General features: G+C 42.0%; 2 protein-coding genes across 2 annotated transcripts in view; both read right to left on the bottom strand.

The window, feature by feature from the left end:
• TFAM (transcription factor A, mitochondrial) overlaps positions 1 to 7,440 on the bottom strand; it is a 12,758-nt gene extending 5,318 nt beyond the window's left edge. Inside the window, exons 1-4 of the mRNA XM_036735952.1 lie at positions 7,186 to 7,440; positions 4,157 to 4,284; positions 2,348 to 2,418; positions 18 to 167 (exon numbers count right to left, since the gene is read on the bottom strand). Of these exons, the coding sequence (XP_036591847.1) occupies positions 18 to 167; positions 2,348 to 2,418; positions 4,157 to 4,284; positions 7,186 to 7,295 (459 nt within the window). The 5' untranslated portion in view covers positions 7,296 to 7,440. The remainder of the gene's footprint in view (positions 1 to 17; positions 168 to 2,347; positions 2,419 to 4,156; positions 4,285 to 7,185) is intronic.
• Positions 7,441 to 33,503: 26,063 nt separating this feature from the next.
• On the bottom strand, positions 33,504 to 71,826 carry UBE2D1 (ubiquitin conjugating enzyme E2 D1). The gene is made up of 7 exons (XM_036735225.1): positions 71,411 to 71,826; positions 44,855 to 44,918; positions 44,729 to 44,760; positions 41,900 to 41,977; positions 40,694 to 40,799; positions 36,817 to 36,910; positions 33,504 to 35,936 (listed from the first exon to the last, which is right to left on the bottom strand). Exons 1-7 carry the CDS (start codon positions 71,432 to 71,434, stop codon positions 35,891 to 35,893), a joined length of 444 nt encoding a protein of 147 aa, XP_036591120.1. The 5' UTR covers positions 71,435 to 71,826; the 3' UTR covers positions 33,504 to 35,890.
• Between the last annotated feature and the right edge of the window lie 263 nt (positions 71,827 to 72,089).

The raw sequence follows: 72,089 nt of genomic DNA, 5'->3' as shown, positions 1-72,089 counted from the left end.
ACCAGGTACATACTCACTCTTTTTTTCTTTATTGCTTCCTTTCTAAACTTTCTTCGACGCTTCTCTTCTTTCAAAATTTTTCTCTGATTAGGATGGAGCTCTGCCATATATTTAGAGAGCTCTTCTTTGTATATTTTTAAATCTGCCTTGGTAGCTTCTTCATATACCTAAATATACAAAAAACACAATAATCAAAAGAGCTATTATCACTAAGCTGTTGCAACCAAGTACATTACACCAAACTTGGTAGAGAAAGAAAGTCACAAAGCTTTAAGCAGAGGAAATTAGTTAGTAGGTAAGCAGCCAAATATGGTGGCATCATGCAGACCCATTTGTCCAATTCTAGGGAACTATTTAAAAGAAATTTTTACTGAAAATTAAACTGTACCTCAAAAGTACAAATATGAAAGAAACAATTTTTGTAAGCACACACACAAAAAATCTTCTTAAAGTCATCTTCTCATATTGAATAAGGCATATTTAGACTATACATAATTGTCTTAAGAGTTTGGGGGGGTCAAGGCCAAATATGGACTTTCAATAAAATAGAGGACTTTCAAGCTTTCTCAGTGAAAAGACCAGAGCTGAAAAGAAAATCTGACTTTCAAACACAAGAATCAAGAGAAGCATGAAAAGGTAAACAAGAAAGAGAAATCATAAGGGACTTACTATAGTTGAACTGTTTTGTTTAGATTCCTACATGGAAAGATGATGTGTATGATTCATGAGACCTCAATATCATAGTAGCTGAAAGGAATATGCATATGTATATATATATATATATATATATATATATATATATATATATATATATATATATATATATATATATATACACATACATATACATATATATACATATATACATATATACACACACACATATGTATATATATGTATGTATGTGTATACATATATACATGTATGTGTCTATGTATGTATATATGTAGGTATGTGTACATATATGTGTGTATACATATATACACACACATACACACAAAGGGCACAGGGTGAGCTGAATATGAAGGGATGACATCTAAAAAAATAAAATCAATTTAAGGGATAAAAGAGGAATATATTGAGAGGGAGAAAGGGAGAGATAGAATGCGGTAAATCATCTCGCATAAAAGTGGCAAGAAAAGGTGGTTCTGTAGGAAGGGAAGAGTGGGCAGGTGAGGGGGAATGAGTAAATCTTGCTCTCATCAGATTTGACCTGAGGAGGGAATACTATACACACTCAATTGGGTATCTTACCCCACAGGAAAGAAGGAGGAAGAAGATAAAAAAGGGGGGATGATAGAAGGAAGGGCAGACGGGGGGGGGGGGGGGGAGGTAATAAAAAACAAACATTTTCGAAAAGGGACAGGGTCAAGGGAGAAAATTCAATAAAGGGGGATAGGTTAGGAAGGAGCAAAACTTAGTTAATCTTTCACAACATGAGTATTGTGGAAGGGTTTTACATAATGATACGCATGTGGCCTATGTTGAATTGCTTGCCTTCTTAGGGAGGGTGGGTGCAGAGGGAAGAGGGGAGAGAATTTGGAACTCAAAGTTTTAAAAACAGATGTTCAAAAACAACAAAAATAAGTTTTTTCATGCAACTAGGAAATAAGATACACAGGCAATGGGGCATAGAAATTTATCTTGCCCTACAAGAGAAGAAGAGAAAGGGGGATGGGAGGGGAGTGGGGTGACAGAAGGGAGGGTTGACTGGGGACCGGGGCAACCAGAATATAGGCCATCTTGGAGTGGGGGGAGGGTAGAAATGGGGAAAAAATTTGTAATTCAAACTTTTGTGAAAATCAATGCTGAAAACTAAATATATTAAATAAATTTTAAAAAAAAGAGTTTGGGCAGGGGGTTTCCCCCAAGAGAGAAAAGTGGGAAGGAGAGAAAATGGATTTTTGATCACTGAAAAATTAAATGTTTTAAAAAATAGGGTACATTCTTTCCTAAAACCCATTATGGCTGCCTCAGCGCATATAACGTGCTTTACCATCTCTATTCTATCTATGTAAGGACTTAATAGTCCTGAGTACTCACATTTGTATAGAATAGTTAAAGTATAAAAGACATTTTCCTTACATCTACCTTGTAAGGCAGACTGTACAAGAGTCAGTATTCTCCTATTCCAGTTAAGGCTGAGCAGGGTAACGTGAGTAAACCCAGTTTAGAGCTAGCAAATACTGGCACTGAGACTTGGACCCGAGCCTCCAAGTATGTTATGGAGTAATGAATACAGGTTTTAAGACTGGATTTTTTCATTGGCCGTGAGAGCTGACCACCTGACCTCTAAAATTCCTGGCACTAGCAATAGCCTGGGGTGGTAGCAAGGAACTACACTCACTTTCTTCTGTGATTCTGGAAGCTCCCTCCAAGCCTCAGCAATCTTCTTAATTATCTCTGTGTTTTTCAAATCTGAAGATAAGAATGAAATTAGAGAACATTTCAATTTTTCTTCTCATGACGAAAGATTTCCAAAAAAGCAAAATTCACTGTTGTCTTCTCTTAAACTAATTTATATTATGAAATCATTATGCCAATAACCTAAAGCACTATTATATTGAGTCAAATAATCCAAACAATGATCCACCAAAGGCTTGCTAATTAGCTTCATGGTCCTCGCTAATCTTTACTTTTAGTTGAGTTACCATATACAAGTTAATTTCTAGGACATGTTAAATTGACATGACATCCATGATGAACTTCAGAAGAGCAGATCTTGCTGGGCTCCAAATCATTAAGTTTTATATCAAACATCTTGTTAAAAAAAAAAAAAACAAACCAAACCCTATTGATCTCATTTTAAATTACTGCCCTGTATTTCTTCGTGAAAATATCCCAAAACATACCGCTTACCCTCAAATTCATCCACTATTCTAGTATTTCTTCCCTCAAGTGCAAGAGGAGATGTAGGTTTTAAAAAAGGACACTTTTCCCCGTCCCTGGCCACAATAAAGTTAGGGAATGTGACCTAGTTTAAAAGAACATGTTACTTGCTACTGCTTCCTCATCTTTATAGTTGAAGAAATGAGTTCAAATGTAAATGTAAATGTCCTCAGTCTTTCAGAAGTTCAGTGATTTATAACAGTCTTAAAAACAAATTACTGCTTCCTTAAAATGCAGTCAGACTAGTAGGCAAATGCCACGGTGCATCATGTTTTGGGGGAGCATGTGATCCTACTCCTACTCACTTGTTCCCACCACCATCTGCTGCTGTAATGCCACCTCAATACCTCAAACACCTGTCATTTCATACAGGTGCCCCCCCCCCCAACAAACACAGAATACAATCACCTTTAAATGCTAATTAACCTATCTCAAGGCACCTAGCATGGCACATGGAACAGAGCAGGCACTTAATAAAAACTTACTGATATTGTCCTTGAGAAATAATACGATGGCCAAAAATTTCATCATCCTGTAGTAAACCAGGTGATGAAGTCCCTCTGACTCCTTTGGTCACCATGGTCCTTGGATAGTAGACACACCAGGATCCCTTTATGGACCCAAACTTGAAGCCTTTCCAGATTGTTATGACCTGCCAGGACTTATACTCCACTGGCACAGTCCTCATATGTCCAAGGTCCCCTACGCCATGAGGAAACTTCAGAAAAAACTTCACCAGAGCCACAAAAGCTTTACATAAAACCTTATGAATGGAAAGAACAGCCACTCTCTGTGGCTTCTCTGCCTTCACTCATGCCAATCTTGCTTCAGTTCTTCTTGAGTTAAGGGTCACTGTTTCAGATCACTGCAGTGCCATAAAACTGGTGGGGACCAAGGCATCAAAGGGAAACACAGCTGGCTTCCAGCCCGGAGGTCATGTGGCATCTTCTAGAAGGTGTAGCCTGACAACTCACCTAATTACTCCTCAAGGAGCCTCTTTTTAGAACTTCAGGAAAAATGTTTATTTTCAAAGTTATATAGCTTCTAAAAAATTCAAAGCCTTTCACTTACTCTCTTGGTGCCATCAAAGCACCCTGCCTTGGTAAAGAGGGGCATGAGTTTGATAGCCTGTGTCCTTGTTACAAATAAGGAAACAGAAAAAGGTGAAGTGACAGCCTCATGACGGTCAATGGCAGAAACATATCAGCAACAAAAGCTTCATGCTTCCTTTTCTGTGTTAAGTAGATTTCCATCAAAAGTAACTTACCTGGATTTTGTTTTCTGACTATGGGTCTATGGTCCATTACAAAACGAATGTATGAAGTCACAGGCTTCTTTGGAGCATTAGATAAAGTACAGTCCTTCATAAACCACTCCAATCCACAGACAGAACCGCTGTGAATAAAAATTGTGTTAGATTCAAGTGTTCATTAATGATCTCTTAAAACAAAAATATCAGCATTTATACAGCACTAACCTTAAAGTGCTTAATCGCACAACTCTCTGAGGTAAGTAGTGCAAGGATTGCTATTGATGAGAACATCAAAAAACTGAGGGTCAGAGACATTATATGGCTGGCACTGACCATAAAGCTACTAAGTGTTAGGGTCCCATTTAAGACTCAAACAGGTCACAGGATAAGGTGCCCCAATTTCAGGTGGGCAATTTAAGAGAAAATGCCCAATCATTTCCAGCCTATGGCAGTTGAGATAACAGACTATGCACCTTAAACAGGAGACCTCAGTCACCATATCTGAACACAATATGATCTTTTTACACTGAAGTGTCCTCAAACAAGACAAGGAACGTGTACTACCTCTGAACAGTAGTTTGTAAACCTGAAAGTGCCAAAGGGAAAGCGAGATCAGCTGTGCTGTGAAGTAGAGGTCATTCTGTCAAGAGTGTCTTACAATGACAATGTAACATAACTATCTTAAGATACATATGTTTGATGTAAAGTACAACATATCATAGCAACATTATTTAACAAAACCTGGAAATAAAAATCAGCATTCCAGAAGGGTTTACTACCTGCCAAGTCATGTGGTATTGTTGGGGACACAAAGAAAGGCAAAGCAGATATGGATGTACAACACATCTACAGATACCAAGTGATCTCAGAGGTGAAGATACTAGCAGCTGGAGTGAGAAGGATTGAACCATCAGGAAAAGTGCTACTGCAGAAGGCTGAATTTGAGCTGAGTTGTGACAGAAGCCAGATAAGAGGAGATGAAGAGGAAGAATATTCTAGGTACAGGCAACAGCCAAGGAAAAGGAGATGTTGGAGGAACAGCAAGTGGGCCAATGTATCAAAGTGTGCAGAAGTGAGTCCAAGGTAAGCCTAGGAAGGGGCCAAGCTGTGGAGTTTTAATATCTAACAGCTTTAAATGCTGATTTTATGCTGAAGCTAAGAAGTAGCCAGTGGTGAAATGGGCAGACCTATACCGTCAACTCTGTGCAAGATAAATTACTGTGAAAAGAGGCCTGAGGAAGACGGACCATTGAGAAAGCTACTGTAATAATCCCAGCATGAGCAAAATACGATCTGCAGTAGAGTGAGCAAGAGAGAAGAGATGCTGTAAAGTTTGGTCAATGCACTGGAGATGTGGGGGGCAGCGAGGGAGGTAAAAAAGCTGTGAACCGGGTTGGAGGATGTCACCCCAACAGTAACAGGGAAGTGTTTGGGAAGGAAAGATTAATAAGTTAGGTTTGGTCTTGTTGAATCTGAGAGGCCCAGAGTATACTCAATTTTTCCAACTCCAAACGGAAATCAGCGGTATCACACTAGAGCCCAGAAAGACCAGAACTGGCTATTTAGAGCTGGGGATCCACTGATCCAGGGAATGGCTGAGTTATGGCTGAACTACTGGGTCAAGAAATGCCTGTATAAAGTAATATAGGACTAAAAAAGGCAGAGCCAAAAGAAAAAGATACACAATTACTACAAACGTGTAAATAAAGGCAAGATGGAATGGTAACAACATACTGTCAAAGATAAAGGATATAACCCTCCTTTCTGTTAATAAATCAATCAACTGTAGTAAGGGCACAGAAAGATGTACTTTGTGAAGGAGTAAGGAATTGTGTCATAAAAAACTGTCAATAAATATAAACAACTAAATATGAGGAAAACAAAAAAGCTTAACAGACTGGTACTTGCTACACCATAAGCCACTTACAGGGCTACTGTAAGAATCAAAGGACTGAAAAGACAAGGATCTTAGAAGATCATCTAGTCCAACTGCCTCATTTTTCAGATGAGAAAAGTGAGGTTCAGAGTGTGATTTCCCCAACTTCACAACGTACTTAAAACGGACAGAATTTAAACCAAGGTGCTCCAACTCTAAATCCGGCGCTCTTTTCAATAAAAATCGGTCAAGCATCCAGGATTTACCACGCGCTCATCGCCGGGGATGTGTCAGGGCCCTCCAGAAGCCTAAGTTTTAAGGGCGATATACACAGGCAGAGGAGGTAGAGGCACTGAGCACTTGGTAAACCCTACACGGCTGGGGGGCGCTGGACCCAGCTTCCTCCCCGGCCCCTCCGCGCTCTGGATGGGGGCGTGACTCGGGGGGTTCTTGGTATTCCGATGCCGGTATCTCAGCCATCCCGCCCTCCCAAACACAAAGCCTCGGCAGGCCGCCCGCGCTCTCCAGACCCCCACGAGGAACCTCGAGGTCACGCCCCTCACTTTACGGGAGGGGACCCTGAAAGCTGGGCTGAAGGCCTGGCCCAAAGCCCTGCCCCGGCGGCGGGAGGATGGGAGGCCGGGGTTCCCCCCACGCACCTCCTCCCCCGAGGCCGGAGCTTCCACGCACGAATCCCACGGAGGGGGAGGGGCCCGCGGCTGCTCCGGCCTCCGCAGCGCAGGGACGGACGCGCCTCAAAGGCGGGGATTTCAAACTCGAGTTTGTACGCCGGAAGCCCAGCCCGGCCCCGCACACAGCAGGCGTTTAATAAAGGCTCGCAGAACTGAATAAGAGGGAGAAGCAGAGGCCCGAGGGAAGGGGAGGCTCAAGGTTCGAACCCAGAGGCCCGGCCCCGCACGGGGGGGGAGCCGGGACGCCCCCATCTCCACGGCGCCCTACGAGGTAAACGTCCGGCCGCCTTACAAATGGGGAAACTGAGGCGCGGGGCGGGAGGCGGCGGCTTCAGGCCCCGAGGTGTGGTCCCTTCCACGGCCTTCTCTCTCCGGCACAGATCGGGCGCCTAATAAACGCGGGCGAGCCGGGCTGAGGCTGGCACGTAGTAGGCGTCTGCTGGATGCGCCACCCTCCCCCCCCGCCCCTCTCTCACCTCCGTGGGGGCGGCTCAAGCAGCCCTCGGTCGGCGGTGGCGGCTCGGAGAGCGGCGGTCCGGCCCAGTGCCCTCAGGGCCGCCCAGCTTCCCCGCAGCAGCAGCGCCATTGCACGTCCCAACTCCGTCCTCCCTCAGCCCGCACAGGCTGCAGCGACGGCGAGTCCCGAGCGTGTTTTTGTTCGTGTGCGAAGAGCCTCCGGTCCCCGCTGCACGTGGGGCATTGTGGGAGGCAGAAAAAGAACCACTTCCGGTAGGGAAGCCGCGCGGCCACAGACGCGGCGAGGGCGCATGCGCAGTCCCGGAAGGTCAGACGAGAGAAGCCCTCTCCCCTGCGGGGGAGAGGGAGAGTGCATGCGCCTTCCAGCCGCGCCTGCGCACTTGCGAGTCCTAGGGCAACCTGCACGTGTGTAAGGGTGCCCGCCCTTCTCCGGATGGGCTCTGATGGTAAATGCTGCGTCTTGTTCCCTTCGGAGTGCGGTGGACCCGGGCTACCATCGTGGCCCATCTACCTCCTAGCAGCTTTGTGGCCTTGCGCAAGTGCCTCAACATCTCTGGGCCTCAGTTTACTCATCAGTAAAACAGAAGGTCTTGACCCTTCAGTGTGCACTCCTGGAGTGTTGTTGCCCATCCATCTCCTGACTCCGAGCCTTTTCCCTAGCCGTGTCCCACGCCTGGAATACCCTCCTTCCTCATCTCAGCCTCCGGGCTTCCTTCATATCTCAGCCAAAGCTCTACCTTCTGCCGGAGTCTTATTCAGTCGTGTTCCACTCTTTGTGACCTCATTTGAAGTTTTCTTGTCAAAGATACTGGAATAGTTTGCCATTTCTAGTTCATTTTACTGATGAGAAACTGAGGCAAACGAGGTAAGTGACTTGCCTAGGGTCACACAGCTAAGTAATGGTCTGAGGCAGGATTTGAGAAGTCTTCCTGCCTCCAGGCACACCTCGCTGCCCCCTTTACCTTCGGATCTAAATTGCTATCACTCTCTTGTCACCAGACTGAGTATGCTCCTTTGCCTGACATGGAACCTGCTGTGTCCCCTACCATGAGGGAGCCTCCTGCTATCTTCGCTATGCTCAGATGCCATGCACAGAGCCCTCCCCCTCCTTCCCTCTTCTCCTGGGGTCTTTGTTTCTGCTTTGGAGAGGGGTTGTCCTCAGTTTCTGGTGCCAGAGGGGATCTGCGCTGGATGGGGAGCCGAGATTACGCGTGGGCTGATGCAGCAGCCCGCCATCTCAGCATGGACACCCTGAGAAGCTGGGGCGGGTGGGGGGCGGGGTGCGGCTCAGACTGGACCCTTGGGGGCTCTTTGGGAATAGAGCTATGCAATGAGCCTGATCTCTCCTCAGAGACAGGTGGGATAGCAGGGAGGGGGATTAAGGCTCCCATGCGTTGGGGTAGAGTACATATATTCTGTGATTTGTGACCTTTGGAAGTAAATATTCCTTTGTAATAGCTTCACTGTGTTACATTTGTATTTCGTTGTCTCTCCTGTTAGACTCTGAGGTCCTGCAGAGCAGGAGCTGTTCTGGCCCTTTGTTTCCCTGGCTTTCCTGGCACATAGAAGAGACTTAAGAAATACTAATTGATGGGAGTGCTGAGATGTTCTATTTCTCCAGTCTTTTTTAATCTTACCTTCTTTTGGCCTTTTTTTTAATGAACAGGCTTTTTATTTTCTCTCCTTTCTCCCCTTTCTCCAATTAAAAAGAAAAAACAAACTTTTGTAACATTCGCATACCCAAGCAAAACAAATTCCAGCTTTGGTTACAGTCCCAAAATGGTATCTCCTTCTGCATCCTGAGACTTTCACCTCTCAGGAGGTGGGGACATCCTTTCTCATCTTTTAAAGTCCATTCCAGTCTTCCCAGAGCCTTGAGGCTATCACCTGCGGCCCTCCAGATTACTCTCCCCCCTAAATTCAGTACCTGGCTCAGTCCTTTCTGCCACCAATTTCTACACCTTTTGAACACCCTGGCCACTCTCTCCAGTTACATTCTGAATACTCATCAGGCTCTCTCCTCACTGACACTCTTCTCCTTACCTCAGATATTTGCCTGAGGATTTGCCAGGATTCCTACTTGGAGCTGTGAAGGCAGGAGACAGGAATATCATATTCTTTGGACAAAAAAAGACATTGAGGTTCAAACCATTAAGTCACTTGTCCAAATTTTCATAGGGTCACACAATGCAGAGAACTCCCAAGTCTTTATCTCTGTTTCCAACTTCTCCCCAGAATTCCAGGCTTATATTTTGACCAGGTTGCTGGATATCTCTGCCTGAATATGCCACTGGCATCTCCTACTTGAAATGCCCCAAATAACTCACCCCTTAAACTATTCTTCCCTCTAATCTCTTTATTTCTAATAATGGTCACCTCCCATACTACAGTATATTTAACAACATTCTATGTAATCGTATTTATTCACTTTATGTTAATTCTGTAAATATTTATACTTATGCCTGTTGTCTTCCTTGTTAGGATGTAATTTCATCATGAGTAGAGATGGTTTCATTCTACATATATATATATATATACACACACACACACACACACACACACACACATACATACATACATACATATATGTATGTGTGTCTCCCGCAACCTGGCACAGTACCTGACTCACAGTAGGTGCTTTAAAAATGCTTATTGATAAATTGACATTTGAATGAGTAATTTCAGTAGAGTGAATATGATGGGGTTTAGACTGTGGGAGCCCCTTAACTCCCCTTGAATCTTCCCACTGGATGAGGTGTTTGCCTAAGGCAAAGTCTGACCTCATCCCAGTCTGATCAAGCACTCCCTCAACCCCTTCTCCCATCACCCCAGGACCACCCTAGATCCCTCCCACAATCTTTGTGTATATAAGTTTCATCTTGCCTCCATGAAGGTGATGGAATTCCATGATGGAATCTGCCTCAGATGGAATCTGGCCAGCTTGTGAAAATGAGCGTCACAAAGGGTGAGATTTCTTAAGACAGCCCAATATGGAGAATATGTAATAAACTTTGTTTCTCTTTGGCTGTGAGAAGGCTTGAGTTGAATTCTTTTGAGCAGGACCTGGCATGCTGGTATTTTGGGGTCTCAAGCACCCCTAAAAACATATAGTTCCCTGACCTCTTCAAATAGAATAGAATCCAGATGTGAAGGGCAGGAAATGTATATTTGTTACAAGGATTTTATTTTTCTTTCCAATGGGGAGGAGAAGATGGGAAAGAGAAAATAGATTTTTTTATTATAAAAAAAGTTTCTTTTTTTAATTTTTAAGGGATACATGGTAAAAAGAAGCAGAGGGTGACATGGGCTGGTAGCATGATCAGGCATCTGGATCAAGGAAAATCTTTGAGGATTAGGAGATCAGAGTATGGTTGTATACAAGGAATAAGATCAGTAGAGAGTGAGAGATTAAAACTACCACAGACAGGAGGAGGTAGGAAGAAAATGAGATAAAGGAGGGGCTTAGCCTTAGGGAACATTGCTTTCTACTTACTCTCAGACAGGTAGGATTTCTGATTCTGGAAAGGACAGACAATAGAGATTATAAAGTCTAACTGCCTCATTTTTGCAAATGAAGAAACAAAGTCCCAGAAGGGTATGGGATTCCCATAAGGTCTCATTGCCATTGGTAGTACAGTGGATAGAGGATTGTGCTTGAAGTCATGAAGACCTGATTTCAAATCTTCCCTCAGATATTTACTAGCGACATAAACCTGGGTAAGTTACTCAACTTCTGTCTGCCTCAGTTTCTTCACCTCTAAACTGGGGATAAATGATAGTACCTATCTGTTAGGTGCTCTCAAAGTCGAAACATGTCTCCATAAAATGTGGCCTCAGACACTTCCTAGCTGTCTAACCCTGGGCAAGTCACTTTACCCTGTTTGCCTCAGTTTCCTCATCTGTAAAATGAGCTGGAGAAGGAAATGGCAAAAAACTCTAGTATCTCTGCCAAGAAAACCCTAAATGGGCTCACAAAGACTTGGACACAACTGAAACAACTGAACAACAACAACAAAAGTATTATATAAATGCAAGCTATTATTATTTTATTATCTGGGAGCAGGACATAGGCCTTTCTACTCCCAATCCAATTTGTCTCTCTTTATTAAATATCCTAGTTTGTCAAATAAAAATGAAAATTGTTGCACCTACTTCAAAGGATTGTTATGAGGACAAGATGAGATCAGAGACATGAAATAAGGAGGTCATGGCTTTATATATAAAATTTGCAAAGTGTCTCACAAGCATTATCTCTTTTGAGCCTTGCAACACATCACTATCACCACCATCACCATCATCATTGTCATCACTATCACCACCACCACCATCATCATCATTACTATCACCACCACCACCATCACCACCACCATCATCACTATCACCACCACCATCATCACCATCATCATCATCATCACTGTCACCACCACCACCATCACCACCACCATCATCATCATTGTCATCACTATCACCACCATCACCATCATCATTGTCATCACTATCACCACCACCACCACCATCACCATTATCACTATCACCACCATCACCATCATCATCACTATCACCACCACTACCAGCACCACCATCATTATCACTATCACCACCACCACCATTGCCATGCCATCATCATCATCACTATCACCACCATCATCATCACCAGCACCACCATCATTATCACTATCACCACCATCATCATCATCACTATCACCACCACCACCATCACCATCATCATCATCACTATCACCACCAGCACCATCATCATCATCACTATCACCATCATGATCATCACTATCACCACCATCACCATCATCATCATCACTATCACCACCATCATCATCATCATCATCACTATCATCACCATCATCATCACTATCACCACCACCACCAGTACCATCATCATTATCACTATCACCACCAGCACCATCACCATCATCATCACCACCACCACCACCACCACCGCCATCACCACCATCACCACCATCATTATCACTATCACCACCACTACCATCATCCCTATTTTAAAGATGAAGAAAGTGAGTCCCAAAGGGTTCAAATTTGCCCAAGGTCACACAACCAATAAACTTCATCAGAGGTGGAATTTGATGTGGAGCCCTTTCTGGCTCCAAGTTCAGCCTTCTCACTGACCACAAAGCAACCTGCCTCTAGGGTGGGTGTTTTGAAAAGTTCTGTATAAAATAAAGACATTATAATGTCTGTATATTGTTGCCCCTATCGTCAGTCACAAAAACCGACTCTGTTGTACAATGGGAAGAGTACTCCAGGGACTTGGAGTTAAAGGACCTCAATTCCTGTCCTTAATCTACCAAGCCCAGCCATGAGACCTTAGGCAAATGGCTTTCAACTCTCTAAGGCTCAGTTTCTTCCTGGGTAAAATGGGGATATAGTATCTGTATTACCTATTTCAAAGAATTGCTGTGAAAAATGTACATTCTAAACTGAAGTAGAAACGCTATTATAGAAACAGAAATGTTATTATCAAATGAAAAAATGCATAGAAAGAAAAATGGATATAACTCTACAAATGTAAGGTATGAGGATGAGGATGATTATCAGCCAGCTGATTTGTAACATTTTTAATGTTGCACTTGTGGCATCATTGACCGCCCTCCCTGGTAACAATGTTTTATTAAACATCCCATCTTCCCCATATCCAGTCGAACCACTGTAATGATGTTACCAGTGTAACATTTTGACACCTTGTATGTGTAACGTGTGTGTTTATGATTTTATTGACTCAACATTTACCACCTTGTGCTAGATTCTGGAAAGATATACAAGTATCCTCAGAACAAATCATCAGTTCTTTATGGAGACGTGTACACTTTAACAAACACCATCACAAAAAGGGACTCTAAATAATGAAGCCGTTTCCATGCCTTGGCAAAAAACCACAGTAACCATAGATTATTAAACTGGCTGTATGTAAGAATCCTGCACAGCAAGTGCCTTATCTGATCTTACTACAATCACTCCTTATAAGTAAAATCATGACTCCTCTGCTCTTAAGAATGGGACTATCTGGCTTCAAGTTTCCTCCAAGTCAACAAGCATTTCTTAAGTACCTACTATGTGCTAAGCATGGTGCTAAAAGTTGAAAATACAAGAAAGGCAAATAACAGTTCCTGTTCTCAAAGAGTTACCCATCTAACGGAGGAGAAAATTCAGAAAGGGAAAAACCTCCGAGTTTCTGGCCAGAACAGAAAACAATTGTTATTTATATTCACTCAGAGGCAAACAATGAGTGAGAGAGGAATGGGCTGGGACCTATTATTGGCCAATCAATGAAAGCCAAAGTGATTGTGGTTTAAAGGCATAGTCGTGTGGCTCCATTTCAATCACAATGGGCTTTTTCAAAGCCTGCTTTTTCAGAGCTATATTTCAAGAAATCACAAATGAAAATTATGGGAGACAAAGAGTTAATTGTCCTAGCTTTTTGAAAAAAAACTATTAAATAGGGGGGGAAAATCTAGCTCCCAAACCCCAAGAAACCTTGCAAAGTATAAGCAATCAAAAGTTACAGAGGGGAGGAGGAGAAAGAGAAGGAGTCTGCAGGGATTCAAATGTGATAGTCCCTGCCTTCAAAGTGTTTGCAATCTAGTCATTTCTTATGGCCCAATAGTATTTTGCTAGCTGGACTTGCCACATAGTTTGCTCAAGCATTTCCAACCTGATAGGCACTCATTTTGTTTCCTATAAAATATAAGTTCCTCAGGAGGATGAATTCTCCTTTGGCCTTCATGTCCCCAGCACCTAACCATAATGCCTGGCCATGTTAAGTGCTTCATAAATAAATAATGCTTGTAGAATTGAACTCTTTTCCGGTTGTTTTTCTGATCATAAAAAAAATGCTGCTATGGATATTGTTGTTTATATTATTGGACCCTTATTTCTTTCTTTGACCTCCTTGGGTATGGACCTAGGAAGGAGATCATTAGGTTAAAGGTTATGAATATTTTAGTAGCTTTTCTCACATATTGTAATTACAAGTTGTTTTCCAGCATGATTCCAAATGTTTCTTACAGAAGATGTCCCTAATTCCATATCCCCACCAAAAGGAAAAAGAAAAAAAAAAGCCAACAAAGAAAACCTAACCCATGGCTAGAGCCAGGCACAGGGGTGGTGTGGGCACAACACCTACTTTGGAACCATTTTTTTTTTGCTGATTTTCTAGAGATCAAGGATGATTAGCTAAATTTCTGTAGGTCCTACTGACTAAGAAAATTATTCTTAGCACAAGATGGTTCCTCACAAAATCCTACAAGGACAAAACAAGAACTTGACATTGTGGGATCTTACCTGTATTCTCAAAAATGTTATTTCTTCTGCTTTATGCTTTTCTGCTTCATTACTCCTCCATGTGGTTGGTTACAGTATTTGTAAGCCTTGCATTGTGATGATTTTCCCTAGATTGTTCACAGAATCAATGGGAAAATAGTTGTACCATCTTGAATTGATTTAAAATACCATACATTTAGTAGAATGTAAGCTCTTTGAGTGCAGAAGGGTTTTTAAAAATGATTATTTTGTCTTTACATCCCCAGCACTTAGCATGGTAGTAAGTTTAATCAATGCTGGCTGTATCTGATTAGATTGAAGCCTATATTTTCCACCTTGATACCAGAGCTCTTGATACATTAAAAATTAATTAAACAACTCTATTTCATAATTAGGGAGAGATCAATGCATTTGTCTAAGCATCCATTCAAATCACTCTAGATGGAAAATTAAATGGCTGTCACAATTTACTTTGCTAGACAGGCTTCTCATAATTTTCCACTTCTGTTAGTGGTTGCAAGAGACCTCTTTTGTTGCAGAACGGCCAACACATACCCCATCTGGTAATTATTAACTTCAACGAAAGCTATCAGTCTTGAGATATTTTAGCCTTGGAGCAATAGAGGAATAATCTTTGGCTGAAGAGTTCATTATACTTGGAACTGGAATCATTTCCTATTTCAATACTCAGTTCTTCTAGGAAAGGGAGCGTGGTGTGGTGACCATAGTACAAGACTTGGTATCAGTGTATTCCAAGGACCTCTGGGTCCGAATTAGGAAGGAACAGAGTACAGGAACAAAAGGGCTGCATTTGGAGCTGAGGGACCTGTGTTCAAATACTAACTGTCCCTATCTGTGTGACTTAATCTCTCTGAAATCACGGAGAGAAAGCTAGAAGGAACCTCAGATGCCATCTAGTCCAAGAGTTCTCCTTTTTTGTATATTATGGACACTTTGGGGAGTCTGGGGAAACCTATGGACCATTCATCAGAACAGGTTTTAAATGCATAAAATAAAATACATAGGATTACAAAATAAACTGTTTATATTGAAATACAATTTTCAAATGTTTTTACAAACAAGTCCATAGATCCCATGTGAATCAAGGTTCTTGGTTGTTTTTCAGTCATTTCAGTCATTCTTATTCTTTATGAGCCCATTTGGGGTTCTCTTGGCAAAGATCCTAAAGTGGTTTGCATTTCCATCTCCAGTACATTTTACAGATGAGGCAACTGAGGCAAACAGGATTAAGTGACTTGCCCAGGGTCACACAACTAGTAAGTGTCTGAGGTCAAATTTGAACTCAGGCCTTCATGACTTCAGACCCTGGTACTCTTTCAACTGTGCCACCTCAATCACATTTAACCCTCTCATTTTAAAGAAGAACAAACAAACCCAGGTGTTAGGCCATGTGTTGTGGTAGTTAGAGCACTGGGTGTGAAGTTAGGAAGACCAGATTTTGTGTATTTTTGAGATTAAATCTCCCTTGCTTGCCCAGGTTAGAAATGCATCAGCCACTCATGGGTCCAATCCCACTGCTGACTGCCACAGAAACTTTGGCCTGCTCCATTCTGATCTGGCCTGGTTTGTCCCCTGTTCCCTAGGGGATCGCCATATCGGTGCCAGACTTGGTGCCTGCACCCAATCAGCAATCAGCTTTAGCCCTGATGCAGCTCTGGATTCCCAGGCTCAAGTCATCCAGTTTCAGCTTTTCCAGAAGTAGGGATTACAGATATGTGCCACCACACCTGGCGAGACTTGGGTTCTAATCCTGCTTCAGACAGCAGCCGTATGACTCCAGCAAGCCCCAACCCCTTTGTCCCTCAGTTTCCTCATCTATAAAATGAGTAGGCCAAACTCATTGCCTCAAGGGTTCCTTCCAGCCCTACGTCTATTATTTTATGAACATATATCTAAAGAAATAATCAGATGCATAAAGAGGAAGAAAGCACTTATAATTAGAGGGCTCAGGATAGACTTCCTATGGGAGGTGGCACCCAAGGGGAGATGTGTAGGCACTGATGCTCATTTCCATGCCTCTGATTATGCCACACCATTTACCCTGCCTGCTGGTACACCCCTGCCCGGGTCCTGAGCCCTTCTGGGTCACACCTGGAAGGCCTTGCCTGATCACCTTATCTCAGACGAGGTTATTCCCTATTGCCTCTGAACTCCCGCGGCTCCTGTAATCTGCAGCTTTCATTGGGGATTTGGGATCATTAACAATATAAGGTGACAGTCTAGCACTAACTGGCAATTTTGCACCTGGAGTGAAGAGGTGGAGCAGGAGGAGGGAGGCTGAGGTTCACCTGGGTGCAGCTGCAGCAGAAAGAAGCATGCCCTGGGACAAAGGCCCTGCTTTGTCCCTCCCAGCTCTTTATGATGCTGTGAGCAGCAGAGAACACCACTTGGCAAACACTGTGTGTCATGTGAGCCCAAGGGAGGCAACATGATGCCTCACAAGACAGCAGCAGCCTGAATGCAGTGCGAGTTCGGGTTATCCCAACTCTTCCAATCACTGGCCACTCACATGAGCACCTGCCATGTGCTCTGCATACATTACCTGTGTGTCCTTCCCTACTCATGTGACCTGATTGTGTGTGTGCCCTGAGCCCATCCTGTGGCTGGGTGTACTTGTAGAAGAGTGTGGGCCAGCTTCGGGGTGGGGTGGGGCATGGAGGTGGGGAATGATCTATTCAATGTCTTAGCTTTGAATTGTGAAGAAGAGGAAGAAGGAGAAGAAGAGGAAGAAGGAGAAGAAGAAAGAGAGGAAGAAGAAGAAGAAGAAGAAGAAGAAGAAGAAGAAGAAGAAGAAGAAGAAGAAGAAGAAGAAGAAGAAGAAGAGGAGGAGGAGGAGGAGGAGGAGAAGAAGGAGAAGAAGAAGAGGAAGGAGAAGAAGAGAAAGGAGGAGACGAGGAAGAAGGAGAAGGAGAAGAAGAAGGAGGAGAAGAAGGAGAAGAAGAAGGAGAAGAAGAAGGAGGAGGAGGAGGAGAAGAAGAAGAAGAAGAAGAAGAAGAAGAAGAAGAAGAAGAAGAAGAAGAAGAAGAAGGAGGAGGAGGAGGAGGAGGAGGAGGAGGAGGAGAAGAAGGAGAAGAGGAAGGAGAAGAAGAGAAAGGAGGAGAAGAGGAAGAAGGAGAAGGAGAAGAAGAAGAAGGAGGAGAAGAAGGAGGAAAAGAAGAAGAAGAAGAAGAAGAAGAAGAAAAAGAAGAAAAAGAAGAAAAAGAAGAAGGAGAAGAAGGAGAAGAAGGAGAAGAAGGAGAAGGAGAAGGAGAAGAGGGAGGAGAAGAAGAACAACAACAGCAGCAGCAGCAACAACAACACAACAATAACAACTTGCATTTTAAGGCTGGCCAAGGGCTTTTTATGTGTTATCTCATTTGGATCTCATAACAAAACATGAGATAAGTAAGATACTCCCTTCTCAGGAAACAAACCAAAACATGAGATAAGTGCTATTATTAGAATCCCCATTTTACAGATAAGGAAACTGAGGAAACTGGGCACGTGACATGCCTAAGGCCATACAACTAGTAAATGTCTGATACACATCACAGCTCAGGCTTTCCCCAAATCCAGCCCTCCGTGCATTATATCACCTAATGGCCACCTCCTCTGCCTCATTAATACAAGTAAACTTATAGTCAGTAAACATGCATTTAAGTGCCTACTATGTGCCAGGCACTGTGCTATATGGTGGGGATACAAAGAAAGGCGAAAGACAGTCCTCACTCTCAACGAGCTCTGAGTCTAACGGAGAGACAACATGGAAATAACTGCACAAACAAGCCACGGACAGGAGTAATTGGAGACAACCAACAGAGGGATGGCTCACATTAAGGGTGACCAAAAAAGCCTTCCTTCAGAAGGTGGCATTTTAGCTGAGACTTGAAGGAAGTCAGGGAAAAGAGGAGTCAGAGGGGAAGAGGGAAAAGATTCCAGATATGGGGGACAGTCAATGATAATGCTCAGGATCTAAAGATGGAGGGTCTTGTATGAGGACCACGGGGGGCCAGGATCAATGGATTGCAGACTACTCCACATACATGGCATCTTAAGTGCTGTGGTTTTTGAGTGAGAATAAGGAAATAAGCATTTTTTTAAGCATCTACTGTGTGCCAAGCTCTGTGCTGAGCCTTTACATACATTATCCCCTTCAATACTCACAACAACCTATAAGGTAGGTGCTATGTAGTAGATGGACACCCCCATCACACCTGGAACCTGGGAGAGCTTGTCTGGAGGAAATCCAAATGAAAATAGTAGGGGTGACCCCCAGATGCTATACAGATTACTCAATAATACAGGGACAGAGCTCCAGTCATAACAGTTTTTTAGTTTTAATTTTGAGAGGTTTATCTTAACAATTCATTATCTTTCTCTCTGAATTCTTTCCACTCCCCTGCCCCCTCCATCTTCCCTGTTACTATAGAGGGCACTACCATCTTCACAGCCCCTCAAGCTCACAACCTCAGAACCATCCTGGACTCTTCACTATCTCCCCCCTGCCCACATATCCAATATGGTGCCAAAGACTGTCGATTTTGCCTTTGCAACATCTCTTGAATGCACCCTCTTTTCCCCTCTGATATTTCCACCTTCCTGGTGCAGGCCTTCATTACCTCATGCCTGGATTATTGAAATAGCCTGCCTGCATCAAGTCCCTCTCCACTCCAATATATCCTCCATGCAGCCACTCATGTGATTTTCCTAAAGTGCAGGTCCAACCATGTCACCCCCTACTCAATAAACTCCAGTGGCTCCCTATTACCTCTAAGATCAAATACAAAAATGCTTTATTTAGCACTCAAAACCCTTCATGACCTAGCCTCCTCCTACCTCCCCAGTCTTCTTATACCTTACTCCCAACATGTACTCTTCAATCCAATGACCTTGGCCTCCTGGCTGTTCTACTTACAAAACACTCCATCTCTCAGCTCCCAGCATCCTCTCTGTCTGCCTCCCATGCCTGGAATGCTCTCTCTCCTCTACTCCAACTAATGACCTTCCTGGTTTCCTTTAAGTCCCAATTAAAACCCTAGCCAGGTCCTACAGGAAGCCTCCCCAAGCTCTCTTCATTCTATTGCCTTTCCTCTGTTAATTATTTGCTACTTATCCTTAGCTTACTTTAGGGGTGTGTGTGTGTGTGTGTGTGTGTGTGTGTGTGTACATTGACAATTGTGTATACAATGACAAAGGCTTAGATTGTGCCTACAGAAGGAGTCTTGGGAGGGACCTTAATACAGCTTCTAGGATTTGATGAATTGGCATGGAGAAGTACAAATAGTGGGCGGCAGACTGTTCAAGATTATTGCTGTCTGCACACAAACCCTCCCTAACAACTAAAACTGACCATTGCAGAGGCTTGACCTCCTGAGAGATTCCTTTCTGTTTGGGGAAAGCCCACTTTACTAGCAAGAGCTTCCTTAGAAAACCTTTTCTAGTGATCATCTTCAGCGTGTACACACACTCTCTCTGTCTCTGTCTCTCTCTCTGTCTCTTTCTCTCTCCATTACAAGCTCCTTGAGGGTATTTTGTGCTCCTTTTATATCTCCAGCACTTAGTACGGTGCCTGGCACATAGTAGGTGCTTAATAAATATTTATACAATGGTTGACTTCACACCAAAAACAATCACCTAATGAACATATATTCATGAATCCTTTGTCATCAAATGAAATCCTTCATATATGAAAACTCATTTGCAAGGTGAAAAATCACTTCAATTTGTCTCTTGTGTAAGTCTGGATTTTCATATGTTGAGTTTCAGAGCAAGGCACACCAGAATAGTATATTTTTTAATTTTTAATTTTTTTTGGTCTCTGAGCCATTTCATGGCTTTGGCTTCTATTGAATGAACTTTATGCCCAGGGGATTGTTTTTCAAAATGACTATGCCAAAAAATAGGTTATAGATAGTTAATAGTTCCCAGCAGTCTAAATTAGCTTATGAATTATTTCTCAACTTAAGCAAAGCTTCCATGCGATCCTAATGAGAAGCACATTGTGGGTATTTTTAGATACAGCTGTAGCAGCATTATACAAAATAAATATGGCCTTTTAAAGATTTCAAGCCAATTCTATGAGTCAGCAGAAAGCCAGGACAGACAAAAGGTTAACTCTAATTTTATGGAGAGGTATGAAAACCTATTGAGCTCACTGACTTTCCAGCCAGAGTAGAGATCTGAATGCAGACCTGAGTGGGTTATAGACCAGGGTTAGAACCATAAGCTATATTTTGGAAAGGACCCAAGAGACTGTATGCTCTAAGCCACAGGATGCAGCTGAGTACTAGCGAGTATAAGGAAGGGTTCTCCTCCCCCCACCTTTCCCCCCCCCACCCCCGCCCCACCTCCTTTTTCTCCAAGGTCACACAGCTAGCAAGTAGAAGATCTGAGATTCAAATCTTGGTCTCCCTGACTATAAATCGGGGCTATTTCTATCACACCATAACACCATCTACCAGAATTACATCCATGAACATGGATATTTCAATTCAGTATGTTGAATTAATCATTCGATTCAGTAAGCATTTAAGTGCCTACTACATGAAAGCACTATGTTAGGGGGAGGGGAAGCAGACCAAGATGAAAAAGCACCTGCCCTAAGGGAGCTTATATCTTTATAAGATAGATAGATAGATAGATAGATAGATTATATATATATTTCTATCTTATATATAGATCGAAATGTTCACAAAAAGGTCAAGTTAAAAAAAAACATTTATTAAGCACCTACTATGTGCCAGGCACTGTGCAGAGTTCTAGGGATACAAAGAAAGGCAAAAATAGCCCCTGCCCTCAAGGAGGTCACAATCTAATGACAGATTAGAATAGCAAAATAGGGGAGAAACAATTTTTAAAATATGGATTATTTCCCTAACCCTGACAAATGATACAAGAGGTATTACAAGAGACATCTCATACTGAGAATTCTAGCCAGCAAAAAAGTCTTAGCTCCTTCACAAACCTCCAGTGCTCTGGAACAATCAGACAGACGGATCCATGACATCAGCTGGCATGAATCTAGGCAAAACATTTACCCAAAGCTTCCAGGAGCATCCAAATGTTACCAAATCATCTTTTAGAATACAAAAGAGAATCACTCCTTGAGGAAAACAGCCCCCTTGGGCCACTGACTTTCTTTTCTAAGCCAAGCTGAATGCCTCCTCTACTGAGTATTATGTATGCTTCCTTTGCTTAGGATCATCTTCTTTTCTCCTTAGCATGGCTTGGTAATTTCAAATCGCCTTCTTGTTGGCACTCCACCAACTCTACTTCATTATCTATAAATCATCAGTAATCAAGTCCCGGCATTCTTGTTTCGGCTTCGCTCCTATTTCCACTGCAACCACATGGGTGTTGGCCCTCTGATTCACAATGGGATGATTGCAAGTGTTTGGGCAGCCTAGGTCTTCCTCTCACCCAGTTGCTTTGCTTGCCCTCACTAGACTGATTCATCTTTTGTCATGCCACTCCCCTCCTAAATTACTACCAGTGTTGACTATGAGACTATGAGACTGCTCGGGATGATGACGATCCAGGTCCTCCATCAGGTGGTTCCGTCTTGCCAGATCAATCTTTGCTCTCGCTATTCCCAATACAGAGCCTTGTTTCCAGTAAGACCATTCTTCTGCACCATCATGGTGGGCACATACCATGATTCTCACCTCATGCTATTTTCCTTTTCTGAGTATCCTCCCCTTTCCTAGCTAGTAGAGCCAGTATGGTAAACTGGAAAGAGCAATAGACACGGAATCAAGGAGGTCTGGATTCTAATCCATCCTTTCATACTTAGTAGCTTTGTGACCCTGGGCAACTCACCCTCCTATACGGGGATAATGATAACACTTAGACAGTAAACATTTGTTAAACACCTACTCTGTGCCAGGCACTATGCTAATCACTGGGGATACAAAACAAGGCAAAAACAGTCATTGTCCTTGAGGCCCTCCCAATCATTTAGACGCAGCTAGGTGGCACAGGGGATAGAGAGCTGGACCTAGAGTCGGGAAGACCTGAGTTCAAATCCAGCCTCAGACACATACTATGTCACACTGGGCAAGTCATTTAATCTCTGATCGCCCCAGTTTCCTCATCTGTAACGAAGCTAATAATAGCACCTACCTCCCAGGGCTGTTGTGGGAATCAAACGAGATAATATTTGTAAAGTACTTAGCACAGTGCCTGCACATAATGGGTGCTATATAAAGGCTAGCTATTTATTATTTTTATTAATCTGATGGAGTGACGATATGCAAACAACGATATGCAAACAACTATATGCAAACAGGTGACATAGAGAAGAAATAGGAAATCACTTACAAAGGGAAGGCACTAGAATTAAGAGGGTTTGGGAAAGGCTTCCTGTAGAAGGTGGGATTTTAGCTGGGGTGAGGAGGGAGGGCATTCCAGGCATGGGGGACAGCCAGAGAAAAATGTTTCATTCATGGTTGTTGTAATGATCAAATAAGATGATATGCATCAAGCTCTTTGCAAACCTTTAATCTCTAGGGAAATAGGAGTTATTATTTTTAGCCAACAATCCAAATGCCACGCTGCCTCCATGAAGCCTTCTCTGACTCATCCCAACCAGTAAATCCAAGAATCACAACCGGAAGGGACTTTTGAGGCCGTCTCGGCCGACTCTTTTCACGTTACAGATTAAGAGCTGAGGCCCAGTCAGGTAAAGTCCCTCAGTCAAGACCACAGATACAGTAATAATAGCCATGATAATAGCTGGCATCTATACAGCATTTTGTGGCTTATAAAGTGCTATTCATGTTCTCTCGTCTGATCTTCAGAACAACCCTATAAAGTGGATGTTATTATTATCTTCATTTTATGGAGGGGGAAATTGAGGTCTAGAGGTCAAGTGACTTGTCCAAGGTCACGGAGATATTAAATGACAGAGTCAGGATTAGAACCCAGATCTTCAGACTCCAAATCCAGAATTCTTTCCAGTAATGCTAAAAGACCTGCACTTTGACCTGGTTGTTTTATGGGCTTACATCTTGCCTTCCCAAGCTCTTTGAGAAAACTTTTTTTAGTTTTTTGTGTTGTTGTTCAGTCATTTTCAGTCATGTCTGATTCTTTATGACCCCATTGGGGGTTTTCTTGGCAGAGATACTGGAGTGGTTTGACATTTACTTCTCCTGCTCATTTTACATGTAAGCAAACTGAGGCAAATAGTGTTAAGTGACTTGCCCAGTCACCCAGCTAGTAAGTGTCTAAGGTCAAATTAGAACTCAGGTCTTCTTGACTATAGGCCACAGTGCCACCTAGCGGCCCCTTCAAATTATGCTAGAATCAGTGTAAGAAAAGGTCTGAATTGAAAAGCATCTCATGCTAAAGAAACGCAGGTCTGAATGTCCTTAACTAGCCAAGAGGGCTTTGGAAAAGCTTAATAGAGATGGAACTTGGTAATTCCAAAGTCTGGGATAAAAATTTGAGCCAGTCTTATATGAGTTTCTCTTAGTAGTGACATACAAGTAGGGGTAAGCTGGAGAGAGGCAGCTGGAGCTACCTGGGAAAGCTGAATATTAAATTTTCAATGTGATCATTTTCACCTTGGAGATCAGCAAATATTATAAACCAGAGCTTGATTTGTTGTTTGGCTGATTGTCTACACTTAAGAAAGTCATGGAGAAAATGTTATCGATGCAGAAGAAACTTAAAAGTGTGTGGTTTGCACCCCCTTTTTTGAGATCTAGTTGTTAAACATCTATAGCACGCCCCTGCATACATGTGTTCTTAGAAAGAGAGGCCAGTCACCAAATACTTTGGGGTTTTAGTTGGACGGAACTTAATGCTACACCTGTGTTTAGTTTCGGCCAACACAGACACTGTTCATAGGTACTTGAAATGAGGGGAGTTGATTGGTATGAACTGAGATGAGGATGGACAGTGCCAGAGAAAAAATGTTTCACAGGTTGTTGTGCCCTGACTCCAGAGCACAGAAACACTTGAAGAAGCTATCAATCCTTCCAAGCCACAAGGGACCTTACTTACAAATTGCTATATACATACTGCTCTGACTTAGGGACCTACAAGGATCAAATACAGCTTTCAAACGTGCCCATGCTGATGTATCACAAAGCTGGATCAATGGGTGTGAGCATGTTTACTCCTGATGCACATAACAGCTAGAACTAAGGCTCTCTCCCAGACTCCCCAAGGGAAGGGAACGAGCGTTTACAATGGGCCAGGGGGAGGGCAGAGGGAATAAGCATTTCTATAACACCTGCTATAGGACAGACACTGTGCTAATGTTATCCTGTTTGACCCTTACAACAACCCTGGGAGAAAGGTGCTGTTATTATCCTCATTTTACAGCTAAAGAAACTGAGGCAGATAGAGGTTAAGCAATTTGTTCAAGGTCACCCAGCTAGGAAGAATATGAGGCTGGATTTGAACTCAAGCCTTCCTGACTCCAGATCTAGCACTCTCTGCCCAGCTTTATTATTCTAGCCTCTCCCTCCCCCACTCCACTACTTCAAGGTCATGCTTTGGAGTTGGCAAAGTGTTCCAGATACTCTCCCCTTGGAGCTTCCCAATGGCTTTGTGCCACAGGTATTGTTATAGTCTTCTTACACATGAGGAAGCCGGAGCTCAAAAGACTGACTTACCCATCAATGTTCCCATGGGAGGTGCCAGATGTTGGATTTGACCCCCATATGTTCCATACCATCAAGTCCCTAAACTCATACCTTTCTTCAGCTCTCTAGTAGTGGTGGCCCTGTGATCTAGTCACCTAGAAGCAAATCATGCCTCTTGCACGCATACAGACATACACATGCACGCACACATACACACACACACACACACACATACATACATACATTCTCTGGACAATGTTTGAAAGAGCAGCTGTAGAACAGTGGAAGGAGGGAGCAGTAGCTTTTGAATCAGGTCAATCTCTCACCTTACTAGCTATGCAGCCATGAACAAGAAGCCACTGTTACAAACAAAGCCAATGTAACCAAGATCAGAAGGGAAACGGAAAGCTGGGAAACAATTTTTACAGATAGTGTCTCTGATAGAGACCTCATTTCTAAAATATATAGAGAACTGAGTCAAATTTATAAGAATACAAGTCATTCCCCAATTGATAAATGGTCAAAGCATATGAACAGGAAGTTTTCAGAAGAAGAAATCAAAGCTATCTATAATCATATGAAAAAATACTCTAAATAGCTATTGATTGGAGAAATGCAAATTAAAACAATTCTGACATAGCACCTCACACCTATCAGACTGGCTAACATGAAAGAAAAGGAAAATGATAAATGTATGAAAAGATGTGGGAAAATTGGAACGTTAATTCTTTGTTGGTGGAGTTGTGAACTGATCCAACCATTCTGGAGAGCAATTTGGAACTATACCCAAAAGGCTATAAAACTGTATATACCCTTTGATCCAGCAATACTACTTCTAGGTCTGTATCCCAAAGAGATCATAAAAAAAGGAAAAGGGCCCACATGTTCAAAAATATTTATGGCAGCTCTTTTTGTGGTGGGAAAGAATTGGAAAATTGAGGGGTTGCCCATTAATTGGGGAATGGTTGAACAAGTTGTGGTATGTGAATGTAATGGAATACTGTTGAGCTACAAGAAATGATGAGCAGGTGGATTTCAGAAAAACCTGGAAAGACTCATATGAACTGATGCCAAGTGAAGTGAGCAGAACCAGGAGAACACTATATACAGTAACAGCAACATTGTCCAACAACCAACTCTGATAGACTTAGGTTTTCTCCGCAATACAATGATCTAAGACAATTCCAGAAGACTCATGATAGAGAAAGCTATCCACACCCAAAGAAAGAACTATGGAGTCTGAATGCAGATTGAAGGCTATTTTCTCTGTTTTTGTTGTTTTTTCTTTCTCATGGTTTTCCCTTTTGTTTTGATTCTTCTTTCACAACATGCCTAATGTGGAAATACATGTAATATGATTGACATGTATGGCCTATATCAGATTGCTTGCTATCTCGGGGATGGGGGGAGGGAGAAAAAAATTTGGAACTCAAAATCTCATAAAAGTGAATGTTGAAAACTATCTTCACATATAATTGGAATAAAATAAAATACTATTAAGTAGGGGTGGGAGGAGAAGCTGCTGTTAACATTTGTGTACCTCGGTTCCCTCACCTGTAGAATGAAGGTACTGCCACCTCCCTCATAGGGGTATAGAAGGATTGTCGAAGGATCAGATGAGCTACATAAAGCAACTCCTAGTTGCCAGGTAAGCTCATGAAGAGACAGCCCAGTACAATGGTGCGGGTGGGAAAGGGATTCTGGCCTTGGAATCAGGAAGTTCAAATTCAACCTTTACCACAAGCTAGCTAAAACCTAGGGTTAATTTTACTTAATCTCTTGGTCCCACAGGTAACACTCTCAGACTAAGCTATAAGATGACTTGCTGATATCCACGCATGAAAGGAGGGCTCACATTCTAGAGTCCCCTACACTGATGAAGTCACAAGTTCAAATCAAAAGAAAAAGAAGTGATTCTTAAGAGTTCCACAGAACCTTGCTGGTACATTCTAGGCCAGGAGTGGGGAACCTGTGGCCTCAAGGCCTTGGGTGTGGTCTTTTGTCTGAGTTCAAGTTTTATAGAACAAATCCTTTTATTAAGGGAATTTGTTCTGTGAAGTTTGGATTCAGTCAAAGGGCCACACATGAGGACCTAGAGGGCCACATGTGGCCTAGAGACCCCAGCTTCCCCACCCCTGTTCTATAGACATTTAATGGTGGCTGCATTATTATCTATAGTACAAGGCAAGAAACTTTATATTCATAGCAGTCTTGAGACTGCCTGAAAAGACAGTTTAAAAAAAAGAACATGCACCTTAAAGTTTCCTGTTTTTAAATGTTTCTGTCTACTCCCAAATCATAATGTATACATATCCCCATTATAGAAAAGCACTGATTTGACCCTAAGTGAGCCATAGGAAACAAAGTCTTCCTAAAGGATTAAAAAAAAGGCAACTCTCACTTCCCCACTACAGAAGATCCACAGAAGACCAAACAAAATCCGTGGTTTCCAGGAACTGGATATGAAGCTATGGATATTCCAAAGGGCCCAAATGCTTGGTTTTCTAGGAAATTTCATATGTTTTCGGTTAGAAATATACTTACATTGTTTAGGAATAAACCAGACTCGTTGGGAAGCCAGGAACGTTTGAATTTTCCTTCTGAATAAATGGGTACCTCCCCTGAATAGAGTACAGGAGAAAGTACAAAGGACTCAGATGGATGCCAGTCCTTTAATAGACCCTCACCTCAAATCTCCCACCAGGCTCTTCATTGGCCAGATACAACCCCCTGACTGCCTACATCATGCCCTCCTCAAATAGCTCATTTAAGCATGTGTCCAAGCCTCTGACCTTTCACCCGACCAACCTGAGACCTGGTTTCTGCTAAAGCTGGGGAAAGGGACATCTTCAGCTCTGTGGAAACAAAACTTTTTACATTTTCGAATCGGTTTTACTCTCATGTTGTTGTGCATTATATGTCGATAGAACCAGTATTCTAATGCAGTACATGCCTAGCAAGAGTATAATGCTGTATGACAGTGTTGGCAAGACACTTGTCATGAATGGTTTCTCCCTTTTCTCCTGCAGTTTCCCCATAGCCTAGCCAACTGCCTTGCAGGCCAAAGGGAAGACTCTTCCTTTTGGAAGAACTTCCATCTGGGGAGAGGCACTGGACTGATTGGTGAGTGCTCCTTGGACCACCATTTCAGGACAATCCCCACCAAGTTTCACTTTAATCCATCTCCAGTCTCCTCTTCCCCAGCCTGACAACTATCTTGTCCATGGCTAGATATCCTTTCCTTCCTCTCTCCTCCAACTGGAGAACCGCAAACTATGCAAGATTAAACCACCTGTCATTGTTCTTGGGCGGGGCATGTAAATCTATTTCCCTAAAGTTCTACTAACAAGTTAACTTTCTAGACAAAAGTGGCTTTCCCAGGATACCACCCTCATAAGAATGTGACTTCCTTGAAAGCAGGGACAATCTTTACGTCTGAATTTTATCCCCAGGGCTTGGCACAGCGTTTAGAACATAGGAATGGTTTTTTTATTCATTATCATGGATCAATTGCCAACAAGCATTGAAGTGACCATAAGAGACTCCCAGTTAGGTGCTAAAGATTTAAAACCAAAAATGAAAGTGCTTTTCCTCAAGGAGGTTACACACACACACACACACACACACACACACACACACACACACACACACACACAGTGTCTTCAGTAGACGCAAGATGTTGTGGCCAAAAAAAAAAAGTCTTCATGTGGTAGCCAGCCTCTAGGAACTTAGCAGAGGTAGTTATCAGATGACACACTCTATTTCCAGGCCCTTGGCCTAAGTCTCCTAAGAATTGTAAATACTTACGTACATCCCAAGGCCTGGATGAAGCATCAGAAAGTGATGAGAGGGTAACATCTTCACAAATAGAAAGAGACGAGCTTTTATCTAATGCCTCATTGATGACATTAGGCTTGTCAGAGCAGTAAAGGGAAAGTATTTCCAAACTTGAGGACTTAGCTGAGTGAGAACTAAGCCATCCTGAGTTTTAAGACTATGAGCTAAAGCATTTTTGTTGCTGTTTTGTCATTTCAGTCACATCCTACTCTTCGTGACTCCATTGGGGTTTCCTTGGCAGAGACAATAGGGTGGTTTGCCATTTCCTTTTCCAGCTTATTTTACAAATGCAAAAACTGAGGTGCAGAGTGAAATGACTTTCCTAGGGTCACTCAGCTAGTGTCTGAGGCTAGATTTGAACTCAGGTTTTTCTGACTTCCAGTCTAGTGCTCTATCTACTGCACCACCTCACTAAAGCATATAAAGTGAATATTTGAGATTAAACTCTGAAGATATTTTATATATTTTTTATTTTTATTTTTTGCAGGGGGAAAGGCAGGGCAATTGGGGTTAAGTGACTTGCCCAAGGTCACACAGTTAGTGTGTCAAGTGTTTGAGGCCAGATTTGAACTCAGGTTCTCCTGACTCCAGGGCTGGTAACTCTACTCACTGTGCCACCTAGCTGCCCCCCCCCCCAAATATTTTATATCAAGAAATTTGTATTAAGAACCTTTATTTGGAGGAAGGGGTTCCAGACCTGTGATTTTATAGATGTAGGGGCTGGATTCATATTGAAACCCCCTACTCCAGGGTGAGCTGAGGGCTTCCTGACTCAAAGGTAGCTTTTATTCACTATGTTTATTGTCTTTTCACAAGAATAATACCAATGGCTAGATGGTTAGAGATGACGCAATTCCTAAAGGGGGAAACACAAATTGTTACTTTAAGAATTAAGCTGACAATCAGTGGGATGCAAACTAAAACTCTGAGGTGACTCTTACACCCATCAAATTGGCAAAGATAGTCAAAAGGGCAAAGATACAGTGCTGAGAGGAGCAAAGACCAGTTATAGGCAGAAGGGCAGCTAGGGGGCGCAGTGGAGAGAGCACTGACCCTGGAGTCAGGAGGACCTGAGCTCAAACCTGCCTTCAGACACTTACTGAGGGATCCCGGGCAAGTCACTTAACTCCAATTGCCACCAATCATTTTTTTTTTTAATCATAGAGCTGTGAATGAGAACATTTTGGAGAACAATCTGGCAACCCAAAGTTACCAAATTGATCTGTACCCATTACTACTCAGGGTGCTAAGAGGACTACAATTCTAAAGATGTTAAAAAGTGGGGGGGGGGGACACCCTATTCCCATAAAACTATCCCTCGTTCTGGTATGAGTATTAACCTGTGGATCAAAGAACTTTGGGATGGGCAAATCATGCCATATGAATATAGTTGTGTTGGAAAAATGGGCAAACATGAAACACAAAGCACATTTCTGCCTTCATCAGAGGGAATGTCCAACAGGGAAAAGGGTTTCCTGGTAGTGGATGGAGGGGCTGGCCTCAACATCCAGAAGGCCTGGGGTCAGGGCCTGCCTCTGATACAGTAGCTGTAGGACCCCGGGAAAACCACTTGCTCTCAGTGCCCCACACAGCTAAGACCAAGACTTGATAACTGCAGATATGTGTTGGTGCACACAGTTTCCTGAACTGAGTTCTCTACACCAATTGAAACCACAAGTGAAAAAAGGTTTTACCTTTCCCCTCAGGTGCATGAACTTGTAATTCATTGTTGCTGTCTTCCGTATTTCTGTTTTCTTGAAACTCAGATTGAAGGCGAAATCAGAACATATGAGATGTATTTATGTGTGTGTATACACATACATACATCCACACACACATACAAATTTGTAGTGCGGTGGGTATAATAGCAAATGGAAATAGGCATTCTATTACCTTGTTTTGTCAATAGAAAAACTTGCTGTAAACATTTTTGGAAAAGCCATCTGGAAATACCAAAAAACATCTCTACCCTTCAGCCCATGATTCCACCACTTTTATCCTAAAGTGATAGGTGAGTGAAGGGGGGGGTGGACAGCAACTGCATAAAAATACTTCTGGCAGTTTTATCTGCAATAACAAGAAATTTAAAAAACTTTGTCCAACCACTGGGAAATGGTCAAATTACGTCCATGTAAAATCTCACAGCAGTGTTAAAATCAAGGATGGGTGTTCCCTTTACAGCAGTCAGCACAACCCATCTATACTTCCTCATTTTATGTGATTATCTTCCTGTTCTCCCACAGATCCTACTAGGGGAGTCTCTCCCACATACTTCAGGGACTTAGCTAGGGCATTGTTTTTTTTTTTTTTAGATTTCATGGGTCCAAGAACAGCACCTGGGCTGTCCATATGTTGCCCTCACTAGCTGCGGAACCGGCCCATTCCAATCAGACATTTCTTGGACGATGCTCCTTATGGCACTTCTTAGGCCTAGGTCATCATTGGAATATAGTGAACCTTTTACCCACTCTGAATCTGTTGCCCCTTGGATCATCTGCAACTCTGATTCTTTGACGTTCCAAGATTCACATACCTCCTAGCTTGCAAAAAATGAAAATAAAGAATACAAGGAAACACAGAAAGACATACAAAGGGAGGCATAGTAAGAACATACATAAAGTATGTGTACGCAACACAGGGGGAAATACAAAGGTCACAGAGCTTTGGGAAAGCTTTAAGTAGACAAAGAATAAATGTGGTTTGTTGTGGTTTATTTGGTTAATTCCATTTTGTTATACAAGCATAGTATGCAATCTTCTTCCCAGAGAACTGAAAATCCTTCAGGCAGAGGTGAGGGTATACAGGGGCTGAATGTTGCATACACTGTTGAATACAAAGTATTATTTTTGTCTCTCATTCTTTGTTATAAGTCGGGGGATGCAGGAACATGGGAATATATTTTAAAATAGCTGTAATATGAAAACAATTGACATCGGTAGGTCTTATTTTTTTAAAAGGCTTTAAAACGTATAGAATATTTTAGGGCTCTAAAAAGTTAAAAAAGCAAAAATGTTTTATATATATGTATGTGTGTGTGTGTGTGTGTGTGTGTGTGTATCTATATATATATGTTTTGTTTAGTCATTTCAGTTGCATCTGACTTTTCGCGACCCCATTTGGGGTTTTCTTGGCAAAGATACTGGAGTGCTTTGCCATTTCCTTCTCCAGCTCATTTTACAGATGAGGAAACTGAAGCAAACAGGGTGAAGTGATTGGCCCAGGGTCACACGGCTAGTAAGTGTCTGAGGGTGGATTTGAACTCACAAGGATGAGTCTTCTGACTCTATGCCTGGCACTCTCTCTATCCAGTGTGCTACCTAGCTGCCTCTAACTTTGTGTGTATGTATATGTGTGTATGCATACACATGTACGCACATACATACATATCTTTTTTTTACAAACTGTAAATAACTTGGAGTTGCAGTTTAATGTATTAAGATTCCTTGAATTATATATATCCATATTTTGAAATGATAATACTTTGCTTTTAAGATAACTAGGACTTTCTGGTATATTTGTAAATTAACTATGAGAACTTGAAATATGTTCAGATTGTAACATGACAAAAATTAAAGAGCTAACCATTCAAATTTGCCAATGTTCAACTCGAATTCCCTACAAATATTACACAACTAGTCATTTTTGGTCCATGGATTAAGCTCAAAAGCTGTCCAGAGTAAACTGGGCTGACTTTTGAATCAAGTCCAAATTGGCCACAGACTGTCTTGGTCCACAGGAAAAATTAATTTCTCAATACCTCCTGCATTTAAAATATGAAATTAAGACCAATCTCCTGTTAAAAGCCAAAGATTTGATCAAGCACGAAGAGAAACCAGTACGATGTAAAGAAATTATTTTCTTTTCGTGACTAGTTGAGTTATAAGAAAGGCGACAAATTCGTTTGAAGCTCAGCTCCTTGCTTTCTGCATATTTATATGCATCACTAATCAATGTGGGTCCTCAATACTGGTGGTGGAATTCAGACAAGTTTCATTTTTGCCCCATCAGATACTCTGCCAGGAAACATTTGTGATAGAACAAAACAAAGCCTGGAATTCTATCACTTATGTTCAGTACTAAATACAGTAATAGAAATCTCAACCACATTAGAAAAAGGTGACCTAGGCAGTTCTAAATCTTTAGATATTACATCCCTAACAATGGGACCAGAGATGGATTCACTCTTTCTTCTCCCCATAGCAACGGTTTCCACCTCAATACCAGGGGGGAATCAAGTCTTGGGAGTTTAAAATTGTTTTTATGTGTAACTGGGAAAAAAAATACTCAGTAAATAATTTTTAAAAAAAAGACTTCGGAGTCTAGAACCTCCAGAAGTGGCTCCCAACACCAGGTTGTTTTAAAAAAGCCGCCTTTCTGCTCCACCCAACTACAAAAGGGGCACTTGCTCCTGAAAAGCTGCTGTTTGGAAGACTGATTATGTGACCCGACGACGGTATACCACTGCTGGGCCGGGAAGACCTTTTCATCTGTCTCCATTCAACAGACAGGGTGGTGACTTTTTTCTGTACAATGGAGAACTAGTAAAGCAAAGGAAGAGAATTTAATCGAGTAAAGCAAAAGAAAACACTATTCCGTCAAGTTTCAGAAACTTTAATGCAAGAAAAAAATACTTCCATAAATGAATGTCACAAAACAAAAGCTCTAAGGATATTCCAGCCAACAATAGTTCTTTACTACCAAAGTAGATTAATTATCCAACCCCAGTGAGGCTGAGAGTTTCTTTCTAGCTACCTCAACCCCATTTCAAATTCAGTGAGAAAGTAGCCCAGAACGTAAAGTATCTTTCAGATGACTCTACCATGAATACTCAAAGGATGAGGTTTTTTTTTTTTTTAACAATCACATTTTAAGTTTCCATTTCACAATTCATTTAAATATTTTACATACATTTATAAAACACATGACGTCTCTATTTTTTCCATAAGCTTATTTGTGCTGTAACTTTCTATCCAGAAGATAGCCGACCGAATGAAATTATTGTCATAAACCCATCACAAATAGGTGTACACTTACAGAACCACTGCAACACTACAGGAAAAGTGACTATGTTAAAGACATTAGGCGGTGAAAAAGAAAACAACACCGATAATAATAATAGTAATAGCACCTTGGTGTAGGGGAAATAGCACTGGCCCGAGAATCAGAAGACCTGGGTTCAAATTCTGGCTCTATCACTTTCTTACTGTGTGACCATGTGCAAGCTAGCAGTCCTCTCTGAACCTCTGTTTCCTCATCGGTCCAAGGGGAGCACTCACTACCACTTGGCCTGCTTCCCCTCATGGGCTCTGTCATGAGGACCAGATGAGATTATGGATGCAGTGCTTTCAAAACTGTCACTCACTAGACAAATGTTAAGTCATTACTAGCTTTTAAAGTCAAATGATTAGAAAATTTATTGTCTTCAAAGTTTGCATTATGCAATGATGAAAGTTTGACACAAGTCAATTTGGGGCTTTGAAGCAAGCTACTCACAAAAATAGACTCAAACATGCATGATTTTAGTGTCTTCTTAAAACTTCTATAGTAAAAAATCGGTTTAATTCAAAATTGAGAATCCATTTCTAAAATACTATATTAGTAATTCTATGTTAAATATCGAGGATAAAATGAAAGTTTGATCTATTGAACAAACTTATTTTTAAAACATGCACCTGTAGACATATATTAAGTTTGACTAATTCATTAAACTAGGCCTCATGTCTACAAGTGCTATACTCAGGGTCCATCCCACAGGCCTGCCATAAGAGTGGAATAATCTTCTGTAGGAGATTCCTTCTGGTTCTCTGATAAACAAACAAACCGCCTCAACACCAGGATCCACGACAGACCCACAATATTCTGAATTCTGCTCTACAGCGAGTTACAGGAATTATTTGTTAGTACAATGATTTCCTGTTACGGGATGCTAATTTAATGTCAGACAAGATTTATACAGGAAATGTCATAAAAACAGATGAAAATTAAATACATGAACTCTGAATAAGGCAGACCTTATTTTCAAAATTTGGATACTCCTCATCAAGAATATGCATGCAAAACTATATACAATATTCAGATCCTTTCTCATAGACCTAGTAATGAGTCTTGGTGTAAAAACAGGCATGACGAGTAATAGAAAAAGCATTTTATTTATATGGAAAAGGCTACAGTAAGATCTGTAAAAGGTCCGTGAGAATATTATATTGCCCGTACGTACGAAAAAAATCAAATGTGAATAGCAACAAATAAAAGTTACATATCTTCCTACTTAGCAGTGCAATTAGTTCACATTGCAATAAAATTAAGTCAAGTATGCAACAAAATCAAAACAAGTGTTTCTCCATAATCAGCATACTGAGAATTACAGTGTAAAAGATCACGTTAGGTTGGAAGAATCTGCAATCAGTCTACGGAATATCCTAAGTAAGAGAAGGAGGCAAAGCATTCATTCATTTCATTACTAGCAGTTGTATTTTGTCAATACTGTGCACAGGAAGAGAACGTCTAATGAGTTGACTTACATGGTAAATAAAATATATTTAGTCTATACAGTAAAAAAATACAAATTATATAGTGAGCTAACAAAGAATGAAATCTGAATACAGATTTATAAAACTGACGACATCTTAGACAAACACATACAGTATCTCATGTAAAAACATCTAGTATCAGCAAAAAATAATTTGGTTGCTTTACAACTGCACTGTGGATCTTGTAGGCTGAAGATGCAGATGTCCAAGTATCTTAAAAACCATAATAAATGTCTTTTGCAAAGCATACAAAAGGATAAATACTCTCATCACAGTCTTAAGGTTATTTTTGGAAGTTTGTTTTGTCTTGCTCCAGAAACACATTTAAAATGGGTAAAAATCAAAGGGTTTCAGGGTACACTGGAACAGTAAACGGTGCTCGATTTACTTCTAATATTGAAAAAACCTAGAATTTACAGTACTCTGGGATATAGGAAAAAAACTCTTCCAATTTACATTGCATATTTCTGAGTCCATTCTCTCGCATGTCTGTTGTATCTGTAGGTATATAAAAGAGTCACAGTGAAAACATGTGAACATATGTTGTATCTGTTCAAAGGCTTTATACATAAATGTCCTTAAATGGAACCAAGCATCTATCCACCCAAAGCTGAACGGCAGGGCTGTACCATTTGACCCATGGAATTACAAAATTTGAAACTTGACTCTTTCCCAAAGCTAGATGGATTTCTCCACTAACTTACTGTAAATCAGGATGTTAAGATACCAATTAAGGGAGAATAAAGAACTCACCTTCCAGAGAGAAATCAGTCTACTAGATCAGGCACATAAAAGCCTGTCTCTTTTAGGGAGCTGGAAAGGACTCTGACATCTACTCGAACCCCTTCCCTTTTACAGGATAAGAAAACTAGCCTTAAATCCCAGAGTCAGAGCTGGGACCAGAACCCAGGTCTTCTGGAACCAAACCTCATGCCTTTCTCCCCTATACCACAGGGCCTCTCAAGAGCAGACCGATAAATATGCATAATTGATAGCAAATTGCTTGCCTTCTCAAGGAGGGGCAAAAGAGAGAGCGAGAGAATTCAGAACTCAAAATTTTAAAAAATGATCACTAAAATTTTTTTTACATGTAGTTAGGAAATATTTAATGACATAAATAAAACTATGCTGGGGGCGGGGGGAGAAGAAGTAGACCAAAAAATAGACACGGAAAAGACAAAAGTACCCACTAAAACAAGGAAAGGAAGATGAGGAAGAAGCAGATACAAACCATGAGTACCCAGTGTCAATAACAAACCATGCTTTCCTGAGTAAAATTTACTTCATTTAAATACATCTATCTAGAAAATCTTTCTTTTATTTGGTACATGAAACAAAAATATACCCAACCCAAACAATAAATACTATAAATACTTACTTTTCCTTGTCTGATTTATAGATTTGTGCAATATCTGGTACTAAGGGGTCATCTGGATTTGGGTCACAAAGTAGTGAACATATGGACAACAAAACTAGAAAGAAAGGAAAAGATGCCATCAGCTGGGTGTTGGTTCAAACCAGTCATCCAGATTTTGTATTGAACACTTATTCACATGCTACAAAGTACTAGACAAATACAGATGTCTCTATGCTAGATAGTTTAAGCTAGACAGCAGCCACCTGATGTCTCATCTACACACTGACTACAGAAGTGCTCATTTAGATTTTAAAATGTTGAATAAATCTACGTAATAAAGTTTGATGTTGATGATGATGATGACCACAGTGAAGACTATTGAGCAACACAGCCACTTGTTCCAGGACCAGCTCTACCAGAACTCCAGCCAACTCGATGGGAACCAGATGACTCTGAGAATGAGAGGTAACATTTACCTAGTTCTCTCAGGCTTTCAAAGAACTTACAGACACTATCTCAGTTGATTGTCACCCTCGTTCTGGGATGTAGACATGATCATCTTCCTTTTATAGAAGACCTGAGGTTCGGGCCAAGTGGCTCATCTTGGGTCCCACAGCTAGTATGTGGCAGAGATGGGATTTCTTCCTGATTTTTTTAGTCCATTTCTCTAAACGATATGCAACCTTGCCTCTCTAAATGATTATAGCCACCAAAGCTTTAAATTGCATTGAGAATTCAATTTGTTTAAGAAAGAGACACATTATCTTCAAAGTAGTTATAACCCCATAAATTCTCTACATGAGTCCAGTATTCCTGAATATTGTCTATAATACCCCAAAAAATTAAACAGAAAAAAAGTCTTCAAATGATTGTTTCTACTGCCCTCTTTCAGGGCAGGGGCTATGTCATGTTTCATCTCTGAATCCCTAGCACCTTGGGATACACTTTGGTGCTAGCACCTAGGCCATCATAAAGTTCCTGGTACCCAGAAGACCTCTGATTTCCTCACATGGAGAACTCTCTCTCCCAACACACATCTCGACTCCTTTGTATATGAGCCATAGGGGCTTGATGGAGCTGGAGAGAAGCTAAATGACCTATCCAGGATCACACACATAAGTATCAATGGTAGGATTGGGGCCCACATCTCACAAGTGCTACAGCCCAGAAGACAATCCACTGTCAAGCTGTTGCTCGTATCTAGGAGGTGCTTACTAAATTATTTGCTGATTTAAATCCTGAACTCTAGAAGTTTTGTAGAAATATATGTATTTCAGTAGTAGGAAATATGCATTTCCTCATATTCTGAGTCTATCATTTGAATACCAAAAGCCTGCATCCAAATCAATCTAATTGGGAGTTATCAGTACAAACTCGGGTGGGCAGCCTGTCCATCATCTGGCTCACCCAGTCTTACTCTGCTTAAATACAAAGGAAAATAGCACCAGCCAAGCCTTCATTGTTTCTCGTGTTGGTATAATACGCAGTTAGTGAAATCCAGTGTCAATAACTAATATCTTGCCAAGATTTCACAACGTGGCAAGGCTTTACCATGTGAATGACAACACTATTGGCTTTACTTGTTATAGTGCTCCAATATTATCACAAAGGCCTCTACTTTATTTTATTTATTTGTTTGCTTGTTTGTCTGTTATAAACAATCTCTAGTGCCTAGGAAGGAAGGGAGCAAAGGGGAAGGTGCCATTTCTTCTTCTAGCAGCACTAATTGCACTCCCTCATTTCTAGGTAAATGAAAACAACTATGAAATATCTCCTCCGCTCCCATCTTCCCTTCCTCTACCTCCTCTTTCTGTATCCCCCAAGTCCAAAGCAGGTGATACATGCCAGGGTGGGATCAGTTGGGAAAGAAAAGGGGGTAGCAAAGTTTGGTGTGCTGGAAGTCAATGACAGCTCTCCCTCCATCTACCAGGACTAAAGCCATTTACAGTAAATAAACTAAGTAACTCTTCTGGGATGTCACAAGAATGATCCCCTTATATACAAGTCTAGGCCTCAGGGAAGCTCTACCTCCATCATGTTTATGTGAAAAGGACCAGAGCAAGCGTTTTAGGATTCAGAAAAAATAAAATATTTAAACAAACACGGTGAAATATTACTATGTTTTTAAAAAGGTGGGGGGGGCAGAGGAAGAGGTGGTGCTTCCTTTTTTCTACCTGGCTCTAGTGGCAGAAAAAGCCCCCCCTTTGCTTCAAGGGCACCTCAAGAAGCAAATGAGAATGGCAGAAACACCACCATCATTTTGAAATCCAAAGGACAAAGTTTGCAGAGGCCAACGATGCTCAATATTCTTGAAATAAAGCCAGCAGTGTCAGAAGACAGTCTCTTGGCAGGCCACCACCTCTTGTGTAAGTGTTCGCACTTGGCTATTTATGTAAAATGAGATGCATCTCACCACCAATCCAGGAAATGGGGTGTTAATGTCAATCAATCTTTGATAAATAAGGTATATGGTATTCATATCATAAGGTGGTGGTTGTTTTTTAAATCAGGCAGCAACAAACATTTGAACATTTTAGATGAGAAAATTTGGTATTCTGCACTAATGAAAATACAGGACTTGCTAGCATGTGAAAGTAATGGCTGTGCATGCCTAAGCAGTCAAATTTCATCACTTTTACAGAAATGTTACTGTCAGGCAACAACTTGAAAATAATACCAACACAAAGAGAGGATTCTGGGTTCTCCGCATGAATGCTACAAGGGTAACAATTTTCTTGGGTTTTCTGGAATTTCAGGGGCTGGTTTTTCCAACCCAAAGAGAATGACCTCTCTTATCAGTCTGGCTAGCCTGAGTTATGGAAGGCAAGGGAGCCTGTCCATATGCCCAACCTCAGAAGGTCACAACACCGGGAGGGTCAGAAACAACATCCCACCGCTAGAGAAAACACAGAGTGTAATTTTACAATTCTGACATACATAACAAAAAGCAATTGGCTGGTGAAATGAGCATTTATAAATGCCAAGTAATCTATGAAAAGGTACACTCTGCCTACACAATGTATGGGGGAGCGGGAGGGGGAGGGAAGATAACTGACCAGGTAAAACACTGTCAGAGTGGGGCATGGTTTTAAGGTGGTTTTCTAAACTGGGAAACAACATTGGTCAGTTCGGTGTTTTGTGGCTTCTGCCTGTATATCCAATAAACTGGGAAAAGAATGAATTATCTCTCACTATCTAGGTACATTTACAGCATCAGTTATATTGAGGAGTTGTTTAAGTCAGTGACTTCCACTGCTGCTGTTGGAAAATTAACATCAGAAGTTTGAACTAAAATATTCATTTTGCCCACATCGCCCCTAAATGTGAAAAGACAATTTTTTTGTAAATCCTCTACTGTCTGGACACGGAGATTCATCATTGAGAAGCTTGGTTTTTCAATTGGTCCCATCTGAACAGTGTTCTTTTAGCGATCAGTCCGGAACTTGTTTCTCACCTTAATAACAGCAGTACTTCATACTAAAATCTTGTCTGAGGACTGGCTGACTCACAGCAACCTTTCCACATCATCTTTTTTAAAAGAGAAAACAAGGAGACACCAAACCAGAAAAACCCAGTCTTCTTCCTAAGGGTGTCTGTATTCACAGTAATTTCCCCCCACACCCCACCCTATCCTGCTCTAAAAAATGCCCTGGCCTCTTATTTAGAGCATCCTAGCCACCTTCCTGGCAAAGTCCTCATAGCTGGAGAGAAGCAAGTCATTGAGGGGTTGGAAGTGGAGGCTTCTAGTCTAGAACCCTGAAGGGAATTAGGAGTGGCACCAGAGAGAGACTAAGGCTTTGGTCCCTAGAGTCACTCATTAACCACTTTGTAATTCTCATCTTACTTTCAGATTCAGCTGGTTACTTTTTCCAACATTATTAATTATAAATAAAATTACCTTTTGATACAGTCAGAGCTGGTGACCACTGTGACCGCAGGATGTCAAGACAAATACTTCCATTGCTATTTATGTTTGGGTGGTAGATTTTTGTTGTGAAAGCAATCTAAAGAAGGAAGGGGAAAAAAAAACCGTAGTGACTAAAAAAACACAAAGAGTGAAACAGGAACACCAATGTACCAACAACTCACTTAGGGGTGAACTTTCTCTTAGCTGAATGATCATAGTAGAAAAATATTTAGTGAAGGGGTATGCAGTCAAGGTCCAGATCAGGTAAAAGGTGTTAACATCCAGTTCTCCCTCTATCTTCTCCCTTTATTTCTTCTTCCATTTCCCTTTTCCATGCCTTAGCTGATCAGCATTAACTCTGTATACAGTAGGAGCTAAGAAGGCTGATGGCCAGAACTTGGGGCTTGGGGTTTTGGCAGGGAGGAGGAAAGAGGGAGTCAGGAACCATGATATCCTCAGTGTAGATAGGAAACTTCCAGTGTGGAAACTCTCCCCTCTACCCCGTAAGTGTCCATATAACCTTCTATCTTCCACAGCTCTGAAGTTAAGCCTTTTCAGTGATATCTAAAAGGACCCCCCCCCCCAACCCAACGTAAATGAATGACTTAATGATTGCCTAGGTCAAAAGACAAAATTCATGGAAAAGCAAGAAAAGGGAAATCCTTGGCCCTAAATTTATTTATATGTTATGCAAATATACATCGTCATTGAGTTAAGACTTCTAAACGTCAGATAACTGGCCCAAAGAACCTCCAACAATTGAACCAGCAAACACTCCATTGACATAAACATCGAATTAGAAAGTATAGCTCATGTTTCTACTTGCAACAATGCCATGAAGTAAGCAGTCCAAGAATCAGTAGGCCTATTTTACAAATGAAGAAACTGAGGCTTGGAATTTAAATGACTTGTCCAAGGTCACATAGCTAGTAGTAGTTTCAGCGTCAGAATTTTATCCCAGATTTCCCAACTCTCATTTCAGAGTTCTTTCCACTATCATAACACACTCACAAAGCTTGACAAATATACTTTATGACACGTGAATCAATAAATCAGATTCAGATATAGCTTCCAATGAACCCAAGTAATAAAACTTGAATATGTTGACTCTCTCACTGGTGCAGACAAAATGGACAAGATTTAAAATTCCCAACACAGGAGATAAGGAAGGGTCATAAATTTAAAATACACATTTACCTTTGGTGGCTTAAAAGGATAGTCTGTTGGGAAGTGTACAGTGAGAAAGAAGACTCCACCTTGATATGCGCTGTCCGGCTGAAAGAAGAAGACATGCCCATCACCTTGGGATCACCACTTCTTCACAGTAACCACAAAACGTTTGGTATTGCCCCCATAGACTTTTAATTTATAAAAAGGGCTTTGTCCCACTCTAAATTCCAAATCATCTGCCTTAAAAAGTACTCTCTTCCCTGGTGTAAAGGACTATTTTCCAAACATACATAAAAATTTATCATATGACTCACAAACAAATCCACCAGCGAGAACACATTTGTGTGATACCCACAGAAATGGGCCGTTGAGGAAAAAAAAAACAGTGTTCTGCAATGGTAATCAACCGGAGAAAAAAGACTGGAGTAAATCTTTTCCTTTCATCTTTATTAGACAGCTCTGGTGACTGGTGAGGTAAGGATGGAATAGGCCAGAAGAATGCCCACCTAGCCCCAAAGTGAGATGTGATACAATGGATTAATGGTATTCCCCCATTTTAAAGATGTGGAATGGTGGTTCAGAGCTACAAAGGGCACCTGCTGCTGGAAAAATAGGTAGAGGCCAAGGTGAAACTCGAACCCAAGTGTCTCTGGCTCCCACAACTAGAATGCTTCCTACAAGAAAAGGCTGAAGTGAAATGGATCCTGTCATGTAACCTAAACATCCAACTTTGGCTTTGTAACAAAACAAATCTATGAGACTACAGCTTCAGAGCTGGGGCTGGAGAGTTAAAACAAAACCACAATTTATCAACAAAAGGAGTCTCTTTCCAATCCCAGATGACAGCTACTATCTCAGTGTGGCTTCCTTGCCAAAGAGTGAAAGGGCACCGCGCCCCCCCCCCCTTCTCAATAGTTCAGGATTCACACATTGTCAGTTTGCATATCAACTATGTAGAATGGGCTTTAATATTTAGCACCAGCTGTTTAATATGCTGCAATACTGTCTGCAATGTAGTTAAAAAAAAGAAAAGGAAAAAAAGACAGAAGAATAAGCTAACAAGATTGAGCAGCAAAGTACACCCTAAGCCACATAACCCTTCCATTTAGGGGCCTTTCTTAGGCTACTGAGTCTGCTATCAGGGCTTTGGTAAGCAACAAGGCTGTCAGGTACGTGTCTGCATATCCGCCATGACATATGTCTCTGTTCTAGTTCACCAAGAGTCATTGGAGTAATAAAAGGGGTCTACAAAGTTAAGCTTCAATGGCATCTCTCTGCTCTCCTCAGATAAGTAAGTGATGCTCCAGGTGCTGTCCACCAGGAAGAGGAAGGAGCCCTAGTCAACAGCTGCGGCTGCATAGGACATCCCTAAAGTGCATTATGAACCGTTACTGTTCACGCAGCACGTATTAATGGGCCTGGAAATTCCAGTACTCTGATGAGTCTAAATAGGTAACAAATGACAAATAGAAATGATTGGTTCATTACCGAGTTATTTACTTAAAAAATGTATTTTATTACTCCCCCTTAAGAAAACAAATCAAAAGAAACAGTTCACTCTAAGTTGGCATTTTAGGGGAGGTTGTGTGGTACGACAGAAAAGGCACTAGCTAGAGGTCAAGGCCCAGAGGTTCTTGGCTCTTCCTTCCATTAACTAGCTCGAGGACCCTGGAAACCATCACTCCACTGCTCTAACTCATCCTCCATCGTATGGAAATGATGGGATGGGACAGCATGAAGCAGAAGCCATGAATGTCAGACAGCATGTGGCATAGCACCCACATTTTACGAGAGAGAGATGAGTTGCTTAAGATCACACAAGAGCTAGGACCAGAATGCAGCTGGGTCTTGGGACTCCCAAGGCCATGGCTCTTTCTACTATACTTTGTCTATGGTCCATTCTAGTTCTAACACTTATGACTCCATGATTAATTGGAAATTCTCACCCTGGGCTCAGTCTTGGCACTTCTTTTAAGTAATAAGGATTTTAGAGCAAAACAAAGTTTTAATTACTCACAACTGCTTAGATTTAGCTCATGGGAGACAGGAGAAACAAGGGTGAGCTGAGAGGGAAGAACACAGCTAACAGAACTTGGTGCTAGAGCAGGCAGGCAGACACGCAGATACATACACACACACACACACACAAGCAGATTTAAACTGTTCAGGTTTTATTACTTTCAAAAAAGAAAGTATTTCTAGGGGGTCTTAGGAACCCATTAAAAGTCAAAGATTCCTCTTGATCAAGAGTAGCAATCATGAAAAGAAGCCTAGCATGAGAGAGACATGAATTTTGGGTGCAGAAAAAATGACATCAGCCAGATGCATCATATATACAATCATTAGCCTTCATTCAGGGCAGAAAAAAAATGAAACGGCTCACTGCAAACTAGCCACGTCTAGCTGGGGAAACTCTATCCCTGAGTTAACTAGTTAATTTCTAAATTGTTATTTTCTTAATTTCTAAGCTAATAAATTTGTAGAATAAGGATGACTGTATTCAGACCATCAAGAATATAAATTACCTTTTTTTTAGGGGGAAAAGGTTAAAAAAGAAAAAACCAAGTGCTGGCTATAGAGTACGGCAATTTGTAGCAATAATGCTTTGTGATCAGTAATTTGGAGAATCAAAGAGATGGCAGCAATTTTATCAGATTATTTCCAGAGAAATCCCGCAAGCCCCCTAAGATTAACTTGGTGTGTGGGGGAGGGAGAGGAGAATCAAACGTGGCCACTCCCTTTCACGTGACAAGGCAGAAGAGGGGGAACAAGTCTAAGAGAACAGATCCTAGGAAGGGATAAGAAAGCAGGTTGGCTCCGAGGGTTAAGGTTTATCCGGAGGAATCATATACTTACAGGTCCCATAATAGTGGCTTGCCAGTGGAACACTGAAACAGACAAAGGATTGTTTGAGTCATCAGCAAGTGTTCAGACCTTCAACACTAACAGAAGCAAAGACCAAAGCAATAGAGCAAAGCTTACAGTCATCTCCCACAGGTCCTGCTGAGCAGTGGGCAGGAGGGTCACGCTGCAGATCACTTAATTCCTGTGGCAAAGTAGAAATATGGGAGGGTTAATTTTCTCCTTTTTTCCAATCAAACACCCACAATTATCCCTCCAGACACAGAATTTTGAATTCACTTAAAATCACTATTTGGCCAAGGCCATCCACGAGAGTCCCGCACTGGAAAGATCCCTTCAGGAAATAAATGCTCCTTTTCAAGCAAATGAAAAAGATTATGTTCTTGCTTATTAATACCCCTACATCTTCATCAACAAGAAGCATTTGTTCATCAGTTACTGGGTGCAGGCCTCAGGGCCAGAGCTAGGGATACAAAGACACATCAAATATGGACCTTGCCTTCAAGGGGTTTGCATCTAAATGGGGAAGGATGAGGGAAAAAAGGCACATGATTCTAAAAGACAAAATGGTACCCATACTTTAAGGAATCAGGGACTACAGAGGGTGAGAGGGGTTCTAAGAGTGAAACTGGGCCTCAAAGGAGTCTTAGGGCCCCAAAGAGAAGATGAGGAAAGGCAAGCCAGGCAGCAGCCAAAAGACAAGGAACAATGATCAAGAATTTGGGTTGGACAAGAAAATTCTAGTAAGGCAGCATTTCCCAAACTTTTTTGTGGCGGAAATCATAAATGTTAGTCCAAGGCGCCTGGGGAATGTACAAAGGACCTGGAAATTAACAGGTGGGGGAAACTTTTCAACCAAATAAATAAAACCAAGGCTATTTTCATCCTCCCCCCGTTGCCAAATGTAACATGTTTTATTCAAAATTTCATTATTAGGTTTTTTTTTAATGGAACAATATTGCTAGCAGAGTTTCCTTACAGAAGCCAGAATAGTCGCATCTCCTGGAATGCCAGGGCTCTGAGCAACACACTTTGGGAATGTAGAGAAACAGTGGTAAACAAAGTTGGCAAGGTGTGGACATGTTAGGCCGTGGGGGAGATGGATCTGTCACACGATCCTTCTGAGGCATCCTCTACTCTCCCCCTGGCACACACATCAGAGTTGTTGGGCCCCTGACTCTATGTCCGGTTATACTTGCTCGCAGTGTGTCTCTTTCCCTTCCTCCGTCCCCCCCAATCCTCATCCTTTTGTGCCTCTCAGAGCTTTGGACAATGGTGACCTTCTCCTCCTCCTGGACACCCTCTTATCTCTGGGTTTTTACAATTCTCTTACTTCTCCTCCTACCCTTCGGGCGAACTCCTCAGATTCCATATCCACTAATTGTGGGTGTCTGTGCCCCAAGGCTCTGGTCTCTTTCTATAATCTCTCACTTGGTGATCTCACCAACTCCCATGGGTTCAATTAGCTTTCCAATGATTCCCAGATCTATTAATCCAGCCCTACTCTCTCTCCCAAGCTCTAGCTCAGCATCCCCAGTGACCTAGTAGACATTTAAACTGTATACAACTTAGTCATCTCAAACTCACCATGTCCAAAGTACATGTCCATTTTCTTTCAGCCCCAAACCCTCAGCTCTTCTGAACTTCCCAAGGGCATCACCGGCATCCTTCCTGTCACCAGGTTAACAAGAACCTCACAGTCATTTCCTATACACCCACATATCTTGGCATTTCTTTCTCTAAAGAACGTGTCCCCTTCTCTCCATTCACAGTCACCACCCTAACTGCAGGCCCTCACCAACTCTCACCTGGACTGCTGCAGTAACAGACTTAGTTCTACCTGGATGGCCTGCTTCAAGTCTCTTCCCACTCCACAGTCTATCCTCTGCACTGCTAAGTGCAGCTCTATATCACTTTTCCGATCAATAAATTCCAATGGCTCCCCATTGCCTTTAAGACCAAATAGAAACATTTCTGTTTGTTTGGCATTTAATTCTTCACAACCCTGTCCCTTCCTCTATTTCCACACATATTATAGAAGTCAGTCCAGCCATTCTGGCCCACTGGCTGTTCCCCATGCCTCAAGCTCCACCTCCAGTCTTAGTGGTGTTGAGCTGGCAGTCCACCATGTCTTGGAAGGCTTGCTCTCCTTCCTAGCCAACCTCCAACTCTCAGAAGCCCTAGCCTCCTTTAAGACTTAGCTCAAGCACCGGCCTCAGTCAAACTGAGACTGTTAAAGACCTTAGCTTAAAAAGGCCACGATCCCCACTGCATCTTGGGCCACCTCCTGTTGTCCCAATCGATATGTGGGTTCCCCTGCATCTTAGGCCACCTCCAGTCATCCTGATTGATATCTGGTCACTGGACCCACGTGGCTCTGGAGGAGAGAGTGGGGTTGGTGACTCTGCACAGCCCTCCCTCTTTAAATCCAATTCACCCGCATGTCATGGCATCCGCCTTCTCCTCCAGGAGACTTTTCTCACAGTGCTCCTCTTCCCAGGGGCTACTGCCTTCCCTGGTAAGCCCACCATCTACTTGGCACTGATTTATTTATGCTGGTTTCCACCATTAGAATGTAAATTCCTTGAGGGGAAGGACTGCTTTTTTTTTTCTTTGACCCCTAATGCCTAGCACATATAATGAGCACTTAAACCTGCTTCTGCAAACTGTAGTCTTGACCTAACAATCTGGCTCAGACTTTCTCATCACCCACTTACTCACTTCGCAACACTTCCCAACTTGGCTGGAAGATGACCATTATTTAACTGAAACTGCTCTCCCCAAAGTCTCCAATGAATGACTGCATCGATAAATGACTTCTCAGTCAAAGATATATGATTAGGGGCATCAGTGTGCCCACTGACCGTGTCCATGGAGAGCCTCTGAGCTGCAGCAAGACATCCCTGGAAAGGGGAAGGGAAGAGGGAAGGAGGTAGAGGACTCGAAGGAGAGAAAGATGTCTGCTTCACTGGTGGTACAAGCCATAGTCCAGGCAGTAAGAGGAAGCTGCAGCCCACCCAGGCAGCCCTGACCCTGACACCAGCAGCTATAAAACAGCTTCTTAAAGGTAAACCTGAAAGGTCTGAAAGTTGGGGTCTGACGCAGAGGTCGTAATGGCCTTTCTTACACTTTAGAACATACCAAGACAAAAGGAGAATCTAATGAAGAAGTTGTTCAGGATAGAATTAGAGTGTCCATTGAAAAGAAAGCACAGCTAATGCTTTTAGGAACAGAAATGGACTTTGTAGAAGACAAATTGTTCAGTGAATTTGTTTTCAATAACCCAAACATCAAAGGAACTTGTAGCTGTGGAGAAAGCTTTAACATTTGAAAACTCAGGGCTACTTTGGCATTAAGTTCTCAGAATGCTTGTGTTCAACCACATGGCTTAGTAAAGAAATCATGTTTCTTTCAGGATCTGGGCCTTGCAGTATATGACTGCTTTATGAGGAAAATAAAGTTTATGCATTGTGAAAATAAAAACCACTGTGTTCAATTCCAGATAAAGTGATCTTTGCACCATCTTTTAGGTGAGAGATTAGGCTCTAGAAAATTTCTGAGGAGCACTGATACTACTCTGTAAAGAAAAAAAAATCCTTATTCTGAGTTTATATCTCCATTTGTCACTTCTCTTAGAACAAATTTTCATTGTCTTTGTCCTATTAGTTAGATTCAGTCTTGCATTTCACATAGCTGTGCATACAGTGAATATCTCACAAGCAGATATAACTATGAAATGTTTTCATCACTTTCACATTTTCATTCCTGATTTTTGGCTCTCAAAGGACTTTGGCCAGATTTGTCAGTCTTTTAAAATGTTTATCAAAGCTCTCTTTAGCAGGGGGCCTTACCTTCTAAGAGTCATGGTCACTGTCTGTAGATAAGAGTTTTTGGGAATGCTGCAAAGAACTTCTAGGTGACAATGCTTTCTAAAAATATATATCTCAAGTCTCTCATTTTTAACTTACTGTTTCTTTCACTCTAGTTGTCTTCCTAAAGCATGAGTCCTAATCTTACTTAAAATTTTAGAGCTGGATGGATTCTTATAGTCCATCAAGTGCAGCCCCCAAAGACCCGAGAAGGTGGGGCAGCCTCCCCTAGGGTCACCTCCTTGAGATCATGGAACTAGCTAATGGCAAAGCCAGGACCAGACTGAAGTTGCTTAACTCACAGGCAGGTTTTCCACTGGGCCACAATGCCTCTATAAACATCTATGTGTCTTATCTCTTTAGAAGAGATGCAGATTGTCTATGCTCTCAGGCAGCAGAGGGAAGTGAAGGATCTCTATTTGTCTTGACTATGGAAAGAACAAAGTGGCCTTTTCAGCTGGTTGACATGTTAATTTAATTCCTTAGTTCTTCAGTTCAGTGGGATACTATGCTTTCTTTAAGTGACAGAATTTGGGGAGAAAGTTGTCTTAATTGTGTTCTTTCTTTACATCTGTACAATCACAGTTCAAAAAGTCAACGAAGGTGAGTAATGGAGCAACTTGAAAATCTTTAAAAAAAATGAGTATAATTACTCTAGCAGCTGGGCTCCTCTTCAGTAGAATATGCCTGTGTGTTCTAAAGTTTCAAATTTCCTGTTTTCTGAATCCTAACTTCTATTGCTGGAAGATTAAAGGAATAGCCTTTTAAAAAATGAATGTAAACTTAGACTCTTCCCCACCGTTTTGTCTGACAGTGTTCATTTTCTATCCTGGTTCTTGATTCTGCAGGGTTTGACACATTGAATGCTTTGTTTGGTGTGGTGGTTATCTATGCTTCATGTCTGCAAGTTAACACTATCAGAACTGAAGTCCTTTTGAGTTCCTTTGAATATGACTGTCGTGTTCATACCCTGTTCACTTGTATACTGTTTACAGGAACCTGATGCACAACATGCGCAAAGCTTTAAAAAGTATTATTATGTAAGTGCTAATAACAACCTGGAGTTGATACTATTTTGTTGATCCATTTAGAATCTGTGCAATACTGTATGTAGAAAGAAGTCTTTGATGCCAATAAAATTATATCCTCTGTTAAAAAAAAAAAGATACATAGTTAGAGCTGGAAGAGAGACCTTACAAGTCATTCTGTGCAGAGGAGCAAATCAAGTCCAAACCATAACCCAGGTGGCAGAGCCAAGGAGCAGCCCAGAACCCAAGGGCTGATGGTTTTGTCCACGTCTGGGCCAATCTTTCTGTAATATCCTGCACCATTCCCCTCCCCTCTCCCCCACCCCCAGTGTCCTTTGTGACAGTCTCTCCTCCAAAATACTGAACTCTCCTAGTTTGCTTCCTCCCATTCTGACCTCTCCTTTAAGTCCTCTGCCTGCCAAACCCTCACTGCAAGCGCTGTTCAAGGTTCTGACCCTGATGTCCAAACATCTCTAGCTCAATCTCATTCCCCACTGGCCTCCTGGTGTCCAGTTCTAATGGCCTGAAATGCATCTCTAAGTGGTATCATTAGTACTGAGAATTCATTAAGTCTCCCTCCCCCCACATTCATTCTCCCCTTCTCCAATCTCCCTGCTTTCTCAACACAAAAACTACGGGTCATCTTCGGCTACTTCTCCCTGGCTGGCAAGTTGTCAGCTTTTTCTCTTCAGTCTCTCTCACATCCATCCTCCTCCTTTCATTTCTTCCTGCTGCCATCCTCTTCTCCCATCTAGAACCAACCCCGCAATGGGCTCCTGGTCCATCGCTCCCTCTCCCATCAATCTTCCCTACCTCGGGCAAACTTGTTTTCCTAGTACACAGATCTGCCATGCCACTCTGCCCTTGTTAAAATGGCAACTTCTTTCCATTGCCTACTGAAGAAAATCCAAACAGCTCAGCCTTGCATTCCTAGGATCACTGATAAAAAGTTGGAAGGGACAATGGAAGTCATCTAAGCCAGACCCTTCATTTTACAGATCAGAAAATTGAGGCCCAAAGAGGTCGTGAGAAACAAGTTCTCACAAGCTGCAAGTGGCAGCGCCACAATTCGAACCCAGGTCATTTAACTCCAAACCCATTCTTCTGGAACATCCTCAGAGCTGACATTTCTATAGTTCCTGAACGCCCAGCTAAAATGGCAGCTGCCCTCCCTGATCCCTCCCAGCATAACATGGACCTTCTTCCTCTGCTTTCAACTCTCAGAAATCAAAGGTTTTCTGTTCTATTTGGTCTTGGAGTTATTTAGGCACATCTCTTCTCCACTGGATTGTAAACTTCTTGAAGGAAAAAGTCATTATCTTATTCTGATTATGAAAAAAGGGAACTTGTTTCAAAAGATTGACAAGGATACACATCAACCAACTAAAGTGTTTAAAAGACATGTACAAAAAAAGCAAAGGCAGGTCATTGAGAATGAATACAAAAGAGTAGGAGGTTCTAAGATACCAGGATACAAGAGCTATCAGAAAGCCTGAAGCACACAGAAGGAGCAGAGGCTTGTGGTGAATTCTAAGAACAACAAAAAGGGCTTTTTAAAGCAATGTTCTGAGATCCGAGAAAGATCAAAGCCGATAAAGGATCACTGCTTCAGAAAGATGAAATAATAACATGATGGAGAAAAAGGCAGAGAGACTGCAGGGTAACAGACACAAAGCTGGAAGAAATAGCCACCACATAGGACGAGAGTCAAAACTCAGAAAGATTGTGACAGGCTCGAACTTTGGGCCAAATCAAGTAAGATGGAATTGAATAGTGAAGTCATATGCTTGGATTTCTGAAAATCAGCTTCACAAATATGATATACTGAAGGGAAGGGTCTATTTCAATTAATATGAGAAAGACCTTGGGGTATTACTAGACTGCAAGCTCCACTCAAGTCAACAATGTCCTATGTAATCTAAGAAAGCTCATGTAATCTTTTTTTAAAAATTTATTTTTTATTTCTAGTTTACAACACTCAGTTCCACAAGTCTTTGGGTTCCAAATTTTCTCTCCCTCTCCACCCCCCCCCAATATGGCGTGTAATCCAATATAGGTTCTACATACACCTTCACATTGCACTTATTTACATAACAGTCCAGTTGTAAAGAAGAATTATAACCAATGGAATGAATCATGAGAAAGAAGAAACAAAACCAAAAAGAAGGGAAAAAAAGAGAGAGCAAAGAGTTTGCCTCAATCTGCATTCAGACTCTGGAATTCTTTCTCTGGATGTGCAAGCTCATGTAATCTGAAGCTGCATTGAAAGGCCTGGAGTCCAGGCCCGGGAAGAGGTCAGGCCCACTTGTATTCTGTGCTGCTGGAAGCATATCTACTGTACCATGTTCTATTTGAGGTGCCACATCTCAGGAAGGACAATGATAATCTAGAAGGGCAAACGGGATGGGAAAACTCTCAAAATCATGACCCAGGGGGAAGAGTTCAGGGAAACGGGAATATTTAGCCTGAAGAAAGTGAGACTTAGAGGGAGGCACATAATAGTTGAGTTCAAACAGCTGAAAGGCCATCACAAGGAAGAGGGATTACACTTGTTTACTAAGAGGATTGGAAACCAAAGAGGAAACTATAGGCTTGACAGAAGCAGAAATATCTTAACAGTGAGAGCTCTCCCCAAATGGAACTGGCTGCATTGGGAAGAGTGGCCATCTTTGAGCGATAGCTGCACGACCACCTGTCAGGTACATATTGTGGAAGAGATTCTCCTTCATGTTCAGGGAGAACTAGATAAGAGTCTGAGGCCCCTTCTCACTCTGCCATTCAGTGTTTCTATAACCAGGGCAGACAGCACCTGCATTATCAATTCTGTCATCCTGGACAAAGGCTTCAATAACATAATCATCTCTCCTGACTTTTTTATTGATGTCCCCATCTTTCTTCTCTCTTCACATATGGATGTTCTTTCTTCAAGATGTCTGGAACTGAGGCTGCTGGGCTTTAAGAAGATACAACTTGGTGGGGGAAGGGTGCCATGGCAGCTGTTTCAAGCCTGTGAATGGCTGTTATGGGGGAAAGAAATTATATCAAAGGTAGGGAGGTTCCCTACCCCTGAATTAGATTGTTCTGGCAGCCCCAAAGAACCTAACTGGAAGCAAAACATGGCAAGTACAAAGAAGCAGATTCAAACCTGAAGGAAGGAAAAACTTCTCAACAATTGGAGACACCCAAAATTCAGAAACTATCTTGGGAGAGAGGGGCTCCCCCTTAAAGGTCTACAAGCAAAGGCTGGATGACCATTCTTCACTATGTTATAGAAAGCACTCTTGTTCAGAGAGGAAGTTGGATTCAGCGGCCTCAGGGGCCCGTTCTAACCTGAGTTTCTGGGATTCTATGATTCTCAAGTGCTTTGATTGTTCCTGTTTTCTTGGCCCAGAAGATCGAATGGCTCATTACCATTAGGTTGGTAAAGACAAAATTAGCGAAGAGAATATGTGACCACCTTCAAATATGTTGAGCCACTAGGATCAGCTAAATTACACAACAGGATATTGAAATAAATTGTGGATATGGTTGCTGAGCCACTCCTAGTCATCTCTGAAAAATTGTGCTCAATATGAAATTGAAAAATGTTGTATGAATCAAATAAATGCAGTTAGGATAAGAATGGAAACTCTGAATTGGGGGAAAAAAGTTTGTATCAAGTATCTTTGACAAGAGTGTGATATCCAAGATATCCAAAGAATTAACACAAACATAAAATGGGTAACTGTCCAAAGGACTGGTATAGTTCTCAATAGATGGATTGCAAACTACTGACAATCATGAGAGACTAGTCCAAATAACTAATAAGCAAAACACGAATGAAAACATCTCTGATTTCATCTCATATCCCACAAATTAGCAAAGATGAAAGGCATAGCAGTAATACTGTTGCTGTTGTTGGGGCAGAAAATTGGCATAACCAGTCTGGAAAGCAATCTGGATATTTGCGAAATAAGTTAAGTCACTGTAGCCCTTTTTGGTGCTAACAAAGAACTAGAAACAAAAGTATACGCTTATCATTTGGAGAGTGGCCTGATACATGAATACAATGGAATGTTATGATACAATGAGAAACAACAAACAGGAATAATTCAGAGAAACTAAGATTTCTCTGACCTGAGTGAAGGAAGAGTGAAGGAAGCAGGAGGAAAGCAATAAACACAGTAACTATAATGATGTAAATGAAAAGAACAGTAAGATGAAACTGAACCTTGTGTGATTATAATGGTCCTAGAGAAAAATGGAGAAAATGTACCTCCCTTATTGTGAAGGTGGGAGCAGATGGGTGTGAAATACTATATATACTGTCAAACATAATCCATGGGTTACTTGGGTTTGCTGAATTTTTTTCCCCTCTTATAAGGGAAAAAGATAACATGAGTGGGTGGGGAAGGGAGAGCTACATATCTGTAAATGAATATGCTGTAAAATTAAAAAGCATCAAGAAAAAAGGTAATAAATGGGGAGAGATGCCAAAAGTTACATCAATTTTCTGGGAAAGAAAAAATAGGCAGATTCTTCAAACTACAGGCCCAAGGAAGCTGGACTGACAAAATTTTAGAAAGTATTATTAAAAGGGAAGTGATCACTAGAACCCACTATCGAGTAATTGGGAACAAGATACTGCAGAGTAACGTCATTCTCTTGTTTAACAGGGAAGAATTACTGACCTGGTGAATGTGATAAACACAGTCTATGTGAATTTCAGCAAGGCATCTGAAAAAATTCTCCCACAAGAGCTTTGTAGGCAACATGCAAGGATGGAAACCGGGCAGAATAGTTCTGTAGGTTATAAATAGTTGACTAGCCAAATCATAAGAGTACTCATGATGGAATTGAAATCAGCCTGGAGAGAGGCTTCCAGGGAAGTTAGCCCTATCTAGTTCAACATTTAGATCAGTGGCTTGGATGGAAGAGATAAGATGCTTCCCCAAAGCTGGGAGGGATAGCTAATACCTAAGATGACAGAACTGAGAACCAGAAATAGCTCAGCAGGCTGGAACGATGTGAGCTGAATCTAATATTAAACTTTGTAGAGTTAAATGTAAAATCTTCCAGTTAAAACTCAAATTGCACAGGCCCAAGACAGTAGCAACAGGGCCAGACAATCAACTGTTCATGTGAAAAGGGTGTCAAAATGCTAGGGGATCATCTGGTCATAGACCTAGACCTGAGGCTTCATAGGCCACTGAGTTCAAACCAATCCTCTCACTTTAGCACTGTAAACTCAGTAGCACCATACGTGGCAGGCCAGTCCACCAAACAGGCTCTTCAGCTGCATGAATACAAACATGAGGGCCCCCACAAGGGGAACAACTAATTTTGATCCTGCTGAACACTTACTCTAGGTCACCTCTAGGGTGCTAGTGTATGTGTTTAGTCTATGGGCTACAACTTAGGAAAGACCACTAACAAGCCAGGGCAAGGCCAGAGAAGGGCATTCAGAATGGGCAAGCTCCCCTGAATATCTACTGAAGGAAGTGGGGCTGTTTAGCCTGATGAGAAACAACTCTGAAAGTCTAGGGTAAGCTGGAAGGGATGGAACATTAATGCCTCAGAGGGTATGTAAACCAGGAAGAAGTTACAGGTTATATACAGCTCAGTATGAAAATCTTTTCAACAATGATTCTTTTCCCAAATTAGAATGGGCTGCCACAAAAAGTGAGCTGTGTCTCTCTAGAGGTATTCACAGGACCATATGTCAGGCTCGGTTGATATGTGAGGTTCCTTCAAAAGTCGAGAAATGATTTGTATCTTCTTCAGTGAAATAATGTGTTTGGTACATGGATGTTAGTTTTTGCCCAGTGAATGCACTATCTCAAACAACTGGGTTTCCAAATAAAGAGCTCCCATCTGAAAACATGACTTGTACTCGTGTGATCTCAGACTGGAGGACAAAGATAAGATTGCATCATTTGAGGTCAGGGTATTCATCTTCCAAGGTCAATTTGTGTACTTCTCTCCACAGTCTGCTGTTACACAGAAGTCCAGGAGACACCCATGGGCAGGGAGCCTTTCCACATCAATTTCTTCAGTTTTTGGGCCATATTCTGAATTATCTACTCCAGATCACGCAGTTTAAAAATTCTTTATTAAACCCGGACATTGATGCATTCGTTTTTGCCTGCACAGCCAGGTGGGTATGGTCCTTCTTGGCATCATATTTTTATTTGTAGGTAGTGAGTAAGGAAAGAAGGGTAAAAAATGAGCTCAGTCTGTTTAGGACAAATATTTTTAAAATAAATAAATTCAGACGACAGGACTAAGGGCTTCTAGCAGAAAGCTTGTACGCCATCGAATCCAATCCTTTCAGCATCCCTATCTATGAACCCATTTTACAGATGAAGAAAGGGGTGAGGAGCTGAAGTCCCTTGTCCAAGGTCATAGAGGCAGATGATAAGGAGCAGAGCCAGGACTCAAATCTGAGGCTTCTGACTGAATCCAGTATTCTTTTCACTGTAACTTTTCTTCTCTCGGTTATAAAAGCCACCTATTTAATATGCCAGGTTAATTTGGTAACCATATTATAAGACTGAACTCATTCATATTGTATTACGGCGATTTAAAGAATGACTATATCTAATGATACAATCTAAAGAAGGGAAAGCATTTCAAAAGCCAAGCTACACTTCAAGAAGACTAGCAAGTAATTAATTACAAGCATCACGCCAACACAAATTTTGGAATTTGGAGAAAAGCCAAATTCAGTTCAGAAACAGAAATAATAAGAATTAGTTCTCTCCTTATGTAACTTCAGATAAGATAACCAATGGTTGGTTCCCTTACACTTACTACCTCCTTGGGCAAGTCGCTTAAAATTCCTGAGTCACAGTTTCCGCATCTGTAAAATGGGAAAGTGGGACTTGTTGGATGGCCTGGAGGTCTCTTCCAGTTCTGGTTCAAGGATCCTATGACCCAAACTGTGGACCACAGCTATTGCAAGGGCCCCACAAACCCAGATTTACATCCAAATAGCATTTGGAACTCCATTTAGTACCAACAAAAAATGCTAAACGGATGCTACTATTATGAGGAAACCAGGGGGTGACCTCTGGGTATTTAAAAAAGAATATTCTGGGTCAGCCAATCATGGGAGTTCAGCATCCAACGGTGAAGAGGTGGGAAGGCCAGTTCATCACCGGTTCTCTGGAATCACGGCTGGTCATTGCATTGATCAGAATTCTTTGACACCTAGGATGATATCTAGAGAACAGTAATGCCTAACATTAATGTGGTGCTTTAAGGTTTGCAAAGTACACCACGGGTTAACTCATGTGATCCTTACAACAACCTTGTGAGGTAGGTGCCATCATTATCCCTGTTACACTGCTAAGGAAGCTAAAACTCAACCTGCTTAGGGGCCTGCAGCTAGCTGATAAGCACCTGGAGCAGAATTGGAACTCTTGTCTGCCTGAATTCAACACCACAATATCCCCTGTACCACCTAATGGCCTTAATCTTTCAAAATGGGAATGCTACTGTATATACTGTTCTCCAGGTTCTACTCAATTCACTCTGCATCATTTCAGAAAATCTTCCTTGATTTCCCTAATGCACTGTTGGAGTTGTGAACTAATCCAACCATTCTGGAGAGCAATTTGGAACTATGCCCAAAGGGCTATAAAAGTGTATAACCTTTAGCCTAGCAATACTACTTCCAGGTCTGTATCCCAAAGAGATCATAAAAATGGGAAAAGGACCCACGTGTACAAAAAATATTTGCAGCAGCTCTTTTTGTAGTAGCAAAGAACTGGAAATTGAGAGAATGCCCATCAGTTGGGGAATGGCTGAACAAGTTGTGGTATATGAATGTCATAGAATACTACTGTGCTATAAGAAATCATAAGCAGGCAGACTTCAGAAAAACCTGGAAAGATTTATATGAACTGATGCTGAGTGAAGTGAGCAGAACCAGGAGAACACTGTACACGGTAAAAGCCACACTGTGAGATGACTAACTTTGATAGATTTATCTCTTTTTAGCAATGCAAAGATCTAAGACAACTCCAAAAGGCTCATAAAGGAAAATGCTATCCACATCCAGAAAAAGAACTATGGAGTCTGAATGCAGATCAAAGTATATTATTTGTTCTCTCGTTTTTTTGTTGTTTCTTCTTTCTTGTGGCTTCTCCCACTGGTTCTAATTCTTTACAAATTACACACTGTCTTGGAGTGGGGGGAGGGGAGAGATAGGGGGAAAATTTGGAACTCAATCTTATGGAACTGAGTGACAAATATTAAAAATAAATATGTGCATATATGTGTATATATGTATGAATATATATAAAACCTTCCCTTGGTTTCTCTGAACCTACCCCTTTCAGCATTTCTTACCTCACAATAGTGTTCCATTACATTAACAGGATTTATATCTCATTTTAAGTGCTTTACAAATGTCATCTGATTTTATTCTCAGACAACTCTGGGGAGTTACTATTATTATCCCCAATTTGTACATGAGAAAACCAAGGCAGACAAGTTATGTGTCATGCCTGGGGTCACAAAGCTACTGTCTCAGGTCAGATTTGAACTCAGGTCTTCCTGACTCCCGTCCCAGTGCTCTATCTACTGGACTACCATATTGTATCATAATTTGTTCAGCCGTTTCCCAAATGAGAGGTGTTCCTTTTTGGTTTCCCATTCTTAGCCACTACAAAAAGAGCAGCTGGATATCATTTTGTCCACTTGAGTTCATTTCTTCGATCTTTTTGAGATTTAAGTACTGGTATTACTGAATCAGAAGGAACTGTTTCAATAACCCACGTGACTCTTCTGAAGCTTAAAAAAGATGATAAAAATGGTATAAAGGACATTAACGTTGAGGTTATTATGAGCGATGGCAAACAACATGAATGTGGAAGTCAAATTCTGAAAGGAGATTTCCTACCTTATTCCTCTTAAGTGATGGCCCTATCATTTTGGCCAAATCCATTCATTTCTATTACAAAAGCCATCGCTGGAAACACAGAAGTGATGCTTTACAAACAACAAAACTTCATTAAGTAAACTTGTGTACAAAAATAAAAACAAGAATAAACTTCTTAAATGTAACGAAGGGTATCACTGCTACTCCTAACAGAGAGACAACAGACACGGTGTTTCAACACTGTGGGCAAACCAGAAATATTTCCTTTAAACTAGGTCACACTTCCAATTTTATTAAAAGAGAAGGAAATGAGCTATTATGGTTTGATCCTAAATGCCACAAGCGTAGAAGACCACACATATACCTTAGCAGTATAGCGTAAGACCACACATATACCTTACACAAGACACACCCTGGAGATTGGACTGAATTTCACTTAGGAGAAGATTTACTACTCTCTAATATTGACCAATTTGATAAAGGGAAGGGGGGCAGGTAGCAAGACAGTCATAGATGGAGTCAAGAACTAAGTCTTTTTGACATTACACCCATTCGAGTGAAAGAGAGGAGGGATAAGTTGGTAGTTGATTTATAACATACAAAGTGTCACTGTAATGTAAGACTATATACTGGCACCTCTGGCTTACAGTACTAGTCTCATCATTCAATAGGCCTGCTATTTTACAAATACTGAAACATACCTAACTGGTAAATTTAATTATAATTTACTACTAATAACATTTATTTATATAATAATTAGCTGTAATATAAATATACCTAACTGGCAAATTTAATTATAATTTACTACTAATAACATTTATTTATATAATAAACAATTTGTTGTTAATAAATCTTAATATAAATATACCTAACTGGCAAACTCAAATATACCTAACTGGTTGTCGATAATGTCTGTGTAAAATCTCCAGAAAGCTTCTATCTGTGACTTCCTTTAACGTGACCCTGAGCATACAGCATCTCATAAAGTCAATCTAACCACTGCTAATTATTATAGTTCTAAGGACTTTTCAATCATGAGGAAGAGATTTGCATTATACCTCTTACTTTTTCTAAATAAGCCCTGTTTTCCCACCAAATAGAAATGATCGGCAATCACCAAACACTGAACCCTTGCTGCACCGGCCCACTGTGCTGAACGATAGGGACAGAAGGACAAAAAAAGCTGAAAAGTCTCCACCCTCAAAAGCTCCCATTCTAGTGGCTTGGCAGGTGGTCCCTGAACATGTACAAGGAGGAATATGCAAATCAAACACGAATTCCAATCACCGTTTAAAGGCACACCACACAAAAAGCATCAGCCCTGCTGGTCAAACCATTCTCCAATCCTTTTCTAAGGGTACTGAAAGATATTTGTACCCAAAATTTGAAGATAGAGGATGAGACGTTGGTTAAGCCAGAGGCGGTATAGTAATGTTCGGTTTACAAGGGCTGACAGGAAATCAAAAAGAAACAAAACGGTCTATTTTAAAGCCCACGCAGCCTTTACATTTCCAAGGCTCTCATATTTAACTCCACATAATGAAAATACTAATGAGAGGGCCCAGGTTGAATTTGAAATTGCCCACATAACATTATTTACAAAAGTCACACAATATGCCAAGTGTTCTATGCTAAACCAATCTACACATAGGTTCTGCCCCTGAGGAACTTAAAATCTAAAAGCAGACAAGGTAAACTAATACAAAGCAGGTAATCGAATAAATGGGAACTGAGCGAGGCAAGAGATCGAAGAAACTGCCAAGCTCCCAGAAGGCTAGCAACAGTTTAAAGGCAGTTGTGGAGGTGCATATTACTTTTATTTTTTTAAGATGTTATAAAATTGTCTTACTCAACTATTATTCACCTTCAATTACTCAAGTGTGATGGTAACCTACAAATATTTATTCCAAACTGTGCAAATTAATAAAAAAAAAACAACCAACCTATTAAATGGGCCCTTTTGTTGTTTCTTGGCCTCAAGATTTTCTGACAATTTATATTCCATACAATGTAAAGGACTAGTGTCCATGTCAGCAGTGATGTTTGGAGTACTAATTTAATTGCAACTCAGAGCCACAAAGACTAAAAAACACCCACTATTGACTCATTTCAAAAACCATCAGTCAGGCCAACAGGCAGCTAGCTGTCTCCACAGCTCTCCTCAGACCCTCCCACTCCTACAACAAGGGAACAATTCTTACTGGATTTCCTTGCTGGGTGTTTCCACTACAGGGGCATATGAGCTATGGTTGGCTTGCTTATACATAAACATTTCTTGTACTTTCATTTCAGACTCTGATCCACTTATATGCAATGGACAGTAGCTATTTCAAGATTTAAAAAAAAAAAAAAGTCAAAAAAAGAACTGGCAGAAATGCTTTCAGATACAGAACTTCCTCAATGGTAGTCATGGCAGAATTTCTACAAATCAAACAGCTGCCTGGCCTTTTCCCAGACAAATACAAAACACTGGAGTTTTCCCAATAATTTCACTGCACTAATCAAACTAAGGGTTGGCAGACCTGGGCTGCCACTAGGCAACTGCCCCGCCATAGAAAAGGCCCTCATCCAAATTTTGTGGGGCTTCAGTCTTTCCCTGGCTGAAGTATATGTCCAATCTGGCCATGGCAGTTTCTAAAAAGTATAAACAAGTTGTTACACTGAAGGAAGAGGGGAAAGTAGGCAATGGTGGATGTCATCCCTGTCAGAGCCATAGCTTGCAATTTGGGTTTGGTTTGTTGTTCAATTACATCTGACTCTTCTCAACCCTATTTGGGGTTTTCTTGGCAAACATACTGAAATGGTTTGCCATTTCCTTCTCCGGCTCATTTTACAGATAAGGAAACTGAGGCAAAGAAGGTTAAATGACTTACCCAACTAGAGAGGGTCACACAACTAGAAAGTGTCTGAGGCCACATTTGAACTTGGATTGTGCTGATTCCAGAACCAGTGCTCTAAAGTCCAGAATTACCTGGAGTAATTCTGGGCAAGAGGGGAAATTCTGGGACAACTTGGGGGGGCGGGGTGAAGAGCAGAGGGTATGGCTGTGGTGGGTAAGGATAATATGGTACCTTCCTATCTGACCTAATTATTGCTGTTGAAGAGATGAAGCAAGGAAGCAATGGGGAGATAGCCCACCTCAGGCTCGGGAACACCTGGCCTCAAGTACTGCTTTTGCACATACTGGGAATGAAGCCCTGGCAAGTCACAAGACCCTCTCAGACTCTATTTTGCACAACAGCTGCCAATCTGCAGCAGGAGTCTCCTCCTTGCCACAAGCTCCCTGTGCCAGCACAGTCATGCTTATACCCCAAAAGGATTCTTTAATCTTTTTTTAATAAGAGGAAGAAGACTCATATGCACAAAAATATTTATAGCAGTTCTTTTCATAGTAGCAAAAAAAACCTGGGAACTGCCCACGTATTGGGGAAGAGCTAAACAAATTATTGTTTATGAATGTAATGGAATACTATGGCACCATAAGAAATGATGAAATGGACAGTTTCAGAAGAAACCGAGAAAATGTCAATGAACTAACCCAGAGTGAAGTGAGCAGAACCAGGGAAGTCTACACAGTGACATTAGAGAAGCCAAAACCTCAGAGAGACTAGAGCTCTGATCGATGACAATGCCAGGTTGCAGAGGATGCCAAACAAAGCCCACTATCCACCTCCTGGCAGGGCAGTAATGGACTTCAAATGCCAGCTGAGAACCACATTTTGTGCATCAAGGCAGAACTTGGTTTTGCTGAGCTATGCATATTTGTCCTAAGGGTTTTCTTTTTTTATTATTCAGCTGGGGAGGAGGAGAGAAAATAATTGTTTGTAGAAAAAAATTGAAATTCAAAAAAGTGGAGGGCATCACCTTAAGGGGTGATGAAGCAAAGGGTAGGAGAGCTTGTCTCAAATAGGTACCACACCTAACCTTTACTCAGTTGAAAAATGCAACACCTCCCCAACCCTGACTTCTGTGCAAGCTTACAACCCTGCCTTTTCTGCACTGGACATTCACTTCTCAGAGCAATTATAACCTACACCCCTGACCCAGGCACCCACAGCAACAGCAGCTGCAAAAAGGCTACTGAGGAAATCTCTCTGCCCATGTTTGTCTCTGTTCCTATCATCCGTGCATGCACACCCCAACACCCACACACAGCTCCAGCCCCCACATTATTTGTAGCTGCAGTAAAGTGCCCCTTGGAGCGTGGACCTGGAGTTCTAGGATGATGAGCAAGAGCCCCACCTACTCCTTTACATCTTGGGGTAGGAAAGAATGAATCATCCAAGAAGATCAGGTATGGATGGGTTGCTGCAATCTGCATTGTGGATTTTATTACGTGATCTTTCTCTCCTCTTTCAAATTTCCAACTTCTATTAAGGGTACTTCTATCACTCTAGTCACCCAGACTCACACTGTAGTATTAACCTTACACCCACGTACCCAAGCAGATGCCAGACGGGGCGGTTTCTATCTTTCCAACCTTCTCACACACCGTGCTCCTTTCTTTTCACTAACACAGTCACCTATCCTAGGTCAAGTCTTCATAACCTCTTGCCTGAACTAGCAGTGCATGGGCTCCACGAATTTCCTGGCCTAAGAGCTCCCCCTGATCCTGCTCTCTCTTCTACACACCGGTCACAGTGATTTTCCCAAAGTTCATATCTAACTACATCACCTCCTACTCAATGGATTCCAGTAGGTCCCTTTACTTTTGGCATCAAACGTAAACTCCTATGGTTGACATTTCAAGCTCTTCCCAATCTGTCGCTGACCTACCTTTCCCATCTAATGACACAGACGACTCAAACTGGCTTCCTTGCTAGTCCTCACACTCATTCAAAAAAGTAAATATCCAGACATGAGCAGGAAATGAAAGAGTGACACAACCCATCAGGCAGAGCTAGGTAATGAAGAAGGGCATTTATGTTGAAAACTTTCTGCTGAGCTGGAATCAGAGGCAATTCACTTTTTTATGTTGTTTAGCATCTTGTATGGAGTTAGTTGCCTGAAAACTATTGCATTCACTGGCTGTTAGGATCTCTTATTTCATTGGTGTGTTGGGTATCTTTCAAAAAGCATTATCTGAAAAAACAAACAAACAAAACCCACCAAGCCCCCAAACCCCAGGACATTCACTTTTTTTTTTATCAAATTAGCTAATAGATTAATTATTAACAATCATTATTTATGAGACTGCTCTATATGCCGGGGCATATGCAGGGCTTTTTGGAAGGTAACAAAAGTATGTTCGATAATATTGTATAACATCAGAAACTGGTTTTTGTATCATAAAAACATTTTTCAAACTCATTTCTATTTCATTTTTGTCATCTTGGTCTGTTTTAAAATATAATAAGACAAAGGAGTGCAATTATATTTTTATGAATATATTGGGGATTATGTGCACAAGAATTAAGATAACTGAGTCTCTAGCTCACATGAATTTTTAAAAAACCATCAATAGTCAACATTGGGTAAGATGGTTTTTTGGAGGATAGAACTTTAGGTGAAGTAAGAACAAATGTTATCAATAAAACATTATTTAAAAAATAGTTAGGCACTGGTATGAAATACTGCACACAATATCAGGGGTTTTTGATACACTGATCAGTCTGGCTGGATTGTTTCTTCTTCCTCTTTTTTAAAAAAAGTCTTTGTTATAAAGGATGGCTCTCTGGGAAGGGAAATAGGAAGATACAGATGGAAATCTAGACGAACATGTAAACAAAACATGTCAATGAAATCTACGAAAAAGAATCAATGTTGAAGAGACTGTCAGAAGGTAGTCTGATTAATACCAAGCTGGCCGAGCCCTCCTGGAAACAATGTAGACCCAGGTGAGAAAAAGTTCCAGCTAAACTTCTCATGTCCTTTGACATTAATTCCACTACTGCCATATGCCCCAAGTGAGTTAGGGAGAGGAAAAAAATCTCCCATTTCTAACATAATATTCCTAATACCAACAGCCCACCAACACACACAGCAAAGTAGGCACCCATTGGTTGGGGACTTGTTAAACAAACTGATGGAATTTTATTGTGACAAATGAAGAAATGACAAATGTGAAGACCCAGAGAAACTTGGGAAAGTTCTAAAAAACTGACACTAACAACAGTCAACAAAACTAAGAGAACAACATAGACGAGGGTCAGGATAATGCAAAGGAAAACACTCAGACATCAGAAGGCAGGTCAGAGCCTGCTGAATTTAAATGCCCAATCTTGACCACAGGGAACCAGTGAGGACACACACATCTCTTCTCAGGAGAGGTAGTGGACTAAAGATGGGTCGAATGAAGTATATACTATCATTAGATGTGTAGTCACTATGAGGTATATACTATCATTAGACATATGTATCCATCATTTCTGCTCACTATACTTTGATACAAGAGAATTCTATTGAGGACAAGAGTATTGGAAATTAACAGCAATGTTTTTTAAAAAGTATAAAAAAAAACCTTAAAAAACACAGGCACTATTTTCTAAAGAGGGGTGTACACTGGCACGACAACCATCTCCAACAATCATGGTTGCCTTTCTTTACAGCACTTACACACTTACCGAATTCCCAATGTTTCTCCTAAAGCTAACCATGGCACAATGCTCTCAATCTGGAGATCCGAGAGCAGGCAAGGCCACAAAACACTTCCAGTTTTAGTGGCAAATAATAAACAATGACACTTTGTACCAACAGATGTGGAGCCATGGGTAGAACTGTATAAGAATGTATTACACTGTGTTCCCTCATGTAGTTTTCTAAATAACAAAGTCAAAATCATGAACTTTAGCAACACTCCACAGACCAAAGTTCCCAGAGAATTCTTTTTGGAGGCCCAGGAAGTCGTGATTCCCGAGGCAGGAGAGACGCTGTGTTGCTGGTTGCTGAGCCTAAGTTATTTTGAGAAAATAACACCAAACTAGAACCAGCCATGAAGGCTTTCATGAAAACAAGTTTTTGAAGTGTGCAAACCCAAAAAAGAGAAAGCTTTTTTTTTTTAACCTTATCACAGTGCAAATATGCTAAATATAGACCAGCATTTCAGTTCTGGCTTTTGAAGGATGGAAATAAGCCCGGGCCACCAGGTCTATGCTAGCACCTCCCCACCCAATTCTCTACCATACTACTTACTAAACTCACTGTAAATATATCTCAGACAGCCCTACCTAGAGAAAAAACAACCACATTATTTTTACTGCTGGGGGTTGTTTAGAAGGCTACTCCTCCTCTTCCCTCCTCCCCATCAAACCACCTTCCACTAAGCCTTGGAGTCTTTGGCCATAAATAGCTGGGCAGGCCAGAAGTCTCAGCTGGCCATTAGTATGAAAACTGATTGGGGGTAAGATCAGAAATGAAGAAATAGTTCAGGGAGGAAAAGAAAGACCAAAGACAGTCTACCAGAAGAGAAACAGAGAATGGGACTAGAAATCAGCCATTCTGGGGTGAGTCAATTCAAACATGACAAGGGCCAGAGAGGTGACCCAACTTTCCAAGGGTCCTTTGGAGCCAAAGGCAGTCCAGTATTGACCCTGATCTCTGCCCTCCTCGGGTACATTCTTGTACCCGAGGAGGGCTCACAGACAGATTCTCAATCAATCAATGAAGTCTGAGAAAATCAAAGCCAAACCTCAGGGTGGTAAAATATCAGGTCTTCAGTCTGATGCAATCCAAGTGCTATTCCACCCATAAATGTTTACTTGGCAAATTAAGTATGTAAGAGTAAACAAGTTCTTTAAGTGAACAACACAGAAGTCAGTTCATGACCTTCAGAGCAAGCTGATGGCTGGAGAGTTTGGGCAGCACTTCATGAGTACCTAGCCCTTATTCAAGGATGCAGGAGGCCCTGAAGGAGACTGGGTAGGGGCAGATTTGTCTGTGGAATTGAACTGATATGTTTTGTGCTTATACTCAACCAGACTTGAACTTCAGTCAATGAAGCCCCTACAACCAGCTGACTGGAGGCAATCCTGCATCCAGCGAGGCCTAGTTTTAGGGTGTGTGTGTGTCTTATTTAGGTATATGCTATTAATAACCCCAATGAGGAAGAACTACCTACATCAGAATTTGTGAGCAATAGGAGTTTCCCACATACCATTTAAAGGAGGAGGAAAAAAAAAGAAAAAGCTATTAGAGGCAAAAGGAAAATCAGACATTAGTTATAAAGATCTGAATGCACAAAGGGGGCTGTAAGAGATTCTCAGATGAATGAATTTTTTTCTCACACTGTGTCATTTTTAAGTTATACCCTGTCCCCTCCCTTGAAGGAACCTGGGGATCTTTCTTTTTCCAAGATAAAAATTTCCCGAATTAGAGGAGTCTTCCTCAAATACCTGCTTGACTGATGCACGTGATCGTGTTCAAAGCTACTGGCAGAATCCGCTGTCTGGGATGCAGATCCATTTTCACAAACTGGACATACGGACAGCTTGGGAAAAGTACCTGCCTTAGGTGGTATGGGACACGAGCTCTACTGGGAACTGATATTTTAGGATGTAAAAATGAGTCTCCCCTTTTTAGGGAAAACAACACATTTAAAGCAACACAAAGCTCAACTATTCATTAAAGGCTGGTTCGACAATCCAGCTTATAAAATGTTTTCTCACTAAAACTTTCTATTGGGATCACTGTGCAGAATAGTTCACATACAGAAATACTTTGCTACCTGGCTAGAGTGGAAAAACAGCACAGGGCTGGTAGTACAAAGTCCCGAGGCCCTACATTTCATGACTGGCTATCTGTGCCTCAGTGGCTCGATTTCCACTCCCTTAGCCCACAGCATGGTCCTGAGAAAGGTGCTTTGTAAGGCATGGGGCAAGCACCGTCATGACCCAGACACAGACCAGCTATAAATGATGGGCCAATTTCCAGGTTCTGAAGGTGGAGAGGATTTTTGAGAAGCCTTTAAAGTTGTCTAAGGTCTGCCACACACTGCTTGACAACAAGGAGACCAGGAAGCTCAAAGGCACAGGATCAATCACACATACTTCTTCTACATTAACATATATTGTCCTGTTAAACATTGACTATAAAGTCAGCTCATGTGCAAGCCAATCTTTAAGGCCCCTTATGGGAACAACTAGGCACTGGGGAATAATTACCAGGGTTGCCGTATTTGCACAACAAGCTTTGCCTCACTCTTCAACAGAGGAACCAGAAAACCAACAGGCCTGTTCCTGATTTCATGTCATGCAAGTGGGGTAAGCATTAGCTTAACTTCTTTACAAGGAATTTAAAATGCAGAGGCGGCCAGAACAATACAATGGGCAGAAATCTAAGGTGGGCAAGCAACAAAGGGCCCCCTGGATTTAAGGAGACTGCAGACGCCCACCCCCTCGCTATTTGCTAGCCTCAGTATCATACTTCAGTCTATGAAAACAGAGAATACAGGGCTAGCCTTTCTAGGAGAAATATGAAAGTAGCATGGCATGTCAAAGCTAGATTAAATCACTTAGCACCACACGAGATAATAGATGCTCCGTGCCTCACAAAGCTTAACGCCCTAAAGAAATGTGGGCTGCCAGGGGTAAGAATAGTAACAGAAACAAGAGTAATGGGTCTGCAGAGTGGTTTACATGTATTATCCCCACAACTATTATCTCCATTTTATAGACGAGGAAACTGAGGCAAACGGAGGTTAGGTGACTCATAGGATATGGCATGGAAGTAAAAAAAATACCAAACAAGCATCCATGTGATGTCTGCTTGGATATATGGCAAAGGACCAGTATTCAGGACTGGACCACTTTATTAGAAAACAGTCTTTGGATATAGCACTGGCTCTGTTGGCAGGAAGACCTGAGTTCAAATGCAGCCTCAGACACTAGCTGTGTGACCCTGGGCAAGTCACTTAAACCTCTTTTCCTCAAAAAAAAAAAAAAAAAAAAAAGAAGCCTTATAGCACAGAGGCAGCACAGCCTAGTGGGAAGACGGTTGCACTTGAGTGTAAGTAAAACCTGGGTTCAGATCTTGTCTCATGCCATATAACCATGGGCAAATCACTTAAACTAAGCTTCCATTTTTTTCTTCATCTGTAAAATGGGGATAATAGGGCAGCTAGGTGTCACAGTGGATAGAGCCCCAGGCCTAGAATCAGGAAGACTCACCTTCCTGAGTTCAAATCAGGCCTCAGCCACTTACTAGCTGAGTAACCCTGGACAAGTCACTTCACTCTATTTGCCTCAGTTTCCTCATCTGTAAATGAGCTGAAGACGGAAATGGCAGCTCACTCCAGGATCTTTGCCGAAAAAATCCCAAATGGGGTCACGAAAAGTCGGACACGACTGAACAACAACTCAAGGCTGTTGGGGGGTAAATGAGATAATATTTTTAAAATCTTAAAATGCTATATAAATCAGAGATACCAATATAAGGTGATTAATCTTCGTTTCGTATCAAGTGCAAAAGTTATCCAGGGTGTGTAACAACCACCAAATTTATTCTGAGACACTATAAGCAATTTGATAGCAGTTACCCATTTTCAGAACACAGTCCACGTTATTATGAGCATTAAAATACTGAAAATACACACAAAATCATATGAAAAATCCTCACTGAGGAAGAAAGTGGAACTTCGAAATTTACTTTGAAAATATATTCCATTTGACCCAAGAATATTTTATAACTGCATCATCATTGCTAAGTCATGCAGGACATAAGGAAAATAAAGATTGGAACACAATAATTAGTCTCCTCACTTTAGAAAACAGAAGGTATAGCTTTATTAAATAAAGTATATGACCCTTAAATATCAAAAATAATTAGCTGTCTTCTCTAATGAAAGATGTAGCCATGGATAGTAACTGAAAACAAAAGACACATATTTTCCCAGCTCTCTGAGACACTATTGCTAAGAGGGGTGGAATCAGTAGGAAGAAGTGGGAAATACTACTTGGATTTCTCCCGCCCTCATCAGAAAGTAGCACTAGCAGGACTCTATACACACACACACACACACACACACACTCTCTCTCTCTCTCTCTCTCTCTCTCTCTCTCTCTCTCTCTCTCAACCCTAAGCAGTCACAGAAGCACACCTGGCTAGTTGGTGGGAGGTATTAGGTAGAAGGCTGCAAAGGTGATGATTTCAGTACAAGCAGCAGACTCCAAGCTATGAGCAGGGCTAAGGTATGCCAGAGAAAAGGAGGCCAGTCATGTGGTGAGGTCAACAGATGCACACTGCTATCAGGGAAACATGACATGACGCAGAGGAAGGGCTCCAGTACTGGGGTGTATCCTTTAGGAAGGACTTCTAGAACATAGACAAGAATCACACAGGCAGGAAAGGCATAAAAGGGAGAGGTGGTGCACACATGATCCCCATTTTGGAGAAGTGGAACTTGAGGCTTTGAGAATCAAGTGCACAACCTATGGTCATAAAGCTGGGAAGTGTCTCAAGGCAGGTTTTCAACCCAGATCTGCTGTTTCCAAGACAGAAGTCCTTCCTGCTGTTTTGGCCAGAGAGAATACTCTGATTGTATTAAAAATGTCAAAGTAGTATATACTTCACGTTAAGAACCACTGTCTCCATGTCTACCAAGCCATACACAGACGCAGAGGACTGAAAGCCAGAAGGGGGCCTGGGACCTTAAAGATCATCTAATCCCACCCCTTTTCATATTACAGATGAGAAGACCCCTAAATAACTGGACAGTCTGAACTTTGGTTAGCGATAAACGAGTAACTATGCAAATAAGAAGGCAGAGAAGACCCCAATATTTAGGGCTGGAAGGGACCGCGGGGTTCATGGAGTCCTGGGCTTCTTAATGGCAGTAAGGTGGAGCTTATGGCCCTTATCAGAATCATGTGTTTAAATAACTAAAGGGAATTGATCAATTTCACTTGGAGAGTTAGTGAAAATAAAGATGATTTTTCCCCTTAAGTTCACAAGCCCCTGAAATCTGTTTCCAAGAGGTCTATGGGCCCCAGGTTAAGCACCCCTGGTCTGGCCTAACCCTATCATTACACAGAGGAAAGGGCTACATCCTTAGAAAATGTAGAACTTTGTGCCAAGCCATCTAGCCAAGAAGGCAAATGAGATCCCGGGATTAAGGGCTGGAAGGGGACCTTGGAGATCTCTAGGGACTGGTCCAACCCCTTCTTTACCCACTGGAAGAGATCATTTAGCCAAATGACTTGCCCAAGGTCACACAGATAAACAAGCCAAATCCCAGACAGCCGAGCAAGCTGGTTTGCTTTCAGACAGCCGTGCTCAGAGTCCTTTGGCTCAAAGAGGGCGCACGAAACCGCCTCCTTGCCTGGGCCACACTTAGGGTGGGGGGCTCCATAAAGCAGAGGCCCAAACTTTACAGCAAAGTTCCCCAGACAACCAGGAGTGCTTTTGGAAGAGCCAGCCTGCTCGGCCTGCGTGTCTCTCCCACCCCCCCAAGTTACCCTCCCCCGTGCCTCTGGGTCAGAACGCGATGGGCAGGTCAGACAGCAGCCAGCGAGGTGACCCCAAGGCGGAGGATGGGGAGGGGGCACCCAAAGAGCAGGGGCAAGAGGGCGGGGACGGGCAGCCCTAGGCCTCCAGACTCTGCCCCTAAAAGGGGCTCCCTCCCAGCCCACGAGGGGCCAGAGCGCCGAGAAGAAAGGAATCCAGCGAGCCCGAGGCACCGGAGGCCTGCGCTCTCCACCATGCTCACCCCCACCCCGGACATCGGGGAGAGCAGCCAGATTTTAAGCCCCACCCTGTGGGATCGGGAGGAGTAATCATTAATTCAAACCCGGCCCGACGGGCGGGGGGCGGGGGGAGAGTGATAAACAACAATAAAAGCTACCCCCAAACAGCCGGCGCCCGGCACAGGTTCTTTCCTGGCGCATCTCCGGCGCCGGGAGGGGTCCCTTCTCCGTCCCATCTCCCGGGGATGCCGGGCTCTGGAGCTATGGCCCTGGGTTGGGGGGGGGAGGACACCCACCTTCTGGATCCGCTTCAGCGCCATGGGTCCGGGGGGCGTTGGGCTCCTCCTGCCTCAGGCGGCCGCTGGGCTGCGGGGCGAGGGCAGCGTGCGTGTGCAAGCGCCGAGCGTGAGTGTGAGGCGCGCGCGCACACCCCCTCGGCGAGCGGCCGTTCGTTCCTTCTCCTCCCGATGGACACGGACTCCCCCGCGGCTCCGGGCGAGCCCTGCGTGCCTGCGTGTGCGAGCAAAGGAGCGAGCGAGCGTGCGTGCGTCCTGCGTGCGTGTGAGCGGGCGGGCTGTCCGGGGAGGGATGGGGAGCGGGCGAGCGAGCGAGAGCCGAGTGTGCGACGGGCGGGCGGGGGCTCTTTTGTTTCCGCTTCTGGGAAGGAGCCTGCGCCCTCCTGCCCCCGCCCCGCCCCCGGAGGGCCCCGCCCCATGACGCCGCGGGGCCGGCTGGGGGATGTAGTCCAGCCCCCACCCCGCCAGGGGCACCCCACCGCCGCCAGGCCACAAACACGCAGAACCAGTCACCCAGGAAAATAGACTTATCGCTGCAAGGGACCTTAGAGGCCCTCTAGCCCAACACTTCCATTTTGCAGATGTGGAAACTGAGGTTCAGAGAGTGAAAAGGCTTTCCCAAGGTCAGGCGAGGTAGTGCTTGGCTGGACCGGAATTCCACCCTGGGTCCCCTGACCCC

The sequence above is a fragment of the Trichosurus vulpecula genome, chromosome 8 (genome assembly GCF_011100635.1).
Source record: "Trichosurus vulpecula isolate mTriVul1 chromosome 8, mTriVul1.pri, whole genome shotgun sequence".
Taxonomy (NCBI): domain Eukaryota; kingdom Metazoa; phylum Chordata; class Mammalia; order Diprotodontia; family Phalangeridae; genus Trichosurus; species Trichosurus vulpecula.
Note: the sequence above shows the minus strand (reverse complement) of the source record. Positions and strands in the feature narration are given on the sequence as shown.

Bases quoted from the DNA above. Each gene is read 5' to 3' on its own strand.
- UBE2D1 (XM_036735225.1), bottom strand. From the start codon at position 71,434: ATGGCGCTGAAGCGGATCCAGAAG. The intron at 41,978-44,728 runs GTAAGTATATGA...TTCTTCTTTCAG, and splicing joins AAGCCACTATTATGGGACCT to CCGGACAGCGCATATCAAGG. The intron at 36,911-40,693 runs GTAATTTTATTT...CTTTCTTTCTAG, and splicing joins AGCTCTGACTGTATCAAAAG to TTTTGTTGTCCATATGTTCA.